This window comes from Triticum aestivum, chromosome 5B (assembly GCF_018294505.1).
Source record: "Triticum aestivum cultivar Chinese Spring chromosome 5B, IWGSC CS RefSeq v2.1, whole genome shotgun sequence".
Lineage (NCBI taxonomy): Eukaryota > Viridiplantae > Streptophyta > Magnoliopsida > Poales > Poaceae > Triticum > Triticum aestivum.
The window spans coordinates 712,265,527-712,336,818 of record NC_057807.1 but is presented as its reverse complement, the minus strand read 5'-3'; the positions used below and the strand labels follow the sequence as shown (position 1 = coordinate 712,336,818).

Genomic DNA, 71,292 nt, shown 5'->3' with positions numbered 1-71,292 from the left:
CCTTTGTATTCTTTATTTCACATAAGGCCGGTCCGAACAAAATGGGATCTCAGAAAATTAAAAATACATATGTTTTTATATCAAAATTTTATACTTACTTAAATTTATGTTTATTGTACTAAAATATTAATGACTATAATTTATAACTTATTTCATTTTTATATTTTCTCACATAACAAAATCATTTTCATATTTTCTCACATAACAAAATCATTAATTGTATTGTACTTTGTTACCAACCGTAATGTCTATCATTAAATAAATTATTTCGGCTAAGTCAAAGAGTGTGTTGTAATAAAAGTTATCGTTCAATTATTTATTGAAATAACATACATACATACAGACATACTATATGTATATATTCATGTGTATGTGGCATGTGTTCATGTATGTTTTAATATTATTAAATATAATGTAGGTATCTCTATAGTGTACCTGATATCTTAATAATGTTTCTAGTGTATTACTAGGTAAGCATATTATTTACAGAACTTCCTAGATTATAGACTAAGCTGATTGCAAATGTGTTTCTTTGCGCTTTGTACTGAAATAGCATCGATTAATTAATGAAAAACATAAAAAAAAACATAAAATACCGGCAACTCAATTTTGCATGCATATAATTTGCTTCTTTTATATGCTTGTCTAGACGTTGTGGTTCATTTGGTGTATACAAAGAGCTAATATTAGTATTGAAAATAAGAGGTTTTGCACAAAATTAAACACAAAAATATAGTTAACATAGATTTTAGTCTAACTCGCAGGATGTCTATCGGTGATAGGTTAATATGCTAACATAACTCACTATAGTCTAGCAGATTCACCATCACCTATTAGACTGGTTTGTTCGTATAGAGTTGCTCCTTCAAAATAAGGATTTTATTTACTAACATATACAATATTCGAGGACAATGGAATCAAGACGAAGAAAAGCCGATCCAACCAAGGTTGGCTATAAATACTCGAGGACCAAGACCCTAAGGAGGCAGTTGCGAGTTTGAGAGCCAAGGTGATGGAATTGAAGCCCTAGTTTAGCATAGAATAGATTCGATATAAGACACGACCACCTCAAAACTCAACGACTTCATACAAATGATTAGACCCACATATTGTACTTGAATTGTTCCCCGTTACGATTCCATACAAAAATGATTAGGCTTGTTGCTTGCATCGCAAAGGTCAAAGCTTGGCTAAAATCGCTCCCTCTGAGCATCCAATAACTTGAGCATCTCCCACTGTCATACAAATCAACATATGTTATTGTACCATTGTTTGGTTATTTTTTGGAACACCTTACTAGCAAACAAGTAGAGACAGACACAAGTTGGTAGTACTTTTAGTGAAAGCACAAATGTAAAATATAAAGGTCGGGCCGGTGTATTGCGGAAGCTTCAGGTGCTTCACAATACAATGATCTATCTAATGCAAAACTGAAATTAAGGTCACATTAATCTGTTTCTCTCAACATGCAAACATGCCACCTCAGCATGCAACATGCATGAGAAAAGCCACACCTCAACATTGAACCACGCATAATGAAAACAGCTCAGCATTAAAAAATGCAGGATATTTTTTAATCTATTATGTGATTTATATTTAATAAATATTTTAAATCTATACACATGTGTTGAAAAAAGAATAAGAAAAGGAAATGAATTTTTTGGTAGATTAAAAAACTGTTTATTGCCATTAGAAAATTCTCAACGTATATTTTAAAAATGTCAAACATGTATTGCAAAAAATATTCAAATATGTAGTTTTTTAAATGTACATCATGCATTTAAAAAATGGTCAGTGTGTATAAAAAAATGTTCCACGTGTACAATAAAAATGTACATTGTGTAAAAGTATACAAGTATTGGAGAAAAAGAAACAAAAAAAGGGAAACCATGAAAAACCGATGAGGAAACACAGAAAAACCAAGGAAAACTGTGAAAAGCTGGTGAAGAAATGAATAAAAAGAAAGAAAAACTGCAAAAAACAGTTCAAAACAGTTGAAATGGAAAAACCTTATGTACAGTATTGGCCAGCCCACGACCCAGGTAGCCAGAGGAAACGCCAGGGTACATCTCGCAACAAGCGAGACATAGCCCTGGCATGGCATGTCGCTGCCACACCTCAGCTATTTGGTTCTAAAAAAATGTTCGAACTAGTCCGCTCCCGTGATGTGGCCCATTGGCTAATAGTTTTGTTATATATTTTTATATTCCGGAACATATTTAAATTTCAAAAATTATATAACACGTAAATACAAATGTTCATATCGGTCAATTGAAATATATAATATTTTCTCATATTTGAAAATTATTTTTGTAGAAGAATATTATGTTAATGTAAGGAAAAACATGTATTTGAAAACAAGTTCATAGACTTGAATACAAATATTCTTGCACGTCCGGATATATGTTCATATAGTATGAAAACTATTCACTTTCCCTAGTAGAGAAATAAAAAAAATAGAGTGAAAATAGAAAAGATGAAAACGAAAATAAATAAATAATAAAGATAAAACAGAAAAGGTAATCAATAAATGGGAAAGTGGTATGAATAGTTTGTCATTTGAAAAAGGTAAAGGGCACCTTATGTCTTATATTCATTAATGTAAACAGAAGCCGGTACAATAAAAGATAAGTGGACTGACCAATACAAAAGAAAGACAATTCCATTAATGCCCCTAGCTTGAACCCACTGTTCACATTTACCCTAATTTTAAAACCTACTTAGTATTGCCCATTTTTCATTGGGTGGTGTTATAGAAATACCCCCAGCGACGTTTCCTTCAGGTCTTCTCGCTTCGTAAGATTCACAACACCTCCGTTGTTGTCGGTGCTTTCCGTTCTTTTGTAGCATCCCAAGCATCTCCATGAATGACAGTTTCTTTTTTTAATGTTTATGTTTTAGGGATAATGAATATTTTTAGGGATGCTAAAAAAAATCTAGGTGCTGGCAAATATAGAAGAATGTTGCGAAGCTTACAAAGTACATATGACCTAACATAAATGATGCACAAGTATATCATATATACCTTAATAGTCGATCCCCGCTAGTTCAATTATCTTGACATGCAACTATGTTATCTCATCATGTCACCATGCGTGCCCCGCGCTAAATTTAATTCTTTCAACATGCAACTAAAGCCAACTGGCTAGGCCGCTATGCATGAGCAAAGACCAACCTTAACATGCATTATGCATGTTATACTTATATTAAATAATTTATCTACAACTACATAATAATCAAGTATATTAGATTATATATGTGCTTGAGTTTCAATTCTCATATTGCTAATTAGAATAGTCAAGTTTCATACCGTCAATTCTCATAGAAGTTCTCATATTAATATATTCCCTTTATAGGTGTAATTGGTATATCTGTGATATTAATATATATTCTCTTTGTCGAAAATAACACCAGACAATGAAATAGGGGCAAAAGTGAGTATGTCTAAAATTTGAGGTAAATAAAGGTAGTGGGTTTGAGGTTGGTGTAAAAGTTATGTTGCAAAATATTTTTCTTCAAAGATGCAGAAATGTGGGCAAACATATTTAAATTTCAAAAATTATATAACACGTAAATACAAATGTTCATATCGGTCAATTGAAATATATAATATTTTCTCATATTTCAAAATTATTTTTGTAGAAGAATATTATGTTAATGTAAGGAAAAACTTGTATTTGAAAATTATGTTGCAAAATATATAGGGCTCCTTCCTCTAATGGTATGTTGTCCAGATTAAAAGTGCACTGAATCAATAAAAAAAAAGGAACACCTATAAACTCACGCCATACTAGGCTTTAAAGACCATAATTTTTTTACGAGATATGATCCAAATATATCCTAACTTGCTATCATCATTCCACTAAACTAAATACAACATATTTGTGCAAAAGGTTGAAAAGACATCCGTGTGTTGTTTGAGCTAAATGGATAGAAAACAAATGGATGTAAAAGCAGAGCAAGCACCTGACACATACAAAGAAGAGGATAAGGTTGCAACTTAAGATCCAAGGAGGCGTTACGTGAGCTGATTCTTCTCACTAGACTATAAACCGTGGGCGGTGAGCAGGCCACGTACGGTCACGAAGGAAGCCGCTGGAAGCATCCGGCAACGGCTAGAGAGCTACGACGTCGACTGGAAGAAGCAAGCAGCGGCAGCTGGGTTGGGTGTAAAGCCCATGCCCCTGCCGCTCACCACGCGTCGCGCCACCGTAAGCGGCCGCATCACACGTGTCCCGTCTTTCCCTACCTCCTCTGCGCCTATATATCCCACTACGCTCCACCCCGGCACCTCATCCACAGATCATCCATCATCCTCGTCTAGCAATCACCCATCGTTCTCGATTCGATCTCTTCCACTTCAGAGTCGGTGAGCGACAGGCACTGACCTTGTCCGGGAAGAAGCAAGAAGCAAAGAAGAAGAAAGAAGCAAGGCAGTAGCAATGGCGGGCGTGGGTCGTAACATGGTGGCGCCGCTGCTGGTGCTGAACCTCATCATGTACCTCATCGTCATCGGCTTCGCCAGCTGGAACCTCAACCACTTCATCAACGGCCTCACCAACCGCCCCGGCGTCGGCGGCAACGGCGCCACCTTCTACTTCCTCGTCTTCGCCATCCTAGCCGGGGTCGTTGGCGCCGCTTCCAAGCTCGCCGGCGTGCACCACGTCCGCACCTGGCGCGGGGACAGCCTCGCCACCTCTGCGTCCTCCTCGCTGGTGGCGTGGGCGGTCACCGCCTTGGCGTTCGGGCTGGCGTGCAAGGAGATCCACATCGGCGGGTACCGCGGGTGGCGCCTCCGGGTGCTGGAGGCGTTCGTCATTATCCTGGCCTTCACGCAGCTGCTGTACGTGATAGCGCTGCACTCTGGCCTCTTCGGCAACCAGTTCGGTGGTAACCATGCTGGCGGGTATCCGGCGGAGCACGCGTACGGCGCCGGCGACCCGCACAACAAGGGAATGGGCACCGGCGGCGTCGCCAGGGTCTGAATCGGGTATGCTCCATCGCCTCAATCGGCGGTGACAGTGACGGGCGGATAATAAGGTGTATGTATGTATGTGTGTGTGTGACCGTACGTTGTACGCATACCTGGTGGGTTTGTGTTCACGGTAGGCATGTACTAGTGTTCTTTTTTGTAGGGACGACGTACGGTGCATGCGTACATGTGTGGTACTGCAGTATGGTTCTTCTTAGCGTGTGTGTGTGTGTGTGTGTGTGTGTGTTTATGTGCTTCTTCTCCGACCAGACAATGCATGTCTGGATGTGGATGAACGGCTGCACTTGTTTAATTTAGTACGTACTACTCTACTTCCAATTGTGATGTGCCCATGCATGCAACTCAAGTGCAACCGTCTTCTTTCTCCGATCGGCAGCGCGCTCGCAGAAGCTTCTTTTAGCTGCTTGCTCAGTACATACAAACTAATCTGGAAACGTATACGCATGGATGTGTATTGTGCGGTGCGGCGTGCTCAGCGAATGGGCACCCGTATAAAATCAAGTTCTTCAATCACTATATAAAAAGAAAAATTCTTCAATCTGTGGCCGCACGTACGTCTACGTGTCCCACATGCAGAGCGATGATGTACGGTACAGTCTTGTGCTTCTGCGAGGACAGGACACGGCCGGGCCGGGCAACAGGGTCTCGAAGCTGCATGCTGTACGTAAGCCCAAACATTCGTAAAAAGAAAATGTGACATACCCAAACAAGGGTCTGTCAAGATGTGCCCTACAGGCCCCAAAAAAATGTGAAAACGTTTATACAATGTAAAAAATGTTTTGTGTTGTATAACTTCTATTTTGAAAGAGAACAAAAAAAGGTTTTATACCACAGAAAATATGTATGTGGCATTTTAAAGAAATGTTCTCGAGTTTAAAAAAATATTTGTGACATATAAAAAATATTGATTACAATGTAAAAAATGTTTGCATAGTTTTAGAAAACTGTTTATTATCTTAAAAATGTTCAATGTCTATTTAAAAATATTTTGACCATATATTCAGAAAGTGTTTAAAACATGCATTAAACAAAAATGTATATAATAAAAATTCAGTGTATAAATGTTTCGCATTTACATTGTGTACTAAGAATGAATATTGTGTGTTGAAAACTATATGTATGTTTGAAAACCCGTGAGAATCGACAAAGAAAAACGGAGAAAGAAAAAACTAGTAAAAATAGAGAAAGAACAAACAGATCAAAAACAAAGAAAGACAGAAAATGATACCAGCGACCTCGATAGAAGCCAGTCAATGAGAAAAAATACGATGGAAATGGGCTAGATAATGAGAAAGCATACTGAGAAAGCATACGTCTCTTAGTATAACATTTGCGGTCCTAAGAGACGCATCTTACTTCGGGGCTAACTAATTTGTATATTTCTTCACTTTATTTTATTTTCTTGTATAAGCGTTTGAAATGATTTTTTTGGTCTATGTTCTGGTGTTGTTTTTTCATCTTTATCCTGTTTTTTCTTTTTACTTATTTTTACATTACTACTACATTTTTCAAATCTTATTTTCTGAATAAACAATAATTCCATTTTCATTTAAAATATTACCATTTGGTTGCACAATCGCCCTCGACTACAATTGTATGTCCTCAACACGACTGCTACTTAGCAGTTTGTTCTTTAGGGTGGGGGTATTTGCATGCCTAGCACTAAGCACACAACTGTAAGTGTCCCACACCGCTGCAACTATTTGGTGTTTCATTGGGGAAGGGGTGAGGGACTCCTGGATTAAGGGTTCTTGGACAGCCGGACTATATGACATGGACCGCACTGATGGGCTATGAAGATACAGGACCGAAGACTTCATCCCGTGTCCGGATGGGACTCTACTTGGCGTGGAAGGCAATCTTGGCGTTTGGATATGAAGATTCTTTTCTCTGTAGCCGACTTTGTATAATCCTAATCCCCTCCGGTGTCTATATAAACCGGAGTGTTTACTCCGTAGGATACAATCATAATCATACAGGCTAGACTTCTAGGGTTTAGCCATTACAATCTCGTGGTAGATCAACTCTTGTAGTACTCATATTCATCAAGATCAATCAAGCAGGAAGTAGGGTATTACCTCCATAGAGAGGGCCCAAACCAGGGTAAACATCGTGTCCCCCGTCTCCTGTTACCATCGATCTTAGACGCACAGTTCGGGACCCCCTACCTAAGATCCGCCGGTTTTGACACCAACAAAGGGGCAGTTGCATGTATACCATTAGGCACATGACTGTAAGTATCGTGCCCTGACTTTAAATTTGTGGTATTTTATCAGGAGGGGCAGTTGCAAGCCGACCAGTAGGCATGCCACTGCAAGTCTCTTCCCAACCCCCCCCCCCCCTCCCGCCCACTACAATTGCGTGTCTTTAACGCGATTGGTACTGTGTGGTGTTTTCCTCACAAAGGGGCAGTTGCTGTCTGACACTAGGACCCAATTGCAATTTTGTGATATTTTGTTGAGGAAAGGTGACCGTAGTATGTGTGCCACTGCGCACACAATTGGAAATGTCGGCCCACTACAAATGCATGTCTATAATATTCAGTGTGGCTGCAACTAAGTGTGTTGGAAACGTACTATGTGATAAATATGTGTACCCTTATTCGCACACGAACACGTCACGTGTACCCTCAGCGTCGGGAGTGATGCACCACAACTCACATTGAAGGAGTCTCACCAGAAGCGCAATTCGCAAGTCGGCCGGCGAGAAATTTCGAGGACCCGAAACCCCACACTCTCGGGAGGGACCCCATCGGGGAATGCAGAGGCTATGGGGTGCCTTAGGTCGGTCAACCCGCCCCTAGAGCCTCAGGATTCGCAGCTCTCCAACACAAAGAACGACGAAGAACGAGGGGGACATAAAACATAGATGAAAAAATGGTATATGGTTTGCAATTGTGTGTTATTGTTTCAATCGGCCATCACCCCTCATATATGTAAGAGGCGGTTGGACTTCTCATGCAAGGAAAAGTTAAAACTCACGTTTAAAACCCTAGTTTCGGTCCAACTCAAAATCCGAACTTTCCCAAAGTGTTCGGTTCATAACCTGGCTGCATCTTATGGGTCAATTTTGAGGCAGTAAATGACCTTCGATGGAAATTAGCCCAAAAGCATATTTATTCGTTTCGACGAGGCTAACAACTTTCATGTTGAGTATTTTTCGATTCAAAGCCATCTAGAGCGCCGAATCTCTCGCGCAAAACAGCAAATCTGTGGTGCTACCCATCAGACACCGCCATATCTTGCCTCATAGTAGGCCCACTCCGATATCTCTTAACTTTTGCATACGACCCCGGATTAACACGATGTTTATACCAAAATCGACCATTTTGACGAGACGAAAACAATTCATGTACAAAGTTTTCTCATATAAGGCACTCTTGGAGGTGTAATTAGCCGAACAGTACTCTGAGTCGCAAAAATCTTATTACTTTGAGCACAGTTTCGGCCCTTTACATGAGATCGGACGTTGATGACTCAAACATCAAAGTTTCTCATTTCGACCATACGGAACTATCATATGTTGAGAACTTTTCTATTTGAGGTCATTTTAATTACATTTTTGACCGTACCATAATCTGGTGTGAACACTTGCCCCCATTTTTTTGGCAAAGCTTGCATGCCAAAAAAATAACTTGCACAAAGCTTGATCTAAGGACGATGTCAAAACTCCATCGGCCATTTATATGTGTTTAGGCGATAATTATATGTCGGTCATGTATTTGCTTAGGATGATAGTTATATATCGGTCATGTCTTTGCTTAGGCGATAATCATATATTGGTTGTTGCCTATTTAGGCTTCTTGCCACACACTTGGGCGATACTTCTTTAAATACTTGCCGTTGAGAGCTCGAGGTAGCAACATTCCTTGAATGGATTCAATCAAATACGAGTTTCTGGGAACCACTCTTATGATCTTGAAAAGACCTTCCCAATTTGGAGACCACTTCCCGAATTTTCTATAATTTGACATAAAGACATCAATACTCAAGCATACTAACAAATAATCATGCCTTTCAAAACAAAAAATGCTAAAGAACGTTATCCCTAAAAAATCATATAGTCTTGTCATGCTCCATCTTCTTAACACAAAGTATTTATCATGCACAACCCCGATGTCAAGTCGAGTAATTGGTTCATACTTTTTAACGCGCTTCAGCTTTTTCAACCCTCACGAAATACATGAGCGCAAGCCATGGATATAGCACTATTTGTGAAATAGAATGTGGTGGTAGAGATCAATAAGGGGAAGTCAAAAAGGAAGATAGTCTGACATCAACGCGGCTAATCGACGGGCTATGAAGATGCCCATTAATTGATGTCAATGCGAGCAGTAGGGATCGCCATGTAACGGATGCGCTAAGGGCTATAAGTGTATGAAATCTCAACGTGACGACTAAGCGGGTGTGCATTCAATTTGCTTGCTCATGAACACCTCGGGCATTTGAGGAAGCCCATCACTAGAATATAATGAGAAAGGCATAACACTAACACCGGCTCCTAATTCACATAAGGTAGTTTTCACATAACTTTTTTTAATGGAGCATGGTATAGTGGGTATTCCTGGATCTCCTAACTTCTTAGGGAGTCCACCCTTAAAAGATCAATTTGCAAACATGGCGGAAATTCCAGTTTCAGGTATCTTTCTTTTATTTGTGACAATATCTTTCATGTATTTAGCATATGGAGGCATTTTCAATATATCAGCCAAACGAGTACGCAAAAAGACTAGCCTAAGCATTTCAACAAAGCTTTCAAAATCTCCCTCATCCTTATTTTTTTGAAGGTTTAATAGGAAAACACATAGGTTTTTAAACCCATGGCTCTCTTTCCTTACCATGTTTTCTAGCAATGAAATCATTTATATTATATCCTTTATTCTTAGGAGGCGGGTTATCAAGATCAACAACATGTTCTATTTCTATCATTATTATCTGGTTGGGCATTAATATGGACATCGTCATTATCACTAGGTGTATGTTCATTGCCAGATTGTTTCTCAGCATCAGAAATAGAAACATCATTGTTATTCTCAGAAGGTTTTTCTACCATAGGTTCACTAGAAGCATGCAAAGTTCTATCATCTTTCTTTTTCTTTTTCTTCTTAGATGAACTAGGCACATCAATATTAATTCTCTGAAAATCTTGCCCAATTCTCTTAGGATGACCTTCAGGATATAGAGGATCCTGGGTCATTTTACCTCCTCTATTCATTACCATAACAACATGATCATTCATTTTGTTGAGCAAATTATTCTGTGACTTAGCAATTTGTTCTAGTTGAGAATGTACCATGGATGAATGCTTACTTAAGCCCTTAACATTACTAGCAATTCTCAATATCAAATCACTCAAACGATCAATCATGAGAGCATTATGTTTTAGTTGTTTGCTAACATACATATTAAAATGTTCTTGCTTAACATTGTAGTTATCAAATTCATCCAGGCATTGACGAGCAGATTTATTATAATAAACCAGCGCCTCGGATCCAGCCAGGTGCCCCACACTGGTCGGTCGCCAATCCAACCTCCATGGCCACAGTCAAGACCACCGTAAGGATGAGAGCACACAACAGATCTAGTTTATTCATTAAGAAAGACGGCCTACATAACACACACAAGAACCAGACCACTCTCTCCATCCTAGACAACCAAAGGAGAGAGAGAGAGAGAGAGAGAGAGAGAGAGAGGCCGACAGCGAATGGGGTGGAGGAGACCTCAGGAGAGGGAGAGTAACAAGAGCCAGTCACCACAAGGGCAAGTCTCTTAGCACTATCTCTCTTCCTTCAACTTGATACTCTTCCTCCAATTTTTCATTCTTTTGTATAGTGACATATTCTAGCCCGTTGTGTGATGTCTGATGATGACGAAGTGAATGCGGTGATTTTGTTAAATAATATTTTGGGCTTTGGGGGGCAAAGGGCTAGGGAAAGCCCATCAAAGGTCCAGGACGCCGACCAAATCTGGCCACATGCCCTGGCCGACCCAACACTACTCGTTTGTAAAAAGGCCTAGCACGCACAACCTGTGTCGACCCATTTGTAGAGGGTCGTGTCGTGCCAGCCCAAAGACCTGGCCATGGGGATTGGCCCGACACGACCTTGCTGCATGCCGACCTGCATTGCTTTTTGGCCTGGTGGGCCTTTAGGCCTTTAGGCCTTTTGTCTTTTAGATTCGAAAAAATCTAAAAAATTAAGAAGAAAAAACAGGGAAAAAAGATTTTTTTAATACAAAATATAAAAATGGAAAAGAAAATCTTAGTTACAAGCCAGATGGGCCGCATACCGCGTCAGGCCGTGTCGTGCTGGCCCACAATTAGAAAAGACGTGTTGTGTCCGGCCTTAAGGACCGGCTTTCGAGATTGGCCTTTGTCCCATGGTGGGCCAAAGGCCGACCCAGCCCTTTTAACCGCGTGTCGGGCCAAATTTCCCTGACCACGGGCCGGCCCGCATGACACGGCCCATATGGCCAGCTTTAATGAATGCCGGCCCACGGGCCCGGCGGGCCGGCCCAAGAGAACCCACCCACCCATGAGAGAGAGAGAGGGGGAAGGGAAAGTGGCATGTGCTGGTTTGTGTGTGAGGGAAGAGCATCCCGCATTCTTCTCGGTGTGTGGCAATGGCAATGGCGCGGGGGTGCGGGGGCGGCTCCTCCATTCTTGCATTGCATCCCATGACCACCACCACTTCCCCCTCCTCCCCACACCCGCTGCTAAAAAAAGTAAGGGAGCTCCACAACCAGAGCGAGCCCAAGGAAATCTCGCCACCACCACCACCACCGCGTTGCTGTCGACGGACGGCAATGCTCGCTCGCCGTGGATTCGACCCTGCTCCCTAGGATTTCATTCATTCTCCCCCCACATTCCCCGTCGCGGTCGCGTGCTGCGGTGCGGTGGTGGTGCGGCCGCCGTTCGACCGGCACCGCTCGCATTCGGCCTGCCGCCGCGGGACGGAGTTGATGCGGCCGGCCTCCCTCTGATCTCTTCTCATCGTCGCCCAGCCGCGCCCCACCGACAATGGTACCGCATCCCATCCTTCTTCCCCTCCATTCAATCCGCCGGGTCAAAATCGGTTCTTGGCCCCAAATGCGACCCCTTTGGCGTGGCCTCAACAACTGTTTGATGAAATGCCCCGACGCGATCAACGCTCCTTAGCCGAATTTTGGTTCTTTATTCAACAACGCCCACATCTGGAACATCTTGAAACATCTTGTGATGCGGATTAATTTCAGCCATAACTGATAAAAGGGAATGTAGATTAATGTCAATCTTGTCGTCGTTGCTGCAGGCGTCCAAAACCAAAAGCCGCTTTGTCGTCGGCTCTCATGTCTGGATCGAAGATGCAGACGAGGCATGGATGGATGGCCAGGTGGAGGAGGTCAACGGGGAGGACCTTGTCATAAACTGCACCAACGGGAAGAAGGCCACCGTTAATGTCTCGACCGCCTTTCCCAAGGACACGGAATCCCCGCGTGGTGGTGTCGAGGATATGACCAGGCTCGCCTATCTGCACGAGCCAGGAGTGCTCCAGAACCTCAAGTCCAGATACGCCCTCAATGAGATATACGTAAGTTGAGTCCCACAACAAATTGACATCCAGGTTAATTTTCCATGAGCCAGTGGAATTCCATCATGAAAAATGCTCTGAGCAACTACGTACCTTCTTCATGTGCACAAAAGTACCTTTTTCATTTGAGATACTATTCATCTTCTTGCAGCTTCTCTAATGGATTAAATTCTTCTTCCAGACTTACACTGGGAATATTTTGATAGCTGTGAATCCATTCCAAAGACTCCCCCACCTCTATAACAACCACATGATGGGAATTTACAAAGGAGCAGAATTCGGTGAGCTGAGTCCCCATCCATTTGCTATCACCGACCGTGCGTATAGGTGCGTTCGTCCCCCACTGCCGCTGCAGTTTCTCAGATTCAACATTTTACCTGACAATAATAACCAATTCGCACCCTATCTTTATTCTTCCCAGACTTATGATCAACGATCGTATCAGCCAAGCAATATTAGTGAGTGGAGAGAGTGGAGCTGGTAAGACAGAAAGCACTAAAAGTCTTATGCAGTATCTTGCTTTTATGGGTGGTAAAGCTAAAGCTGAAGGAAGGTCAGTGCAAGAACAAATCCTAGAGGTGCGTTTCTCAGTGCCCTTCTTTTGCTGGTAGCACAAGCGCACCTGGCAAGTTCTAAAAAAGTGGTTAAGAAGCACTAGTATGTAGTAATTCACATTATGTTCTGACATGCTCTACTTACCTGACACAGTCCAACCCTGTTCTTGAGGCATTCGGCAATGCAAAAACAGTTAGGAATAATAATTCAAGGTAATGAACTAGCATTGATTTACTTACACAACTTCAATGTATTATCTTCATAGGATTTTTGCTTTACATCTTATTCCCTTTCTTGATTCTGCAGTCGGTTTGGCAAATTTGTTGAGATTCAGTTTGACCAGTACGGGAAGATTTCAGGAGCCGCCATAAGGACTTATCTTCTGGAAAGGTCACGTGTCTGTCAAATATCTGACCCAGAAAGGAACTATCACTGCTTTTACATGCTGTGTGCTGCACCAGAAGTAAGATCCTGTTCACTATGGTCTTCTTCTGAATTTTCTTGGAACCACATTATTTATTTGTGAATTACTACATTTTGTTTAACTTATATTTTGTTCGCAACTGCTGTACAACAATTGACTACAATACCCACTAATCTGAAGCATATCCTATTCCGCACTGTAAAAACTCAAGATATTCGTAAAAACCTCAGGGCGCTCACGCATAAAGAGGCTAACCGCTACCGGCTGAAACTTTGCTTCTGCATTCTGTAAAATAGGTTTAAACATAATCATCTCAAGAAAGATATAGTTTCTCATGCATTTCTCGCAAGTAAATTGTTCTTTTAGAGATATTAGATTTTCAAATAAGATGAGTAGCAATTGTAAGATGGAACTAAGACATTAAGATGTTGATTTGCAACTGTAAATCATCTACTTAGCATTTTTATTGATTTGTTACATCATCTGGTCCGCCTTTTGTTATTTAACGTTGGGCAACCCTTTGTAAATTCGAGTGTTCTATATAAATCATATGTAGTGCACTGATCTATAGCTTTGATATTTGAATATGATTATCAGGAACGAGCGAAATATAAATTGGGAGAGGCTAAAACATTTCGCTATCTCAACCAGTCTAATTGCATTGAACTTAATGGGTTTGATGACTCCAAAGAATATGTCGAAACCAGAAGAGCTATGGGTATTGTAGGTATGAGTAATGAGGAACAGGTACGACCAATTTCACCAGCAACCAGTTTTGTACATCAGCAGCAGAGGAACAGTCTTTTGACATACAATTTGACATGTCTTTTAGGATGCAATATTCAAAGTTGTAGCTGCTATTCTTCATTTGGGGAATGTAGAATTTGGAGAAGGAAAGGAAGAAGATTCCTCTGCACCCAAAGATGAGAAATCTCAGTTCCATCTTAAGACAGCAGCTGAGCTTTTCATGTATATATTTATTTAGTATTTTCTTTTGAATATTTTCAGAAAGTTCCTTCTTGCATACTTTTTATGAACAAACATTCACCGGCAAACATTCTGCAGGTGCGATGCAAAGGGTCTTGAGGAATCTTTGTGCAAGCGTGTTATGGCAACACGTGGAGAGAGTATTACAAAAAATTTAGATGCAAAGGGTGCAGCTCTTAGCAGAGATGCATTGTCTAGGATTGTTTACTCGCGCTTGTTTGATTGGTAAGTCTGGAAACCATCATTTTGGAAGGTTTCTTTGTGCTTCTGTATATCTGGCGTAGACAAGATTAGTTATGAATACTGTGTTCCCCACTGTTACAGGCTTGTAAATAAAATCAATAGTTCCATTGGCCAAGATCCAGACTCAAAGATTTTGATTGGTGTGCTGGACATATATGGTTTTGAAAGTTTCAAGACAAACAGGTGCTTAACTGGTATGCTTTTGCATTTAATCTAATATCCGTGTCCGTATACTTGTAGAAGTCACATATGGAAGTCTTACTAGATGGACTTCAACATTCATGTGCAACACACTGGCACTTACGTTTGGGAGGATAGGAACAGGATACCCTCCTTTATCCTCCTGTATGCCTGAAGTCTGGATCAGAAGAAAATTAATCAAACTAGAACTACTCCTATATGATATAAGTATCAAATGATTGGCGATCCTAGGTATGTCCAACCCAAACCAACAGGAATGGATGATAGATATCCTTAGCACAAATATGCTTCTCTAAACTACACAAGTAGCCGCGTGGGGGAGTAACACAGCAGTAACCAACCTTCCTGGGCCAAACATGGACTGGGGGTATTATACCCTTTTGTTTTTATGGGATATTACGCTCTTTTCTTAGTACTAAACAGGAATTTTGTAAAAAATGCGAAGGCAAATACTGTAGTTTGTAACTTAAAAGCATAATATCGATATTTTGTTGCTAAAATTATTTTCTTCAAGAAAGCGCGAAAGGATTGTTGTGTCGCAGACTCACCTTGTTTTGGCTGTGTCGTATGTGTGTGTGGCGGCTCTCCTGAGAACGGGGGGACTGGATGCCTCCTTCTAGGTCAGTACCTCCACATGGGCTTGGGCCCTAAGTGACAAGGCTTGATGGGCTTGGGCCCATACCGGTTCAACACTCCCCCTCAAGATGGGTGGTAGATATCTATCATCCCCATCTTGTCACATGCCAAGTTACAGTCCTTCGTTCCCAGTCCCTTTGTCAAGCAATCTGCAAACTGCTGCCCAGAGCTGACGTGAGTAAGACTGATGATACCAGCATCAAGTTTCTCCTTAATGAAGAAGCGATCAATTTCCACATGTTTTGTCCTATCATGCTGAACTGGGTTATTAGCAATAGCTATAGCTGACTGATTGTCACACCACACCTTCAAGGGTCCCTTCCTCAGAAGTTTCAACTCGCTCAGTAGGTACTTCACCCAGAGCATCTCACATAACCCTTGAGATAAAGCTCTATACTCGGCTTCTGCTGTTGATCTAGACACAACAAGTTGTTTCTTGCTTCTCCACGACACCAAGTTTCCTCCCACAAACACACAGTAGCCAGAAGTTGATCTTCTATCATCTTGACAACTGGCCCAATCAGAGTCACTATAGCCATCCACTTCAAGATGTCCACTCTTCGCAAACCACAACCCTTTACCTGGAGTCCCCTTCAAGTATCTCAGAATTCTGTGCACAATATCAAGATGCCCACTCCTTGGTTCATGCATGTATCTGCTCACCACACCCACGGCATACGTAATGTCAGGCCTGGTATGACACAAGTACAATAACCTCCCAACCAGTTTCTGATAATCTTCCTTATTCACCAACTCGCCTGACTGAGCTGTCACTTGATGATTTTGTTCAATCGGCGTAGGGGTTGCACGGCATCCCATCATGCCCATGTCACTCAAGAGATCCAAGGTGTATTTCCTTTGGCACAAAGATATTCCCTTCTTTGTCCGGGCCACTTCAATCCCAAGGAAGTATTTTAGGTTGCCCAAATCCTTCACCTCAAACTCATTGCTCAGACACCCCTTCAATCTCTTTATTTCCTCCTCATCATCTCCGGTGATGATAATGTCGTCCACATAAACTGCAAGAATGGTGATCTTTCGATTAGAGAGTGAGTGTCTGTAGAACACCGTGTGATCACCATTACATTGACCATACCCCATAGCACGGACAGCACGCCTGAACCTATCAAACCAAGCCCTCGGCGATTGCTTCAGTCCATACAAGGATTTCTTCAGCCTGCATACCTTCCCCGTTGTCAGTGAAGTACCAAAACCTGGTGGTATCTCCATGTACACTTCTTCCTGCAACTCACCATGCAAGAAGGCATTCTTGACATCTAATTGATGCAATTTCCACCCAAAGTTTGCAGCACAGGAAACCAATATTCTTACTGTGTTCATCTTTGCCACTGGAGCAAACGTCTCGTCATAGTCAATTCCATAAGTTTGACTATATCCTCTGGCGACCAATCTGGCCTTATACCGTTCCACCTTCCCCTCAGGATTCTGCTTCACTGTATAGATCCACTTACAACTCACTGCTTTCTTTCCTGCCGGCAATGTGGTTAGCACCCACGTCTTATTTTTCCTCAGTGCTTCCAACTCTTCTATCATTGCTTCATGCCACTTCGGATCTTGCTTTGCAGCCTTCCAATCCTTTGGGATTGACACAGTTTGAAGAGAGGCAACAAACACTCTATAGGAAGGAGACAAAGCCTCATAAGACACAAAATTTCCAATGTCATGATCATCCAAAAACTCCAGTGGTAAAGCCTTCTCAGCCGCTTCACGTGTCCCCTTTCGCAACGCAATAGGTAGCTCCACTGTGTCAGATGAGCTTGCACCACTGCCTTGCTGCTCCCCCTGCACTGACTGCTCCCCCTGCACTTGTTGCTCCCCCTCCTGCACAAGTGGCTGCCGCCGAGAATATACCAGACGAGTGTCAGATGAGTCATGCACCTGTGGCACTTGTGGCTCTCGCCGAGAGTACACTAGGGGGATCTTCTGCCACCGATCTCGAACAGGGAGCTGGAGATTACCAATCTGAATGGAACCCACGGTTGGTTGGACCCGTACCTGCACATCACCATCAGTGAGAGTACCAACCGAAATTGTACCCACAATTGGCTGGACTTGAACCTGCACATCATCATCATCAATGTTAGTGCCCACAGAATCCGCGTGAGTGTGAGATACAGCCTTCTCCCCCTCTTGACCATCTTGCACAGAGTGGAAATGGTCAAGCTCTTGAAACAACACACTTAGATCTGTTGGCTCACCATAGAATGGCTCAGACTCCCTGAAGGTTACGTCCATACTGACAAACCTGCGTTTCTCTGAGGGACACCAACATTTATATCCCTGCTGACTAGAAGAATAGCCCAGAAAAATACACTTCACTGCCCGCGGATCAAGTTTTCCAACAGAAGGACGGTGATCTCGAACAAAACAAGTACTGCCAAACAACTTTGGGGGAACAACAAACTTAGTTTCTCCATATACTAGCTCACACGGAGATTTCATGCTTAGTATTCTTGATGGTGTCCTGTTGATCAAGTATGTGGCTGTCATAACTGCTTCACTCCACAAGAATTTGGGCACATTCATCGTAAACATCAATGACCGGGCAACCTCAAGAATATGCCGATTTTTCCTTTCTGCCACTCCATTCTGAGGAGGGGTGTCTGGGCATGAAGTTTGATGAAGAATACCGTGATCAGACAAGTAAGCCCCAAATGTGTTGTTCACATACTCTGTCCCATTGTCAGTCCTGATCACCTGCACCTGCACCTGAAACTGATTCTTCACCAAGGCATGGAAATTCTGAAAACAGCTAAACACCTCATCTTTGTGACGCATCAAATAAATCCAAGTCATACGAGAATAGCAATCGATGAATGTAACAAAGTATTTCATTCCATTCATTGATACAACTGGGCTCTTCCATACATCCGAATGAATAAGCATAAAAGGAGATATGCTCCTAAGCCCCTTACTCACATATGAGGCTCGTGTGTGTTTGGCATATTCGCAAGCATCACATGTCAACTTGCCCTTGCCTATCCCACACATAACATCCGGAAAGATTCTACTCATCTTATCAAAAGATACATGGCCCATCCTACAGTGATGGATCATCGCCTCCTTCTCCTTGTCCTCCTGTTAGACCTTTCAGCCTGAGCATTGATAGTTGTGGATGACACTAGGAGAGTTGGGACAATTTTCGTTGGTTTATTTCTCACACAATGCCATAGCCAACCTGAGGGGTTGGGGATACATATTTATAGGCTGCTAGCCAGCCAAGGCATATGCTAAGATGCTGCTAAGATGCCAGTCTAAGATGCTAGTCTAAGATGCTAGTCTAAGATGCTAACTGACAGTCCTTGATGGTCAAGAACAGAACTCTATCCTAACAGCCAGTCCTTGATGGTCCAGGACTTTATCCTCTTAACTGCCACAAGGACCATGTGCTGCAGCCCCACAAGGACCCTAGTACACAGACTTATCCATCATTCTCCCCCTAAGTCTTGTACGTCGTCTTGTGGGAGAGTTGAATCATCCCAATCCTGGAGCAAAGTTCGAGGAACTTGACCCTCCCAAGGGGCTTGGTGAGCAGGTCTGCGAGCTGATCCTTGGTGTTGATGTAGCTCGCCTCGATGCTCCCTTCTTCCACACAGCTGCGGATGAAGTGATACCTCAGTCGGATGTGCTTGCTCCGTTCGTGGAACACGGGGTTCTTTGCCAGGGCCAGGGCGGACTTGCTGTCCACCAGGAGTTGCACCGTTCTGGTGTCTTGAACGAGAAGATCACCAAGCAGTCGAGCAAGCCAGAGCGCCTGAGTACAGGCGGTGGAGGCCGCTATGTACTCAGCCTCACAGCTGGACAGGGCCACCACCTGCTGCTTGACTGATTGCCAGCTCACGAGACACTTGCCGAGGAAGAGGAGGATCCCGCTCGTGCTCTTGCTGGTGTCGATGTCGCCGGCGTGGTCGCTGTCGCTGTACCCGACGAAGTGTGCCGCCCCAGGGCACCTAGGGTAATGGAGGCCGTGGTCGAGGGTCCCTGCTATGTAGCGGACGATCCTCTTCACTGCCTGCTGGTGTTCCGACGTTGGTCGCTCCATGAACCGACTGACATAGCCGACGGAGAATGCCAAGTCCGGCCGTGTGTGAGTGAGGTAGCGAAGGCTCCCCACAAGGCGTCGGTACTGCGTAGCATCCACTTCCTCCGTCGTGCTGTCGCGACTTAGTTTCAGCCTCTCCTCCATCGGAGTGAGAGCTGGATGGCAGTCGGTGAGCCCAGCTAGCTCAACGATGCGCTTGGCGTAGGCGGACTGTCGAAGCGCGATCCCGGAGTGGTCCTGGTGCACCTCAATCCCTAGATAGGAGAGGAGCCCCAGGTCACTCATCTGGAACATGGCCTTCATGTCTTCCTTGAACGCCGCCACCTCTGCATCTTTGGTGCCGGTGATCACCAGGTCGTCAACGTAGACGCCCACCAGCAGGGCATTTCCTCCACTCCCCCGTCGGTAGACGGCAGCCTCATGCGGGCTCTGCTCGAAACCCATCTTCTTCAGCGTGGAGTCCAGCTTGGCGTTCCACGCCCTGGGTGCCTGCCGCAGGCCATAGAGAGCCTTGCGCAGGCGGAGCACCTTGCCCTCCTGGCCGGGAATCGTAAACCCCGGTGGCTGATGCACGTAGACTTCCTCCTTCAAGTCGCCATTGAGGAATGCCGACTTAACGTCCATGTGGTGGACACGCCAGCCCTCCTGGGCAGCCAGCGCAAGGAGAAGTCGCACGGACTCCATCCGTGCCACGGGAGCGAAAGCGTCGTCGAAGTCGACTCCTTCCTGCTGCAAGAAGCCTCGGGCCACCAAACGAGCCTTGTGCTTGATGATGGCGCCGGCTCCATCCCTCTTCAGCTTGAACACCCACTTAAGGGTGATTGCGCGGTGACCTCGAGGGAGATCAGCAAGCTCCCAGGTGCGGTTTTGCTTGACCGCATCCATCTCCAACTTCATCGCGGCGCGCCATGCCGCGTCTCTCTCGGCCTCTGCAAAGGACCGTGGTTCGCCGTCTTCACACACGAGCTGTAGCTGCGCCTCCAGGTCACGTGGCACCAGTCCTGGCACCGGCTGGTCGCCGAGCACATTATCCATCGTACGGTACCGCAGCGGTTCGCCTCCATACCATGCGTCGACCCGCTCCTCGTCGTGAGTGAGCGGGGAAGCGAACTTCATCGGGTTGTGCTCTGCGTGAGCTGGTGCTGATGAAGACGAGCCCGGAGTGGCGACCGCCGGGGCTGGAGTATGCGGCGTCGCCGGTTGTGGTGTCGTCGGTGTAGCAGGCGCCGGAGTCGATGTAGTTTTGGGGGCCGGGGTAGACGTGCCCGGTGAAGAGGAGTTGCTTGCTCCCCCAGCTTCCTTGAAGTGAGCGTACTCGACAATGAAGTCGTCATACGTCGGCGTCGAGCCGTCGTCCACCGCCTTGTCCCATTGCCACCCTCGCCCTTCGTTGAACACGACGTCTCGCGCTGTGCGCACACGTTGTGTCTTTGGGTCGAGGATGCGGTAGGCCTTTGAGCCCTCCGCGTAGCCGATGAAGACTCCCGGAGTGCTCCTGTCGTCGAGCTTGCCGATGTGGCCGAGCTCCTTGGCGAACGCAAGGCAGCCAAAGACCCGCAAATGAGAGACCGCCGGCTTCCGCCCATGCCAGGCCTCGTACGGAGTTCTGCCGTCGAGTGCCTTAGTAGGAGAGCGGTTGAGGATGTAGACGGCCGTTAGCACCGCCTCTCCCCAGAAGACAGCCGGCATCCCTCTCTGCTTGAGGAGAGCCCGAGCCATCCCCACAACCGTCTGGTTGCGCCGCTCGACGACGCCGTTTTGCTGCGGGCTGTACGGCGCGGAGTAGTGGCGCTGGATGCCCTCATCGGCGCAGTACGACGCGAATTCAGCCGCCGTGAACTCGCCGCCGTTGTCAGTGCGCAACACGCGCAATTTGCGGCCGCTCTCCGCCTCCACACCAACCTGCGCGCGCCTGATGGCGTCCGCTGCTTCTCCCTTACTGCCGAGGATCATCACCCACATGTAGCGGGAGAGATCGTCGACGAGCAGCAGGAAGTAGCGTCGACCTCCTGGTGTGGCTGGCGTCACCGGGCCGCACAGGTCTCCGTGCACGAGCTCCAGCTTCTCCTTAGCCCGAAAACTCGCCTGTTGGGGAAAGGGGAGTCGTCTCTGCTTTGTCAGTACGCAGATGTCGCAGAACTGCTCCACATGGTCGAGGCATGGCAGGCCTCGCACCATCTCCTTGGCACTTAGACGCTTTAGGGCCTCAAAGTGAAGGTGCCCAAAGCGCTCATGCCACTGCCACGCCTCGTCGTCTCGACGGACAGCGAGACAGACCGGTTGTGCCACCTGCACATCAAGGACGTAGAGTCGATTTTCACCTCTGGGCACCTTGGCGAGAAGGCGACGCTGGCGATCCCAGATGCGTAGGACCCCATGCTCAATCAGCACGCGTGAGCCGTTCTCATCCAGCTGTCCCAAGCTGATGATGGAATTCCTTAGCGCGGGGATGTAGTAGACACCGGTGAGCAGCCGGTGCTCTCCCATCTTGGTGGTGAAGATGACGGAGCCGACGCCCTTTATCTCCACAGCGGAGGCATCCCCGAACTTGACGGAGCCTCGCGCATCGGAGTCGAGCTCGGCGAAGAATTCCCTTCGACCGGTCATGTGGTGGGTGGCGCCGGTGTCGAGGCACCACCCCGTAGCCTTGTCCTTCCCGGAGCCATCGCTGAGAAGAGCATGTGCTTTTGGCTCATCGAGGTGGATGAAAGCCTTTGCGACTGGAGTCGCCGAGGGTAGCTCAATGCTTGCATGCGCCATGAACAGAGCCGTCTCCTCCTCCTTCGCCTGTGCGACGTGAGCCTGGCCTTGTCGTGGTTGCCGACACTCATTGGCCCAATGGCCAAACCGGCCACAGTTGTGGCAACTGTTGTCTTGTGCCGGCCTGGGCTTGCCAGCGGCGCCGTCCTTGGCGCCTCCGCGGGCGTCACCTTCGGCACGTCCTTGTGCCCTGCCCGGGGGGCCTCTTCGCGCCTTACGCTGCTTGCCACGCTTGCGGCCGCCCGTCGAGGAGGAAGGCTCCCCCTTCTTCTTGTCACCAAGGCTGGGATCCCACTGCTCCCGAGTTAGGAGCAGCTTCCCGCCGGTGGTGACGGGCCCCGAGGGGGGCTGTGGCTCGTCGGTGTCGACGACCTTGAGTCGACCTATCGCCTCCTCGATCGTCATCGTGGAGAGGTCCAGCAACGACTCGATCGAGCGAGCCATCTGCTTGTACTTCTCGGGAATGCATCGAAAAAGCTTCTCGACAGCTCTCTCCTCGGTGTAGGTGGCATCGCCAAACTTCACCATCTTCTGCAGCAGAGTGTTGAGACGGAGAGCAAAGTCATCAACGTCCTCACCTGGCTTGAAGCCCAGGTTCTCCCACTCCTTACGAAGTGCCTGCAGGGTGGACTTGCGAGCACGGTCGCTGCCGATGCGTGCTGCGGCGATGGCGTCCCAAGCCTCCTTGGCAGTCCGCTTGTTGGAAAGCGAGAACTGCATCTCGGGCGGGACTGCGGCGATGAGGGCGTCCAGCGCCCGTCGATCCTCTAGGTGGTCGACGTTGCTGTCCTGGACTGCCTCCCACATGCGCCGCACCTGGAGCCTGACCTTCATGATCCCGGCCCACTCGACGTAGTTGGTTTTAGTGAGGGTAGGCCACCCAACACTGGAGCCAACATCCCTGACCACAGTCCGGACCTCGTAGAGTCCGCGGTCCTGGTCGTTGCAGCCGCCGTCGCGGTGCGCGCCTCCACCTGGAGCGCGGGCGTGCTCGGCTGCCCACTGCGCCGTCCGCTCCTGCGCCACTTTGGCGCGATCTGCGTCGGCGCCGTCGTCCGCAGGCGCGGAGCTGCTGGAGCTGCCGGGGCTGCCGCGGAGTGCCTTGGCATCCGCCGTAGCCTCACGGGCTGCTTCTGCTGCTGCTGCTGCTTCTACCTCCGCCCTGGCTGCTTCTACCTCCGCTCTGGCTGCTGCCAGCTCCGCTGCAGCCAGCCTCGACACTCTTGCCGCCGCAGCAGCCGCTGCTACAGCCGCTCGCTCACGCTCCTCTGCCACGGCGCGCTCGGCCTCTTGCCGGCGCCGCATGCTCGAGGTAGCCGTGTGCTGAGAGCGACCTGCAGACATGGCTCGCTGCAGGGGGGCTGTTGCGTGAAGAGGAGGCTGATGAAGACGAGCTGCTGCTCGACAGTCCGGAGGGAGGAAGGTAACCAGAGGCAGACGGAGCAGCTGCTGCTACCGACTTGGGCTGCTCACAGGAAATGCTCAGGGTGCAGGTTAACGAGGCTCTGATACCACTTGTTAGACCTTTCAGCCTGAGCATTGATAGTTGTGGATGACACTAGGAGAGTTGGGACAATTTTCGTTGGTTTATTTCTCACACAATGCCATAGCCAACCTGAGGGGTTGGGGATACATATTTATAGGCTGCTAGCCAGCCAAGGCATATGCTAAGATGCTGCTAAGATGCCAGTCTAAGATGCTAGTCTAAGATGCTAGTCTAAGATGCTAACTGACAGTCCTTGATGGTCAAGAACAGAACTCTATCCTAACAGCCAGTCCTTGATGGTCCAGGACTTTATCCTCTTAACTGCCACAAGGACCATGTGCTGCAGCCCCACAAGGACCCTAGTACACAGACTTATCCATCACCTCCATGGTCGCAGCACACACCAAGTCCGGCTGCACCTCCTGGTCCATGTACCAGAGCCCCCTACGCCTGGTGCCAGTCCCAACCGTCTGACTCGTCTGTCGCTCCTGAATCACGCACCCGAATTTGTCAAGGATCACACGACAGTCAATTTGATCAATTAGAGCACTGAAAGAGACCAAATTGACAGGAAAAGCCGGCACATGTAAAACTGAGGATAGGGAGATGGTCGGAGTGCACTTGACTGTGCCAACCCCCATGACAGGCTGGTTTGTGCCATCAGCAGTTTGCATAGTGCGCGGGTGAGATGGAGGGTGCTTATTGTAAGACTCAAACATGCAGGATTTACTAGCAACATGCTTAGATGCTCCAGAGTCAAGAACCCACTCTGGAGCACTCTCATTAGAAGCAAGAGATGCCTTTTCCGGATTACCTTCATCAGTGGAGGCCCAGAGAGCAAAGTCTCCATAGTTAGCATCGTCTGCATCTTTGCCTTTTGACGTCCCAGTGTCTCCTGCCACTGCCATGTGAGCCCTCTGATCTCCTGAGTGTCCTGAGTAACCACCTCTGCCCATAGAAGCCTGACCCCTTGAGGTCCCTGAGTATCCACCTCTGCCTCTACTCCTGCCTCTGCCAGTTCCCCCTCTGTTGTATCCCCTGCCTCTGCCACGAGTTGGACAGGCCCACTTCCAGTGACCTATCTCCCCACAGATATGACATTTGTTGGGATCGCTCCATTCCATGCGCTCAGTGACAACAAATGTCGAAGCCGGCACAGCCTTCATGTCTGCATGCTCAAGAGATAGCCGCACCTCCTCTTGAGACATTGCAGCAATAGCCTCCTCAATAGAGGGCAGAAGAGGTTGGTGCAACAGGGAAGCCCTCCTGCCATGAAAGCAACCTCTAAGACCCTCCAACAGTTTCAGCACACGCCTGCGTGCAATCCACTTGCGCCCTGACTCGATGCAAGCCGCATCATAGAGTTCCAGAGGGTCGCAGTTATCCTGCTCTGCCCACAGAGCCTGCAGCTCTGCCACATATGCCATCACTGACATGTCGTCACCTTGATGCAGCCGACTGATCTTCCCCTCAATCTGAGCAATTAGCATGACATTGCCCTTGCCTGAGTACAAAGTGGACAGAGTCGTCCATATCGCAGCGGATGTGGATAGCCCCTCCACAGAGCGTCCAATGGGGGGCACTACCGAGTTCAACAACCAGCCAATGAGCATAGAGTTTATGACCTTCCATCTCTTTCCCTCCACAGTAGTCTTGTCTCCTGGTTCAGCAACAACACCCAACAAGTGCCCATCAAGCTCCTTCTGTTCCACAGCTAGCAACGCCCTCCGGGACCAGCTCAGATAATTGGTAGTCCCCTCTAACTTCATGTCCATGGGTGACAGTTCGATCTTCTGAGCCACTTCCTGTCGAGGAACGATGGCCCCAGATTTCGACTCCTCGAGGAACTTAGCTAGCTTCTCGAAAGCCTCAGCAAGGCCTGTTGGCTCACTCATCTTCGGAGACAGGCTCTACACACCCAACAACAACAGCAGCAAGCACAGCCGCACACAGTCCTCTGCAGAATCAGCAGCAACAGTCCGCTGCACACATACAGCAAGGCCCTCTGTTCTTTCTCCCCCTCTGCTCACACTCCGCACGCGCAGCAGCAACAATAAGCAGCACCTTCCTCTCTTCAATCCCAGCAGCCAGGACACAACGGCAACGAGCAGAGCCGTGCGGACTCGCTCTCTCCCTCCGCGCGAACGACAGCAGCACGCCTCTCCTGCTCTCCACGTTCGCTGTTCCTCCGGCTCTTCTCCTCGTCCTGCGCCACAGCCGCACGCCTCCACGCGCACAGCCGCCGTTGATTTCCCGCTGGCCCGCGCAGCCGCCGTGCGCTCGCCGCCGTGACGCGCAGCCGCACGCGCGCGCTCGCACACAGCCACGTCGGCCCAGATGCGCCGCCGCCTCCCCACCGGACTCCGCCGCCGGCCGGCGACTAGGCCACCGTCGCCGTCGTCCCCAGCACCTCGCCTGCGTCTGATACCATGTTGTGTCGCAGACTCACCTTGTTTTGGCTGTGTCGTATGTGTGTGTGGCGGCTCTCCTGAGAACGGGGGGACTGGATGCCTCCTTCTAGGTCAGTACCTCCACATGGGCTTGGGCCCTAAGTGACAAGGCTTGATGGGCTTGGGCCCATACCGGTTCAACAATGCATCTCGATGCGCTGATAGGAAAGTAGTTTATGCACAAGCCTCAGGAAGGCACTGTAGCACCGCCCGGTGGAGCTGGGTTTCAGTTGCTAATTCTTTTGTTCACCGAAGTACTCGATTATGAATACTTTTAACTGGCAGCAGAAGATAATGCAACTTCTGCATACATAACCATCTGCTTATGTCAGGTTTGAAAGAAGGTAATTAGCACATGCTGACATTTTAATTGTGTGCAGCTTTGAGCAATTTTGTATCAATCTAACTAATGAGAAGCTCCAGCAACATTTTAACCAGGTTATAAAATGAAATCTCCTTTGCTCGACAAGTTTTGTGTTTAGGTCGTCCAACCAGCTTAACGTTGAGTCCTTTTCTAACTAATAACACATGTCCCATGAACAGCATGTTTTTAAGATGGAACAAGAAGAATATACAAAAGAAGAAATTGACTGGAGCTACATCCAATTTGTAGACAACCAGGAAATTCTTGATCTCATTGAAAAGGTATTGAAATTCAGATTCTAGTCACAGTGCTGTCTTTATGATCAGTTTGGTGCATGTAACAAAATACAGCACAATGGTAATGCTTGAACAAGATCTTGCATCTAGGGTCAAGGTCTAGAACATTTGGAGATGATGACTTAGATACTTAGATGTACTGGTACTAGTCATTATAAGTCTGTATACCAGATTGTATACTGAGACGGCGATAGTTTCCATCCATATTGACATTCCAGATCAGCATAGCAGTATTTCTTTCCTCTCTTGCCTCCATTGAATACATGAGAACAGCAGTATTTCTGTGCATGATACATATCTGCTATCTGGTTGATTGTGTTTCGTGCATTTTTTTTCCAGTTTTATGCAATTGTCTAGCCATGATATATTGTAATAACCAATTAATTATGTGCTCTGCTCATGCTATGCAATCTTATTTCTTGTTTCTAATTTATTTGATGCAGAAACCGGGTGGGATAATTGCTCTGTTGGATGAGACATGGTATTTACAAATAACTGTTAATAACCTTTTTCCGTTAGAATCCCAAAAAGTTATTAACAGTTGTTTTCTATTATGATTCAGCATGCTACGGAATTCAACCCATGAAACATTTGCTGAGAAGCTATATCAGAAGTTCAAGGACAGCCCACATTTCAGTAAACCCAAATTTTCAAGATCTGACTTCACCGTTCATCATTATGCTGGACATGTAGGTTACCTTATTGACATACATGTCAATAGTAAATATTATGTTTTGTGGCTATATGTTTTTGAGTGGTAATCGGTTGTCTGCACATGCTGGAAAATATATGTGATTGACATGTAATTTATGATGCATATGGTGTACTTACTGCACAAGATATTACCATTCTAAGATCATGTTTAATTGACCCAGAATCAAGCTAATTATTATAGCTACCTTCTATAAATTTTATTTTATTTGACTCTTCTGCATTACTGCATATGCACCCTCATGCATTTTGGCCTAGAGTCAGCTGGCATTCCTTGATCCTCCTGACAAACATGTATCCATCTATCTTGTCAGGAGATGGTTTATTGCTCCTGCTAATCAGTCGGTTCTATTTGAACTGGCTGCTACTCCCTCCGTCCGGAAATACTTGTCATCAAAATGAATAAAAGGTGATGTATCTAGATGTATATTAGTTCTAGATACATCCCTTTTAATCCATTTTGATGACAAGTATTTTCGGACGGAGGGAGTATTTACAAAGTTAAGATGCACACACTAAATTTATATCTCTGTCTGCTGCAGGTCACTTATCAAACAGATCTTTTCTTAGATAAAAACATAGATTATGCTGTAAATGAACATCAGATCTTATTAAATGCTTCAACATGTCCATTTGTTTCAAGTCTTTTTCCACCTGTTGAAGAATCAGCGAAGTCAACAAAGTTTACTTCGATAGGCTCAAGTTTCAAGGTACAACATTTGCTCTATTCCATGGTCCTTACATATATTTCTGTGTATTTACACCTCTATTTTGGCATGATGTTACAGCAACAACTACAATCTCTGTTAGAAACGTTGAGTGCAACAGAACCACACTACATCCGCTGCATAAAACCCAATAATGTTCTCAAGCCAGAGATATTTGAGAACAGTAATGTTCTCCAGCAGCTTCGGTGTGGGGTGAGGCTTGTGAAATTTCTCTTTATGTATTCATTAAACATGACCAGTTTCTGTGATGTTTCTTTTGCTCGACTGTTGCTGGTCCCAATGCATGAAACTGAATGCTCATGTTTTTTTATTCATAAATACTTAGCCCAAAGCCTTAAATCATAATGGGTTATGCAGTAAAAATTCATTTCTATTGTTCAAAATGTAACCCTATATACCTAAGAAGTTCATCCCCACTATCTTATTTATCTTAACATGCAGCCTATCCACCTCATCACATATGTTCCACACACATGCTACCTCCCATTTAAATGCACATGCAATACATCCACATCATCAAGTGCATGCGGTCAATCAACTTTCCACTTTCCACCACATGCACTCCCTCTGCATCATCAAAGAAGATAAAAACATTCCACATCATTTTTTTTTCAACAATAAATAATTTAACTTGAATGCCGCAGGACAATATAACATGCATGCACTCTCCATTTACCTCTAGATTTAATGTGGTGCCGTAACATGCACACTTACAGATTAATGTGCATCTGCTAAAAAAACAAAATTACAATTATCTGCATTTGGTTGTTGCTCCTATATCTCCCTTACAGTTAACTTTATGAAAATTAGGTTCCTAACTGTTCAAGAATTAGCTGTTCGAGTTGTGTAATGCCATCTGTCTTTCTGAACAGGGTGTGTTAGAGGCAATAAGGATAAGCTGTCTAGGATACCCCACTAGGCGAACCTTTTATGAATTTGTCAATCGATTTGGTATTCTGCATCCCAAAGCTCTGAGTAAAGGGTAAACTTACTATTTATTTGATTATTTCATTGTTTCTGTTCCATATGTTGTTAGTACTTATGCGTTCCTTTGGCAGCAATACTGAAATTACTTCTACGAAGATGATTCTCGAGAAAGCTAACCTTGTAGGCTATCAGGTAACTATTAGAAGAAATATCAATGCTAATTTTCTTAGTTTGGCCTTCTTAAAGGAAATAACATCACAAGTTCACAACAGGAACCCCCAAGAACCCATGATTGATCTACACAGTTGACAATCTTTAAGGAATAGGCAGTGTTAAACTGAGTTACGATACGGAACTAAATTTTAATCTACACTGTTATAATCTGGATCCCCCACTCTCTTGCGTTTTCTCGAAAAAATAATCTGGATCCCCAAAAGAAAGTAATGTTAGTATTTTCCTTGGATTTGTGTGGGAATTTTTAGTATCTATGACCTGGGTATCCGGGGTGGAGCCAAATAGGGCCCTCGGGGTTGTACATACCCAGCCAAAGAATAATTCTGACGAGTCGCTTGTGCATCATCCTAACCCACGTAAGGTGCACCTGACGGTGCCAGAATACAGAAATCAAAGAATAAACACCTGTCGATCTCAGTCTAGCTCCACCCCTGCACATGCCCCAAACAAAATGGTTTGCTAAAAGATATTCCAGTAATATATAGAAATCCCAGACTGAAAGGTGAATCAAAGTTTGACTGTCAAACACTGATATGTTGTTTCATTATTCTTGTATCAGCCTCACCTTCTGATTTTGAATTTACAGATAGGGAAAACAAAAGTGTTTCTTCGTGCTGGTCAAATGGCTGAGTTAGATGCTCTAAGAACTGAGGTTTTGGGACTCTCTGCTAAAAAACTACAAACCAAAGTTCGTTCGTTTATGTCTCGCAAGAAGTATGTCGAGATGCGAACATGTGCTACACAACTCCAGGCAGTATGCAGGGGTACATTTATCTGTTTTCACTTTAATCTTTCTCCACAAACCCTGCTTTAGCAGTGATAGTGACTTCTTCTATACTTTAATTATCAAAGGAACAACTGCTAGAAGGTTATATGAAAATCTTCGAAGACAGGCAGCTGCTTTGAAAATTCAGACCTATCGCCGTATGCGCCATGAAAGAATAAAATATAGAGATCTGTGTTCTGCATCAACTACTATCCAATGTGGTCTACGTGGTATGGCTGCTCGCGGCAAACTGCGTTTTTGCCGACAAACAAAAGCTGCAGTGATTATTCAGGTATTTCTGAGGCTTCAATGGTTAATTCAATCAGACTAGATACACCAAATACAAATAGAATATGCAAGTGATGACCATATATCAGATACTCCCTCCGTCCGAAAAAGCTTGTCCCTCAAATGGATGTATCCAGCACCAAGTTAGTGCTAGATACATCCATTTGACTTCATGATGGACAAGCTTGGGAGAAGTTTTTTCGGACACGGAGGGAGTACTTGTGATAGATATTTATTGGCTCTGTCATATTTGTGCTTATCTTAACACTAAAGCTTGATATGTTTTCTACTGACATAAAGAAACATACTATGTTTTCAGCATAGTGAAATGAGGTGCTAATAAGAATAATAGCAAAAATCATCAGAAATATTTGTGTTTCTCATGATAACAAGAGGCTAATATCAGGAATATTATGCCATCATATCAGACCTACTCTAATATGACTTCATGCCTTGTAGAGTCGATGCCGCTGTCATTTAGCGCGCTCACGATATGTGAGGATGACAAAGGCCATACTCGTAACTCAGTGTGCTTGGAGAGGAAAAATAGCTAGAAGAGAACTTCGACAGCTCAAAATGGTAAGAGCCCTTCTTGTAAACTTATCCTGAATTTCTCCTTTCTTCCCTTGGTTCAAGCTACAGTATTGTTGGTTTCTTCAAGGGGGAAATCCCTTATATATACTTAAGCAGTCATTAGCATTGACAGGACATTAGGCCTGGTGCAAAAACACCATTTTACCCCTGTTGTGATTGGAAATGAGCCAAATTGCCACTGTCCTTTTCTTCCCTATTCTCTCCCCATAGAAAATCATCATGTCTACTGCCTTGTATGCGATACATCCCACCACCAGTCTTGGTTCGCCCTCTCGCTGGCTTATCATGCTCGTTGGTGGCTGTAGAGCCATCATCTGCAGGGTCTGTGTCCACATCACTGGTGTGAATGCTGTGCACTTTCTGCGGCTGCTAGCGATTTGTTATGACCATATCCAAGGACTAACCCGTAGTCCTACCCAAAGTCATGGCAGTGCAATTGCAAACTTGTGTTATCAGAACTATTCCTTATCTTCCTTAAAGAACTGTTTTTATTAGGATACCAGCCAGTTTGCTCGAAAAAAGATATAGGATACACCACTCAACTACCATGGTCTTACGCTTCTATTTCTCTGCATCACCAAGCAAAGCATATCACTGGGTTCATTATAACTCTAATTGATTCAGTTATCGATAACTATTTGATTTCTTTGTGCCTGGCCACTTTCAGGCTGCAAAGGAAACTGGTGCCCTACAGGCTGCCAAGAGTAAACTAGAGAAAGAAGTCGAGGAGCTTACTTGGCGGTTACAAGTGGAGAAGCGCATCAGGGTAAACTAGCACAGAACCATGGCCACAATGTCTCTAAAAATGTTGTTTATGCATGGCGCACTTGTATGTTATTCTATTATTTTCTCTATTGTCAAATAGTTCTAAGGCACTTTTATCTTGCGGTGTATGTTATTTTGTCTATTGCCAATAAGGTGCTATTTATTGTAATAATAAAAATGGTCTCTCAAATAGGCACTTCTTAGGTTGCTAAACTAATCTGGACTGTCATGTAAATTAACATCTTGTAGTGAATGAATAAAGAAGAGGGAAAATGATTGAACAATAAGAACAAAAACCTGCAGATATCATGTCAACAGCTGGCACATTTGCTAGTATAAGAGGAGCATTGTGCATCTCATAGCATTACAAAGGAAACTTTTGATGATTTTGGACTTACATATGCATATTTTATACTTGCAGTCTGATTTGGAAGAAGCCAAGGAAGCGAAAATTCAAGAAAATAAGAAGCTCCAATCACAATTGCAGGAATTGCAACAACAATTCAAGGAAACAAAAGAATTGTTAAAGAAGGAACAGGAAACTTCCAAGGTAGCATCAGAGAAAGCAGAGAAAGTTACTCTAGTGCCAGAGATCCGTGTTGATGAAACTCAAGTTAATGAGCTCACTGCCGAAAAAGAGAAGCTCACTGCTGAAAATGAGAAGCTCAAGGTATTAACGCAGAAATACGAACAAATACAAAAGAAAATGTGATAACAAAATCTAGCGATGAATCTTGTGTAGCTTATATAGGTACCATTGAATCAGTGAACTCCTCATCCTTTTTCTGGATATTCATGTGAAACCATAAATGAGGATGAATACCATTTAATTTTTTTAATAATCTATGTTATTGAACATCTTAGATTTTGATTAGTCTGGTAGCTTCGATGTTCAAATAGAAGTATTCATTGGTTAAATCATTTGCTATTAAATGGCTAATCATAGGAGGGTGTGCATAGCATGAATACACTTGCTATCCAATTATTATTTTTTGTACCCCTAGTGGAGTAATGGAGTGATAAACTTTTGACTTGCAGACACTGGTGAGCTCTCTTGAGACAAAAATAGAGGAAACGGAAGAGAGGTTTCAAGAACAAGACCAAGTCAGAGAAGAGTCTATGAAGAAAGCTACAGAGGCAGAGTCACAGCTAAATCAACTAAAGAATGCATTTCTAAGGTTCTTCTTTCATGTTGTATTTGATATAAACTCGTGATGCTGGTAAATGCTTCTATCCTTTATTAACCAAGCCATCTTATGTTAAACGATTGCAATTATTTCCATGACCAGCCTTCGAGAGAAGTTGGCTAGTGCAGAAGCAGAGATCATTAATCTCCGACAACATGCTGCGAGACCAAGACCTGATCCTTTGCTTAACATGCATAAAAAATCTGTAATCTCTCTCTCTCTCTCTCTCTTGTGTGCACACTCACATGAAAGTATTCTTATGCTTCTGAGTGTTTGCAACTGTGCAGAATTTGAGTGTACCTGCAGACGAACAACAGGTTTGGAATATCTTACACTGCTTGTTAATAACTCTTTAGATTTATTTTTCATGATTGAATCTAATATAATCATCCCTGCAGTCACCACCCACACCTATGGAATTCGGACGGAGATCTTTAATTGAGAGACACCAAGTACTTACTTGGGCTGATGTTCGATAATTAAAGCAGTTAATGAAGTCATTAGAAAACAAATTAAACTATGGCTCCACCTTTTCATTGCAGGAGAGTGTTGAAGCACTTATAAACTGTGTTAACGAAAACATTGGATTTAGCGATGGAAAACCAGTTGCTGCAATAACGATATACAAATGTCTTCTTCATTGGAGAACTTTCGAGGCAGAAAAGACAAATGTTTTTGATCGGATTATTCAGATTTTTGCTTCAGGAATGCAGGTATTTCTTGCTAGTGTTCCAACACTTAACCAATTATTGTGTTTGGTTTGATTCTATGATTTACTTGATTATCTTCATCATAGCGTGATCCTGTCTGGCTTATTCGATTTATGTTGCCCTTCTAAAAATCTGCAAAATTTGTATCACAGAAACAAGACAGCAACCCCGATCTTGCATACTGGCTATCAAATGCATCATCATTGTTGATTATACTGCAAAAGAGTCTGAAACCTGCTGGCACTGTAACAACACCACTGAAAAGAACAACGACTCAGACGTCTTTCCTTGGGAGGATGGTATGTTATATATATATATCCTTTTATTTTCTTGAACACGCATAAGGAGAACCAGAAAAGCCAAAAGAGGGAACGAGAAACAAAAAAAAAGAAAGAGGACGAATAATCATCCTTTTTTTTAACAAAATGATTAACAAGGGTTCTCTGAATTCTAGCAATTGTATTTTGTCAAAATTGTATGATAGGCTAGATGAGGTTATCTTGACTCATTTCTTAATCTCTTGGTGTTATATGATCCACAGGTATTTCGTGCGTCAAGCATTACTGTTGATATGGATCTCGTGCGCCAAGTTGAGGGCAAGTATCCTGCATTCCTTTTCAAGCAACAGCTTACAGCCTTTGTGGAAGGCTTATATGGAATGATCCGTGACAATGTGAAGAGAGAAGTGTCTTCAGTACTCTCGCATGTTATTCAGGTTACCCCATCTATCACGGGTTCTCAGGTTAATTATCATTTCATACTTTAGAAGATTCTTGCTGGACAAATATAATTTTAGAAATAAGCATGAGACATCTCAGCAACCTCCCATGGGAATCCAGGAATACTAAGTTAACTTTGACTCACGCTTGCATGTTTTTGGCTAGTTCCTCTCAGTTGGTAACTTGGCATAACACTTGAACCCTTTTGCAAACTCAACGAGAAGAAATTAGACTATTATTTATATCACGAGTACCTTTGTACCATGATGAATTTCTATTGCCTGGTGATTAGGCTATATAATTCATATGTTAAGATTTCATGCTAACTCTGCACCTGCATGGCAATAAGTTGTTGCTGCTGGTCTAATGCTCATTCCTGTATACACATTGATACTCAAAGGCGCCAAGAACTGCGAAGGCTGGTTTGCTAACAGATCAACATAGCTATTGGAAAGTGATAGTCGGCCATTTCAATGATCTCCTGAAAATCTTGCAAGAAAATTGTGTAAGTTTAAACCTTGAAACCCGCATTGCATTTGGCTGCATGGTGTTCTGACTTGTGGCCTTAATGCTGAAATTTCAGGTCCCAACCATTTTTTGTCGGAAGATCTTTACACAGCTTTATGCATACATCAACGCTCAACTCTTCAATAGGTAACTTGGTGTCTAGACTAGACTTTCCTTGCCTGCCGTCAATTTCTGCAGTTCCTAATTCTCCCTCTTCTGATGTTACTATATGTCCCAGTCTTCTTGTACGGCGAGAGTGCTGTTCTTTCAGCAATGGAGAATATGTGAAGCAAGGGCTTGAAGAACTGGAGACATGGTGCACACAAGCCAAGCCAGAGGTAAATATATATGTTTGATTTTGCTATTCTTTCTAAAGATGCAGACTTTATATTGTGATTGTTAAATGCTCGCAACCAACATTGCAGTCTAATAACTTTATTCTTTCTCAATAGTAACTACCCCCTCCGTTTTCTAAATATAAGACCTTTTAGTGAATCTCTAAAAGGTCTTATATTTAGAAACGGAGGGAGTACAATGTAACACCAGTACTAATATCTTCACTTTATTTACCTTGTGCCTAACCGTGAAATACCAACAGTACGCAGGATCTGCATGGGATGAACTTAAGCACATAACCCAGGCTGTTGGCTTCCTGGTATCTAACTACAAACTTGAGCATGTATTTTGTATTTCGGCATGGATTCTTAACAACATTTGTTAGTTCTTTTAAGTATAAAAAGTTGTGGAGCATTTCAATCGATTTTGAATCGCACACTGGGAACAGTTTAGTTGTGTTTGTGTTTGCTGTTCAAAGACTGCCGCTGTGCTGTTTACTGACTTTTTATGAAAATTGTGTCCCTATTAGGTAGGTCTGACCATCTATGTGCTGTGATGCAGGTCATTTTCAAAAAGTTCAGGGTATCATATGATGAAATAATGAGTGATCTCTGCCCAGTAAGACCCCCCCACCCCCACCCCCAAACCCGACGCAGCATCCAGAAGAAGAGTAGCTAAACACCTATTTCTATTCGCCGTTATGCAGGTATTGAGTGTCCACCAACTTTACAGGATATGCACGCAGTACTGGGATGACAAATATAATACTGAAAGTGTATCCGAAGAGGTAAGCACCAAATCTAACTTCACAGGGCTAATCGAGCACCTTCCCCTGCATTCTGTCTGTGCCAAGCTGAGGTTTCAGGGCTGATACATTTCCTAATGATTGTATTGTAGGTCCTTAATGAGATGAAAACGTTGGTGAACGAGGGAGCTGGCTCGGGCGCCTATTTACTAGATGAAGAGACAAGGTACGTGTACGCCGTATATCCACAAATGGCGCAGTCTCAGAAACTAAAAGTCGTACGTGCTGGATCACAGTGTCGAACTTGATTTCGAACGCTCTGTGTGCCCTGCTTGCAGCATGCCGTTGTCTCTCGAGGAGATAGGCAACTCCATGGACACCAAGGAGTTCCAGAACGTGGTCCCGCCGCAAGAGCTCCTGGACAATGCGTCGTTCCAGTTCTTGAAGATCTGAATGGGTTCCGCGCGAGGGCAGAAGACGGTAGCCTCCGGAGGATAGAATGTTGTAAATTTGTCAGTTGATATAGGTTTTTCTCTTCCTTTCTGCTCCCCCGGTCGGGCCTTGTAGATTATTCCATTTTCATAGTCATAGGTTGGTTGGTGTAAGATTTCATAGCTTTTTGTTGGTTTTGTTTATGGCTGCCGGCTGGGTTGGGAAGAGAGCACAGGGCAGGCAGGAGGTCATTCACATCTATTCTTGATTCTTTCTTTCTAGTCACGGTAGATATATCATATATGTACGTATGTAGCAGTATCCAAAAATATCCATTCTGTGTAGCCAATGTATAGTTATATATACATTAGTATCAATGAGAATGACAATTGTGGGGCTTGATGTAATTAAGAAGGCTCCCTGTCTCATCATCACATTAGTATCCATATAAACTACTACCACATCACATTTCAATTTCAATCATGTGAAATGTATATGATGCATGCTACTTGTTTGTGGCTGAAAAGGATTCGGATAATAGCCGTAGAGTTAAATGAAATTGGTAACAAAGATGACATTTACAGCTAGTCCGAAAAGAAAAAATGTATTATAGTAGCATCTAATATATTCTTTGCGGCTGCTATGGAACGAGTCTCGTGAAAGGTAGCTATGGTCCACATTATACTCCATGAGTTGATTGTTTGTGTAGGTTTGGTGTTTGACAAGCAAGAGGTCTGATTGTGTTTATTCTTCACATCACCAACCTAACCTAACCTAACCTAACCTTGTGGCCAACCAACCCTGTTGTGTTGTGTTGTGTTTTGTTGAGGCCCCCTTTCTTTCTTATCATCCATATGCATATAAATCATCATATCGCATTTGACTCTACTCCATGAGGAGTTGATTGTTTGTGTGGATTTGGTTGTTATTTGAAAAGCAAGATGTTGAGGGTTCGTTGTTCCATACTACTCCCTCCATCCCAAAATTTTTGTCTTAGATTTGTCTAGATAAAGATGAATCTAATACTCCCTCCGTCCCAAAATTCTTGTCTTAGATTTGCCTAGATACGGATGTATCTAATACTAAAACGTGACTTGATGCATCCGTATTTACACAAATCTAAGACAAGAATTTTGGGACGGAGGGAGTACTACATATATTATATTCATCCGTATCTAGACAAACCTAAGACAAGAATTTTGGGACGGAGGGAGTACATCATTAGAAACTTAGAAACTTTAGGTGTTATATATCACCAAAGACATGCCATTAAAATCGTTATATATATATGTTGTATTTTCTAACGCCATAACTTGTGTGATAACACAATATGTATTACTTAGGTCGGTCGAAAAGGGGACGTATCCTCCTTGTGGTCAATTCTGCTCAGGCAGCCAACATGGATGTTTCCTCTGTTGTATTTTTTGGTGCTACAAGTCACAAAATGATGTAGTAAGAAATATAAAAGAAAGGCCTTTATTTCGTAAGAAAATAATATAGCATTAATAAATAGCAGCGCCGAGGAAGGAGGATGAGTGTGGCTGGTGACTGATAGCAACAAGGGCCACGTGGCAGTGAGTGGCTCATCCAAATCCAAATCAAATAATTGGTTGCTTGTCTGTGGGTGAATAGAAATAATAAAGAGCAGGACGGAATCTCCTCTTGCAGCACAAGAAAATAAAAGGAACGAAAATGATAGATGTTGAAGTGGTCAGCAGGTCTGAAAAGCATGGATGGAATCTCTCTATGAATCATTATCTTTCTGTGGATTGATGCACTAGTATCTTTTTGTACTACTACAAACCAGCAATAGTACTAGCTAGTTGTGCCCAACAAGCTAAAGCTAGAGTCAGTATTATTTTTACTAAATCCCCCCTGAGAAACTTAATCTGCACGCTGCTGACTCCTGGAAAACTTATTTTAGCATCTGGCCCGGATTCGTGCCTTACAACAAACCAGACGCGTTTGACCGGCCACGCCGCTAGCGTGGCACCTCCATGTCCCGCCTGACGGAAAAATGCGATGATTGTATCCTTTGAGTTGCCATCAGTTGTCTAATTCGGGAGTTCCTACACAACCCCGGCAATATTTCATGTTGTTCCAAAATGATGTCCCTCTTCAGCCACTGGATAAGGCTACCCTTCGCCAGCTCGAGTGTGTTCATCTCTTCATATAGGGGAGTACTGAAATCTTGAAACCTTTGAACTGGAGATGGTAGTCGTCCACGGTGACCTTACCATGGTTGGGGCTAGGGACAACATTGTGGACCTTCGATTGCTCCCCTAGGATAGAAGGGTGGAATTGGCCCTAAGCAGCTTCCACAGGCTCGTCACAGCCGGCGATCCTTACTCTAAGCTTGTAGGGCTTGATAACCTATAACCAAATGGTAAATTTTGTCTTAGGACGGATGGGTTATGGAAGTATCATGTATGTAGTACTATGAATATTTACCGTCGGCTTACCATAACCTCATCGTAGGGATAGAATTTAGGCAGTAAAGCTTGAGCTTGTGGGAAGGCCATGGAAGCGCAGCTACTTCGATGTGCTTACAGACCTTCAATCATTGGCGCAGTCGGTGCTGGTGCTGGTGATGCCGGTCCTCCCCCCAACAACTCTGTTCGTAGGCTTTGTAATAATGACGACCCTTTAAAATCCGCTAATTTTTCATCTTCGCCAGCCTTTTTCTTGGCTTTCTTCTTTTCGCGCTTCTCTTGCAAAGAATGGTTGCGGGCATATTTCCATGGAGCAAAAATCCCAACTCCCCTCATGCGGCCGGGGTGCTTAGGGTTTCCCAATACTTATGGGGGCCCTTCTCCCATGAAGAGGCCATCGTGTGCTTCTTTATCTTTCTTAATCTACAAGGAGAAATATCATTTGATCATATTGTACGAGTAAAAAATTAAACTCATTATGATCAAGGTTTTGTTGACGACTAACCAGCTTCTCCAACTACATCACTCACCGCTTTTCAGCACCATTAGTACCATAAGCACCATCAGTAGCATCAACACCATCAACAACCAGACCATTTTCAATGTTCAAAAAATCCAGGTTAGTAACACCCAATGATATGAGTGATGTTTCTCTTCCTTTTACCCAATTTCCGGTCCTCGGGTCGTGGATGTAGCCAAATTTTGGGGGAAGATTGGTGCTCACAAGATGCTCATCCTCCTGATTCCAAACCTCGGCCTTTGCACCACAACAACTGCTAGGTTAGCACTGGTTAAATTTCTGAACTCATGTGTGTTGATGTCCCTCTGGTATACAGTGCAGAAAATTACCTTTTTCAAACAGACTGAACAATCATCGGTTGGGCCTTCGTCCTCGGAGTTGTCCGCGTGGCTCACCAAGTTTTCCAACTCAGCCTCCTCCTCCGCCTCTTCGGAATCAGCGTAAGTTGCATCTATAAGCTCATCGGATGCGACAGTGGTCTCCTATGCATGTATATTTCTATCAGTGGAAGCTCCGGGTCCATTACGTCCATCGCTGCCTGCTCTTCATCCTCCTCCTCCAACTCCACCTCTTCCTCCTCTCTGTGCATGCCTGCTAACCGCCTCTCCAAGTGAGGCCTTTCTAGCAAACTTGCATCTCTGTCGACCTCGCTGCCTTCTTTACCGCTCATTTGTACTGAAGCTGCTTCGTTGTTCAGATCAAACTCACCAAGCCCATGTCTGTCAGCTTCTGCAGTGTCCTATAGAACTGATCTACAACCTCTTGAACTTGATTCATATAAACCTTACATTACAGATATTCCAGTATTGGAATTCCATATCCTGAATCCTTAATTCTTGCCCGCTTCAATAGATGATGACTAATTAAAAAATATCAACCTTAGGATAAAGAGTTCATGCTTATGTTTACTTCCATTTTTTTTCTTGCACGTAGGAAATGCGATATTTTCTTTTTACTACAAATTTATAAGTTGTTTTGTTTCACTCATATATATAGCTATCTAGTTTAACTTACCAACCCAAATACTAAATAAGAAAATGAATATAAATAGTTAATGGATTGTGTAGGAAAAAATTCCTGTTTTAATGAATCACAAGTAGAGATATTGCTACCACACAAAAAGCCAATGGTATTTCATAACTAATGGATTGAGCAACAGCTCGTAGACCGCTTGAAAAAGAATATTTATTATTTGAGCTATATCCTGTCACAAGAAGACCAATAGGAGCTATACTTGAAATGGCAATCCATAGAAAAACACCAATACTAAGATTGGCTGAAACAAAATGATATCCCAAAGGAATAACTAACAAACTTAATAAAACTGATATGATTGCTATAGATGGTCCAATGCTAAATAAAGAAATATCTCCTCGGGATGGCAGAATATCGTCCACTCTTCGACTGGTAGGGTTTCGGATTGGGCTTGGTGTTTGGGGTTTGGAATTGGGTCTGGTTGGGAGGGGGGGGGGGGTATCCGGCGGAGCGGCGTGTGAACACAGTGGTTGGACATAACCAGTCGCCGGTAGCACAACTTAGTGGAAAGGATTGCGGGCTCTGTGAAAGGGGTGGGGACAAGGCTCCAAGGGGTTGTTCACGGCGGCAGTCGGCCATGACACGACTGGTGGAACACGCCGACGAGGTGGGTATATAGTCACTACCACTATGGATTTGGAAAGTAACGGGAGGGAAGGGACAAGGTGTTTGGGGGGGGGGGGGGGATGAGGAGTAAGTGGTGAAAAATACACAATTTCCCGTGCCTACTCCAAATGAGACAACCTAATATTTTTATGTCACAAAACACGGGTATTACGCATGTGTAATCAAGACACCCACATGTAAAGTGTGAGAAGAACACACCCACGCGATAAACGAATCAAAAAAATAATAATATATAACGATCACATTGAATGGCTAGGCGGTTGACACAAGGCCTTACCACGCCAAACCAGAGGGCGTGTGGACTTACAAGCTAAAACGTCTAATGGCCTGGTTCTATATAGTGCCATCATATATGCAACTTATAAACGCCAAACTGATGACGCCTATTATTTATAGGGCGTTTGAGAGGCTTAAATCATCTCGTCCAACAGAAAACGAGACATGCTGAAGACTCTCGGGATGGCCGACCATCTAAAAGCAGGGGTTGTAGGTAGTATCGCATCCTTCCATCAGGCGGGAGAGGGAGGTGACCGACGACCGTGGATCAGGCCGGTCAGACACGTCTTGGGTGACGGCGGCCTCACGTGTAATTTAGCCACATGACGACGTAAATGCGAGGGGCCAGATGACGAAATAAGTTTTTGGAAAGGTCGGTGGATGAATTAAGTTTCATGAGGGGCCATTTAGCAAAAGCAAGACGCTAGAGCCATCCGTCTGCATCGGCTGATTCTGATTTCCATGTCCAGAAAAAGATACTCCAGTGCACAACAAGTAGTCCCCGTCACGAGACTCATCTATCCATCCTCTACTAGTACCAGTACTAGTTTATTTCAATTCAACAAGATAAAAGTTAAAACTTATAAAATTGAAAAAGAAGTGCGTTATGATTGCTCTGTCTCCGTGGTGTGGTGTGGACGAAACGCAAACTAACCATTTTGTTTATTTTCTTGCAGACGATCGAGTGTACGTACTCTTAAACTACTAGTACAATGTATTGTATATAATTCTTCCTTCATCCAAAAAACGATGCATCTAGACGTAGTTTAATACTGGATACATCATTTTTTTTCATCTGACAAGGTTTTCCGGACGGAGGGAGTGATGTATCTAGACGTATTTTAGTTTTAGATAAGCTATTTATATTTATTTTTTTACAAGTAGTACTCTATCCGTCTTAAAATTCTTATTTTAGATTTGTCTAGATACGGGTGTATCTATGACACTAAAACATAACTAGATACATCCATATTTAGATAAATGTAAGACACCAATTTTGAGACGGAGGGAGTATTTGTGAAAAAACAAGAAGGAGTAGTATATATTTTTATTTTTATTTTGAAACAAGATGGAGTAGCATTTATTGATGTGGGCAAGATAAGATTGGCCCTCCCCTGTGCCACCACTCCTCTTTTCTGGAATATTATAGCCCTGTGCTTGCTCCCATATCACACAACCTGTCCCCTCTCTCCCTCTTTCTCTCTCTCTCTCTCTCTCTTTCTCTGCAAACAAACAGGAGGCAAGGGAAGCAGAGCAAGGAGGAGGAAGAAGAAGTGAGCAAGCATCCATCCATCGATCCATCGACCGGGATGTCTTCCCCAAGCAAGCGCAGGGAGATGGATCTGATGAAGCTGTCTCTAGTCTCACCTACTTCATTCTTTGTATCTGATGCTTTTGTGAGGATTGTTTGATTCATGTTTAATAGCTAGCTTGCTTCTATTGAGTGGTCAGGATGATGAGCGATTACAAGGTGGACATGATCAACGACGGGATGCACGAGTTCTTCGTCCACTTCCACGGGCCCAAAGACAGTTCGTCTCTCTCCCCTCCTCCCTCTCTCCATCTGTCTCCTCCTGCTTAATTTCTTTGATTGATCCATCGATTGATTGATTGATTAGGTGCGTGATGATATCTGTTTCTTTCTTTCTTTCTTTGCTTGATTGATTGATTTCCCCTCATCTTTGTTCCCAAATGAAATCTGCCTGTTTGTTAACCTACAACTACAATGGAGGATGAACTCAGCTGTCCCCCTTATTTCGGAACAAACAAACAAACAAACAAAAAGAAGTAGCTTCTCTTTTCTGGGATCTTCACCCATAGACCATAGGCATACACACCTCTGCTTTCACCCAAACGGTTTGGAAAGGATTCAGAACCGAAACGTGTAGAGAGATGGATGGCCTTCCACATCTAGCTGATTATCTCATCTTTTCCTTTTTATAAGAAACAAAAAGGAAAAAAAATCCACTTTTATTTGAAGAAAAAAAAATCAGCTTATCCATGCCATTCTCATGGATGGGAAATGGCTTTCTTGCTTCACCTGCTTGTTTCTGTCAACATAATAAACTGGATTGTATTGTACCCCATTCATCCATATCCATATGACCTCTGACTAGATGAGCATGTGAGGACTTATTATTATATGATATGATATACGGGTACGGTAGGTGCTTCATCCACATCCCCACAATGGCCTCTGCTCTGCCCAAGCCCAACCAACAAGTTGCCCGGGAAAAATAGACAGATTTGACCAATACCCCCCCAAAAATAAAGGATGCCCTTTGCCTGTCACTCATGCTTTCACTCATTTATTCTTGCAAGTTTAGTACTCCCTCCGTTCAGGTGTATTGGGCGCCTAAGTTGCTGCACCATGATCTAGGTGTGATTGGATTGGCCGTATTATTAGATATAGTTAGCATTAAAAATCTTGTAAGGTGAGCTAATTGATTGCAATTCCTTCGCCTTACCAATCAACATGCAGCACGAAACACATGCAACCAGAGTTATTGCCCATAAAGGCTAGTCATAGTGGGGAGTAACTTAGAGTAGTAACATGCACATGTTACTAGTCTATGTTACTACTTTCATAGTGGGTAGTAACATAAGTGTGATAACATATAGATCTTCATTTATTGTTTTGTAGACTCATTTTGCATTGGAAAGCGTTATGTGATGGTAACCATATTATGTTACTCTATTTGCCTCTCACCTCATTAATTACTTGACACATCATCTTCTTTGCGAGCAGCCTAAGATTGAAAACTTGTGGATGAGGGTCAAGCGAACGAGGCACGGGAGTGATACGAGGCTGATTTAATTCCTTCGCGTCTTACTCATTTGGAAATTCTAAAATCGCTAAGATGCCCAATACACCTGGAAGGAGGGAGTACTACACATTGTACTACTACTAGTGCTTGTCTGTTCAGCTGTCAAGTTTTCTCTTCCCCACTGTCTCAGTACCAGTGGAAGCGAATGATGCTGCATTGCCATACACTCTACTGCTCCCTCCGTCCCAAAATAAGGGTCGCAAAATCAGCCAGCAACACTAAGTAGTAGCAAATAAACTCTGCACATACAGATTACACAGTAATTTCAAACAAATTTGATCCTTCAATCTGCTCTCTAGCACTTAAATTCATTTGGTATCTAATTAATTACAAGGGTTCCTCTGTTTTCCTTGCTGCAGGTATTTACCAGGGTGGTGTGTGGAAGGTGAGGGTTGAGCTCACAGAAGCTTACCCCTACAAATCCCCTTCCATTGGCTTCACCAACAAGATCTATCACCCAAATGTTGATGAGATGTAAGCCTTTCTTTCTCCTTCATTTCACAAACCAACCATTCTCTGCTCTGCACAAACTCTCAGGTTTCATCGTTTGTTTGTCGGTCGATTTGTTCAGGTCCGGTTCGGTCTGCTTGGATGTGATCAACCAGACCTGGAGCCCAATGTTCGGTAAAATCAACTGATATATGAAAAAACTAGTTTACTAGTATCGACTTTGATGATTTTTTACTAACTGAAGCACCACATTTCTGCTCTTGTCCTGCTGTTGTGGCAGACCTTGTGAATATCTTTGAGGTGTTCCTGCCCCAGCTTCTCCTCTACCCGAACCCCTCGGACCCCTTGAACGGCGAGGCGGCTTCGCTCATGATGCGCGACAAGAATGCCTATGAAAATAAAGTCAAAGGTCTGATTTGTACCAGAACTTCTGTATTCCATATCTCTGTCATAGAGTGCATTATACAGTAGTATTTCCTTAACATAAGCTAAAAAATCTCTGTTCAGAATATTGTGAGAGATATGCCAAGCCTGAAGACATATCCCCGGAGGAGGAGGAGGAGGAGGAGGAGGAGAGCGACGAGGAGCTGAGCGACGCCGAGGGCTACGACTCCGGCGACGAGGCCATCATGGGTCACGCAGACCCTTGACTGGTGGATGGATGGATGGTTAGCTCAGTCAGTAACTCAGTAATGCAGGATGATCATTTCATGTATCTCTGTCAGTCTGTCTGTACATAGCTGCGGCGCTCACCGAATGCCGCCATGGCAGATGCTGAAGAAAGTCATCAGCCATCTCAACTCAGTTTCAGTTCCCCTAGCTCTCGTGTCGCGTCGTTGTTGTTGTTGTCGTCATCGTCGTCATCCCTGTGAATAACTTGCCATTTGTTTGTGTTGGTTCCATTTGCAGTTCATGTTTCCATTCTAGGGGATGTCTCTTCTGTTCTGTTAATTCATTTTCAGTTCATGTTACTACTGTATGTCCAGCTGAATTTAAATCTCCTCTGCATGTCCAGCTGAATTCAAATTTCCACCCTTCAAAAAAGTACAACAGAGATTGCATCTTGCATTGCTAGGATGAATTTTTGAATCATGAGTTCAGATCCAAACACGAATCTGAATCATGAACACAAGAAATGTTTTTTTCAAAGATCTGAACATCAGCATTGACTTAGATACATTCAGATTGGATGAGATACATTCAGATCCTGAATTGTTTGAGATGAGATCCATTCAGATCCTGACGCGCTGGAGCGCAGACACGCCGCCCAGGCCCTTGGTGCCGTAGTGCCGGAGCATCTCCGGCACAGTCGTGCTCCGGTACCGCGCGCGGCCGTCGCCATCACCGCCGGCGACGATGGGCGCGAGCACCCTCGTCGACGCGTCGGCACGGAAGAAGCATGCCACGGAGACCCGGGGCCCGGCACTGCTGGCCACCACGCGGTGCTCCACGCTCCTGAACCGGTCGTTGGACAGGATCTGCAGGTAGTCGCCGACGTTCACCACCAGCGCCCCCGCCTCCGCCGGCACGTCCACCCACGCCGGTCGCCGTTTCTCATCCTCGACGAGCACCTGGAGGCCGCCGACGGCGTCCTGGAGGAGCACGGTGAGGAAGCTGGGGTCGGAGTGCCTCGCGGTGCCCAGCGTCCGGCGCGGCTCTGGGCACGCCGGGTAGTAGTGGCAGCCCACGCTCAGCCCCTCCAGGCACCCGGCCTCCTCCTCCAGGTAGCTTCGGCTCAACCCCAGCGCCTCCGACAGCAGCCCGAAGAGGATGCGCCCCAGCCGCTGGACCAGCCGCGTGTACTCCGGCGCGATGGTCCGGCACGCCGGCGGGATCTGCTCCGGCGGCGGCGGCTCCGGGGCCATCTCCATGTAGAGCGTGTCGCGCCAGCTCGCCGCCGGCGACCGGAAGAGGTCGAAGTTGCACTGGTACCTAGCGCGCCGCTTCGGGTCCCGGCTGTAGTACGGCGCCTTGGCCTCCGCCGGCTCCTCGTTGAAGCGCCGCACCGCCGCGAGGACCTTGGACATGGCCGACTCCGGCACGCCGTGGTTCGTCACCTGGAAGAAGCCGACGGTCGCCGCGGCCGCCTTCATCGCGCCGACCACCGAGGCTCGCTCCGACGGCGTCCCGAGGCCGGCGAGGTCGATGACCGGGATGGCGAACTGGTGGTGACCACGGTGATGATGGGGCGCGTCGGCTAGGGACTCGGGCGGGTGGTGGAAGATGGCGGGGATGGTGGTGACGCCCGCGTCGACGAGGCCCTTGACGCCGGCCTTGGTGCCGTCGAAGGCCTTGAGCGCGCGGAGGCGCTCATGGTCGGAGGCCATGGATTGTTGGAGCAAGCTCTCGTGCAGTGTATGCATATATATGGATCCATTTACAAATTCACAGTGTGTGTGTGGGAGCGAGTGAAGTAGTCGTGGCGCTCTACTGACCAGCAACGTGTTACAAATCAGTAATATCTGCATCAGTAAAATCATGAAATATAATATGGAATTTTTTTAAAAAATTCTAAATAGTGAATGACGCATGAGCATTCGTGGGCTTCATTCTGTTTTTCAATCAACCCGGCCTGGAGCCCAATGTTTGGTAATCTCTATCTTCTCTACAATCTAAAAAGAACCTAAGATTCCTTTTCCTGCCGATGGACCGTGTTCTGCCCACCTTTGTTCATCTACCCCATCTTTTTTCCCCGGTTGGCAAGTGACGATTCGAGTCAATCACCATAATTACATGACCCAATGGGCGTTACACCTTTTCTTTAAAAAATTGCAATCATCATAATTGTAAGATTACCAAAAAAATCGCCTCAAAAAAATCGCAATCACCATAATTACAAGATTTGGCTCCCATAGCAACGCACGGACACATACCTAGTCGATACCGAAACTCGCGGTACTAGTCCTTTATTCTACACGATCAAATTGCTGCTGCAGACATGTGTTCTGGACTCCTTGAACGGCGAGGTGGCTTTGCTGACTCCTTGAAAGATCTGATTCGCACCAGCACCTCTGTAGGTATAGATGCAAACCAGCAGCCGAGGAAGGAAGGAAAGGTCCTCTAATTTCGGACCAAATTAATTGTGTGTTCCTCCCAAATATAACAAACGATCCGATTTGCGTGGAAACAAATCCTCTGATTTTGGGATGCTTCTTCTATATCAATAAAACCGTGGGTGCTAGTGCCCATGGAGTTTCATTTTTTTTTTAAATCCTCTGATTTTCAGCTCCCAACGTCTCGATTTTTTCTAGTCTAGTTTAAAATTAAAATGCCGTCTATATCTACGTCCAAGCCCAACGGTCCCTAACTCATTTTCCTTCTCCTCCTCCTCCCGTTTTTGCGTTGCTTGCAACTCAACACCTCGATCGGATCCAGGCATCCAGCCAGCTAGCCAGCTCCCATGGAAGGATCTCCAACCATGAAGGATCCAGCCATGGACAACATGGTGATTCTACTCCCGTGGAAGGACCTCCAACCAGCAGCTACCTCGGATCCATGCACCTCGGATCGCATCGACGTAAGTACCACCCACGCCTTCATTTGATTTCACTGCTTAATCTCATCTGCTTCATCTGGTCCTTCATTAGTCTCGACCCTTTGATCCTGCATGCACAAAAAGGAGAGAAAAAATGATTTTGTTTTTTGCTTTCCCCAGATGCTTGTTGAATATCTTCTCATGTTGAGTGTTACTTGCATAACTAATGATGATTTCTCTGCCTGTGGACGTACTACCCCTCGCAGTCTGTTGATGATATCCCCATACTCTCTTCGCTTGACAACGGCAGCGCCACTACAGCTGATGGTGGCTTTCAGCCCATGGTGAGTTATTAACCATCACATCTCATATCTCTGCATTTTAGCCACTAGACTATTCACTTCTTCTACAAATTAATACTCAGCCCATGGTGATCGCAGGATGAGCAGCTGCCTATTGTTGTTAATCAAAACTCCGCCGCAGTTAATGATTCCCATGATGTAGAGAACAAGGTCGATTATGTTCCTCTCAGAGTAAGTGCCCAACCTCTTTACTTTCCTACATCAAACAGAGCATATACAGTTGGTTCCATGCTGTGCATATATTACCACCTATGAAAAGATAATGTATCTTCACATTGTTGCAATAGCTCCTCGTTATTCTCCTCATATTGGTCATGATTTCATAAAGTAGTATAAGCATGCAACTTCTTGATCTAACCTACTTAATTATGGAAGATCGTTAGGCCAGAGGGCACGGAGATTCAAGGAAAAAATCGCCCTGATGTTCGTTATAAACCAACGGCTCGGAAAACTACAACTTTCAAAGTAAGATAATTTGTTATCTTCATTTTGCTTTACAGATTTCAACTGTTCCAAAAATCTCACAACTCAGACGAGTTGTTACCTCTACTCACATTAATATACAAATATTAAGTTAGCTACTACTCTGTGTTCATTGGTTGTGTTGCAGAAAAAGAAAGGATTCCCGGCATGTTTCAAGGTTGCCAAGAGTGACAAGGATGATACTTTTCCGACGGTAAGGTCCTGCAAAAATGATTCCATATTGCTTCATCAATCATTTTTGCGACTAAAAAGTTTAAACAATCACATGTCCATAAGCATGCTCTGTTTCACTGAAAAACGGAAACTATGATAACATATTAAGTGTAAGGCTAGCTGTAAGAAGATCGGTGTATATGTCACACTCGGTATTGTTTATTGCTTAGTCAAGCTTCTTATGATTGGAGGAACAGACTAACTATAAATAAAATAGTTTTTCCAACAAGGACTAATTATGAAAAATGTGCTTCGGTTGTGTTACAGAGGAAGAGAGGCAGGCCAGCGGGTTCCAAACCTGCTAAGAGAAAGATGGAGCAGAAAATGGCACGGAAACCGGCATTGGTTGACGACATTCATAACTCGGATTTGACAAGTAATACAGAGACAAAGGTGAAATTTCCAGCGGAATATCCCAGCTTCATCAAAGAGAAGTTTCTTACGTTGGTGGAATAGGCTAACTATAAATAAGATAGTTTTTCCTACGAAGACTAATTATGAAAAATGTGCTTCGGTTGTGTTACAGACGAAGAGAGGCGGGCCAGCGGGTTCCAAACCTGCTAAGAGAAAGATGGAGCAGAAAATAGCACGGAAACCGGCTATTGTTGATGACATTCAGCACTCGGATTTGACAAGTAATACAGAGACAAAGGTTCAAATTGCCAGGAGAACATCACAGCTTCACCAAGCGTATGTTAAAATCTCATGTAGTTCAAGGCTTTTATCTGGTAAGTCTATGTTCTTTAGGTGTCTGAATGAATGGATGTATGTATATTTGCTTACAAGCAACTTATTCTCCTCTTGTAGGGTAAACTAAAAGCAAAGTGTAAAATACTGCCTTTTGTTCTCCTCTTGTAGGGTCTCCCGGGTAGCTTTTGCACAGCGCATCTTCCGAAGGAGAATAGTACAATCACATTAGAAGATGAGCATGGGGAGAGCTATGTTACAAATTACCTACACGACAGGAAGGCGCTGAGCGGTGGGTGGGGAGAATTTGCGCGTAAGCATAGTATTAGGGTCGGCGACGATGTGGTCTTTCAACTTGACGGAACCAAAAAATTCAAGGCAAGTCCTTCCCGGATGTTTCATCGATTTCTCCATCATTCCTTTGTGGTATTTTTATCTTCCAAATGCACGGTAGGATCACTACCTTACTTTAGCGGTCTAATTTCTGGGATGGATATATTGTTTTTAGGTGCATATACTAAGAAATGGACCGCCCGGTTTGGACACATCCAAGAAGAATAACATGTGGAGTGAGTCAAAAGTCCCATCTTGTTCGTATTCTTGCGCTTGTTCGTCATTTATTAATTGTACACTGAAATAGCATATCAAATCTGAATCTTCTGTATCATGTGTTGCAGACGAGGCAGAAGGTTCAGAACATGGTGTCAATTCTAAAGATCATCTAGAGGTTACCGCTGGAGACAGCAGCTCAACATCCAGCATGATGGCAACAACCTTATTTGCGAGGGAAGAAGCGGTAGGCATCGACGAACACGATGTGAGATCTCCAGATCCAGGTCTCGGCGATGTGGAGAACTTCCAAGTCATCCTCCATGGCTCGATCATCGACCTCCCGGACGGCATGCGCCCAGAAGGCGGTCCTCCACAGGAACCTGCTCGAGACAAACCATATTCTGGTTGAAGGGTGATCATGGAGACCAGTCACATCGCCGAGTGCGTCATGGCCCCCTTGCATGCTGCTGCTGCTACTTCTTCTCGCGAGGTTCTCCTGGTGTGGAAGAAGACGCTGGGGTCATTGGAGGGTTTAGGAATGGACGTGGCGTTCTTGCGCAGACGCGTTGAAGACCTTCTCGGCATCCATGCTGCTCGGGCATCGACGGTTCGAGTTTACAGCCGCTGCCGGTGGGGACTGTAAAGGATGTTCTGGAGGCAATGGATGTGGCGATGGAGGAGTTTGAATGAGAGTGTGGAAAGAATGCCCAAGCATGGCAACTGAATTTTTGTGCACGTCATTACTAACTTTCCCATGTATGATGCCGTATCAACTTCATCTTGTGCTCCCTCATTGAGTGGTACGTAGTACTCCCTCCGTCCTTAAATACTTGTCGGAGAGATGGATAAAATTGAATGTATCTATAACTAGAATACGTCTAGATACATCCATTTTTCCGACAAGTATTTCCGGACAGAGGGAGTATCTTTTGTATGCATCCATGCATGCAGTGTTCTTGTACGTATTTGTGTGTCTCCGGTTTCATCTGAATGATCAGTTTCAGTTCCACTCAGTGTCTTGCTTGTCGCTGTGAATAACTATTTTAAATTGGAGATCTGGTACTACTCTATCCCGTTTTTTACGTCTGTTCACCAACTATTTTAAATTTTCATATTATCTATATTTTTATTTTTCAACTGGTGAACGACAGAACTTTCATCGAACGGCCAAACACATCGATCGCGAGAAGAGAAAACCCTCACCCCCCATTATCGTGATTAGAGCATCTACAAGGGAAACCCAGTACCCGCTCCACCTATAGGGCTGCCTCGTCAGTGCTCGGATCGAAAGACTCCACCTATAGGGTGTGCATGTGTCCGTTTATAAGGGTGAGTATATACACATGTATATTAGCGATTGCGTCTGTACTATATTAAAAAAACTAGTCTTTTAAATAACCCACTCAAACGTTAGTGCCGCTAACCGCTGCTGGCGCCCACGCACCACGTCTAGCGGGCCGGCCCAGCAACCTGGGATTCGAACTCAGGTGCGACAGCTGAAGACTTGACGTAACAACCAATGAACCGAGAATACTTTGCTGACTACAATCCGAAAACAGTGCTATTTAACAACCGTTTTAGTACAAAACATTAACATATAATCTGTACATATAAATCATTTGAAAAAATAAAAAGTGGAATTGGGAAAAACATAGAGTTGCTATAAAAAAGTTTGCATGTATGACAAAATAGTTCAAAATTTTGGAAAAGTTCATGGAATGTGATTTTTTTAAAGTTTCATGAATTTGAAAAAAAGGTCATCGATTTTGTACAAAAGTTCACAAATTTGGACAACAAAGGTCATCAAATTTGAAAAAAGATGTTCATCAACTTGAAAAAAACTTCATCCTATTTGAAAAATGTTCACGGATTCAAAAGATTTGAAAAAATGTTCACGAAAACGAAAAAAGTTCATAAACTCGAGAAAGTTCACAAATTTAAAAGAATCATAAAATTTTGAAAAAAGTTCAGCAATTTGAGAAAGTTCACAATTTTGAGAAAAATGTAATCCATTTTGAAAAATAGTTCACAAATCTTGAGGAAAAAGTTCATCAAATTATGAAAAAGGTTCGTTGATTTGGGAAAAAGTTCACGGATTTGAAAAAAAAGTTTATCAATTTGAAATAAGTTCATCGAAATTGAAAAAAACTTTCATCAAACCTGAAAAAAGTTCATCAAAATTCAAAAAAAGATCACCAAATTTGAAAAATAGTTCAATGAATTTGAATAAAAGTTCACCAAAATTCAGAACAAATTCATGGATTTTTAAAAAGTTCATCAATTTTAAGAAAACATTCATGTATTTGCTTACCATTCCATCGGACCAAGATGAAGAAAAAACAGAACGAAAAAAATAGAATAAGGAAGAAGAACGAATAGAAGAAAAAAGTAAAAGGTAATCAGATCCTGCCCGGCAGCTGGGTGGTTACGCTAGCGTTTCTTGATAGGGCGGTAGCTGGCTCGAATCCTAACTGCGCTCTTTTTTTCGGATTAAGACACAAAAGAAAGCCCAATAAATGGGCCGGCCCAGCGCGCCTCGGGGGTGTGCGCCCATTGTTAGGGAACGTAGCATGCAATTTAAAAAAAATTCCTACGCTCACGCAATATCTATCTAGGAGATGCATAGCAACGAGAGGGGAAGAGTGTGTCTACGTACCCTCGTAGACCGAAAGCGGAAGCGTTTGACAATGCGGTTGATGTAGTCGAACTTCTTTTCGTTTTGACCGATCAAGCACCGAACGTACGGAACCTCCGAGTTCTTCACACGTTTAGCTCGATGATGTCCCTTGAACTCTTGATCCGGCTAAGTGTCGAGGGAGAGTTCGGTCAGCACGACGGCGTGGTGACGGTGATGGTGAAGTGATCCGCGCAGGGCTTCGCCTAAGCACTACATGAATATGATCGGAGGCGTAAACTTTGGAGGGGGGCACCGCACACGGCTAACAATGTTTGTTGTGTGTTCTAGGCGCCTCCTCCCCACATATATATAGGTGGGAGGGGGAGGGGGACAGCCATGGGGCGGGGCCTTGTCCAATTTGCCCCCCCCCTTACTATCTTTTCCGGAGAGGGAAGGAAAGGGAAGAGAGGAGGGAAGGAAGGGGGAGGCCGAATTGCCTCCCCTTCCTTCTCTCTTCCCCTTTTCCTTTCCCCTTCTTATTCGGCCAGCAAGGGGGGCGCAGCAGCCCATGTTGGCTGTTTCGTTTCCCCCCTTGGCCCAATAGGCCCATATAGTTTGCTGGGGGTAGCCTGGAACCCCTTCCGATGACCCGATACGTACCCGGTACCTCCGGAACACTTTCGGTGTCCAAATACTATCGATCGTCCTATATATGAATCTTTACCTTTCAACCATTTCGAGACTCCTCGTCATGTCCATGATCTCATCCGTGACTCCGAACAACATTCGATCACCAAATCACATAACTCATATAATACAAAATCATCATCGAATGTTAAGCGTGCGGACCCTACGAGTTCGAGAACTATGTAGACATGACTGAGACACCTCTCTGGTCAATAACTAACAGTAGAACCTGGATGCTCATATTGATTTCCACATATTCTATGAAGATCTTTATCGGTCGAACCGTTATGACAACATATGTTATTTCCTTTGTCATCGGTATGTTACTTGCCCGAGATTCGATCGTTGGTATCTTCATACATAGTTCAATCTCGTTACCAGCAAGTCTCTTTACTCGGTTCGTAATATATCATCCCGTAACTAACTCATTAATCACATTGCTTGCAAGGCTTGTCATGATGTGTATTACCGAGAGGGCCCAGAGATACCTCTCCGATACTCGGAGTGACAAATCCTAATCTCGATCTATGCCAACCCAACACACACCTTCGGAGATACCTGTAGATCATCTTTATGATCACCCAGTTACGTTGTGACGTTTGATAGCACACAAGGTATTCCTCGATATCCAGGAGTTGCATAATCTCATCGTCAAAGAAATATGTATATGTCATGAAGAAAGCAATAGCAATAAAACTTAAGATCAACATGCTAAGCTAACGGGTGGGTCTTGTCCATCACATCATTCTCCTAATGATGTGATCCCGCTCATCAAATGACAACACATATCTATGGTTAGGAAACTTAACCATCTTTGATTAACGAGCTAGTCTAGTAGAGGCTTACTAGGGACACTGTGTTTTGTTTATGTATCCACACATGTATCAAGTTTCCAGTTAATAAAATTCTAGCATGAATAATAAACATTTATCATAATATAAGGAAATATAAAATAACAACTTTATTATTGCCTCTAGGGCATATTTCCTTCATCCATATACAATTCTAGGGACGCACGACTGGACGCACCCGCCACGTCGGATCCAGCCCAATGTGGCCCACCCGACCCCACATAAATTGACCCCTATCCGCACTCCGAAGAAAACCCTAGCCTTATTCCACTACACTCCAGTCCACTCTCACGGTACCAATCTCCTCTCCGGCGTGCTCTGGTGTTCTCCTCGATGGCAGCTACTAGATTCGACTCCGAGATGCCTGGACCTAACGGCTCCAGCAGTGAGCAGATCTGTCTCGATCCATTCTACGTCTTCGACCGCTACCGCCGCACGGATGACGGGAAGGGCAAAGGAAAGGGCAAGGACGCCTGTGGGATTTCCAGACTCCTCGAAAACAGAGTTGCAGACTCCCTGAGAACGCCTTACTCCTCTGCGAGTTCACATGTTACTATTCTTGTTGCTCTCATTTACTTCTTTTTGTGTTATTTAATTTACATTGGCACTTTACTCAAAACAACTATTTACTTTCACCCTCACTTTGCTTTGAGTCTACAATACTTACAGGCATAATTTCATAATTCACTACAAGTGACAAAACCCAATTTCTATGTTCCATGTGAGATTGATACTCTTTACTTCAAAAAAGCGACAACTAAACCATGCGGAATTTTTGGCCATTGTCCATGATGGACTACTTTGCGCCCTCCTTCCCGACTCAGTGGCGGCCCCCTTGATACCGACCATTGCCGCTGAAGTGCTCGGCGCTCGCCTGCCCAACGCCCACTAGGCCTACCATGTGCTCTACCATGTGGTGCTGCCCGCTCCTGCCACGCTGTTAACTCCTTCTGGGACCAGCAGAACATGTTCAACCCTGCAATGAGCAACCTCTCCATCCAGCCACACGCCAACACCAATTGGTACCTCGACTCTAGCGCCTCGTCACACATCACCGAGAACTCATGTAACCTCTCCCTAACAATGGCGGCGAGTTCATCAACCATCACATCCCCTCCTTCGTCTCTGCTAATGGTGTCTCTCTCTCCATTTGTCGTGCCCCCTACACATCCATGTAGAACTGGAAGGCTGAACGAGCCACAAGGGGCACAAATGACATCCTCCGCACACTCCATGGTATTGTGTGGTTATGTTAGTTATAAGGGCTTCATTAACCTAAACTTGTGTAATGACTTTCTTTTCCTCCGTTCCAAAATATAAGGTGTATTGGTTTTTTTTAAAGTCAAACGTCTGCATGTTTGACCAAGTTTCTAGAAAAATATATCAATATCTATAATACCAAATTTATATCATTTGATCCATCATGAAAAGTCTTTTCATATTTTATCCCTTAGGTATTGAAGACGTTGATATTTTCTTTATAATTTTGGTCAAACATACAATCGTTCTACTTGCCCGAAAACTAACACCTTACATTTGCACCGCGTCGAACCTCTTCTTTTCCTGTGTTCTATCTCTTGTGCGTCGAAACAAAATCTATGTCAACTTGAGAAAAAAAGAATTCTATCTGTACATACATAGATACACCTTTGAATTCATCCCGGCCGTTTAATCCCTGAGATACATTTTCTACTTGCTGCGTGTGTGCTTGAGCACGGGTGGCCTGTTTGTGGTGAAAGATGGTCTTCCACTCCACGTCAAAGTCTAGCTAGTTGAGTCGTATCATGTGGAGGAGCCGCAACAGACTCAAACGTGTTGACCATGAGACATTTTCTGTGGAGTCCAAATGCGCACTGGTAGTACATGGGAGGTAGTCATCGTTTCTCTTAGACGACGAGAGGCGAAGGTAGTGCAGCTTGGAGTTGGAGAAGTTGCCAAGCTGAGGAAGCACCCTACCGGAAAACAGTATCGTGGAGAGGTTACTATGATAGTATCTCAGGTTGTTGTCGAAGGAGCCGAGAAACGCAGGGACGACATGAGCTCGTGGGGTCGCCGGCGGTGCGTCGTGGAAATCATCAGATAGCTTCCACCGGGTCTTCAAGTCCAGTAGAGGTCTGCTCACCTCCGGCCGGCCATGGAAGGTGGTGTGGGCGGCTATGGCAAGCATGAGAAGAAGCAGATTAATGGCCGTGGGACTCATGCTGTGGTTGGCTTCGTACAACTATGAGTATGAGAAGAACCCTTGATTTATACTAGTAGTAGTAACATTAGAGAGTGCCTGAATTAGTGAAGCTGGTCGACGTTCGGAGTCGTCGTTGGTCTCGTCAACGCCGACGGTCGATCCGTCTCAGTGCTGCACCACAGGCGTGTCTGAGACGTCCGGCGTCGATCGGAGTGCACCACGGCAGGCCGTGTCTGACAAGTCCGACGGCGATCCGCCATTAACTTCATGCAGCCAAGCCCGCGTACGCTGCATGCTGCGATGGCCGCGTGACCATTTTTTTCCACACGTATCAAGTCAAGTGTTACGACTTGACGTTTGATGATGGTCAAGCGTTCTTCTCCGCTCCCCGCTCCAGCCGGCACTGGCGATCCATGGTGACAGGCACAGCGGGGCGCGCAAATGCACGGGCAACATCTTCACTATACTTGAATTTATAAATAAAACAACATCTTATTGGAGTATTTATTAATCAAAATACTACTCCAAATTCTAAGGTTGTGTCAAGTAACTCATGAATAGTTGCCTGGACAAGTTTTCGCCGCAAACTTTTTAATTCTTATTTTTTTATTAAATAATGATATATTTATCACTATGCACATTTATCACTATGCAACTAAAATCAATTGATCAGAACCCCGCAAAAATAATAGATTGGAGACAACAAAGAGGGTTGCGATTTTGAGCAACTTCACTTTGGAACACTTTGGTGTCATAAGACAAACAAAGCAAATGTATGAGACCGAAAGGCAAAATATGCAACATAGTGCAATCAGAAGAAGTTGATTCGGCACACACCAAGGTCCTGTTTGTTTGGGCTTTAGGGACCAGATTCATCTTTGCCGATGAATCTGGAATCTGAGACAAACAACTATTTCAAATCTGTTTTGCCAATGAAATTGAACATGGAATATGAAACAAACAGCTATTTCAAATCGGTTTTGCTAGTGAAGCTGAGTCTGGATTCAGACCATTTTTAGTGCAATTTGCAAAAGCACCTCAAATTATACTTCGATGGCGAATCAACTTTACCACTGAAGCAAATCTACATGTGATTCGAATGCAATCAAAACTGAAATAAACAGGGTCTTATATCACTGCGAATCAACATTTACTCTGAAGTGAATTCAGACATTATTCATAAAAGAAAATTTTAACAAAAGGGCCTAAAGTACCAACACTACCATAGCTTCGAGTTCTAGGTCCTAAGAGAAATATATGGAGAAGTAACAGTAACAGAACATAGGCATGATTTCTCCCATGTTGTTTTTTAGAATCAGGCACTACATAGTAATGAATATTGGGCTTCACGGAGGTCCAAGAATGACACCATCCATGAACAATGACACCATCCATGAACAATGACCAAGAACCAACATATATCGTATTCTACATTATGGCTATTAAAGTACCAAACCATTTATATTAGACATATAGGTGAGCTTGCATAGTATAAATTCATTGTAAACCCGGTGCATCTTTCATAAGTTCCACTGACAAAGGCTAATGCCAGGGCCAAATGAATGTTGGTCGGGAAAGAACACCATGTCTGATAGTCGATTGGGAAAGGCCCATAGCGACACCAATGGATTGCTGGTCGGGCAAGAATACTCGTCCGATGGTTGTTCGGGAAAGGCCCATGGCAGCCCCAACGGATTGTTGGTGGGGAAAGGCCCATAACAGGCCAAACAAAATGTTGATTGGGAAAGATACTCCATAATCGACAAGTAGTCGGTCGGGAAAGGGTTTTCACATGTGGACTTTCCCCAACAGACAGGGTAGGTCGGCAAATAGTCTTTACGGATAAACTGTCTGTCGACAAAACTTGTATTCCCGACCAACCTACCTATTGAGGATGTAGTCATGTGATGTAGTTATATATTAAACACAAGCCAAGGAAGTTAAAACCAAATCGAAACGAATTACCACAATAACCTGCGAGTTAAAAAAATAGTTAAGCCCATGAGTTAAGAACGGCATGGGGAAGCGCATGTTAGCCTCTAGTATATTTGAAGTTGGAGCAGATTGTATTGCCTCGTCCAAAAGAGTTAATCTTAACATAAGACCGTTGCCGATCCCCTGTTCAAGTAGTTCTTACAATTAAATAAATTTCCCGGCTAACAAATATGAGACGCTTCAATATTGCTCGGTCCAGTTCGTGTTTCGGCCTTTAGCCCATTATCTGGAGTGAAAAAGAAAAAAAACTGTGAAGGGTAGATGGGGGGTTGACATGTTTGGAGGGCGCCGTTATGTATCGCTTCATGCAAGACCAAACAAGATCTAGCCTAAAGGGGCGCCCTCCCAACCACTACTATTGGGCTGGCCCAACTTTCTAGTTAGTAAAATTTTCTTTTATGTCTTCATTCATTTGTTTTTTTGCCTTGTTACATATGTTTATATTTTCCAAAAACTACAAGTATATATATTTTCGACATGAATTTATTTAAAAATAATTTAAAAATCATGAAAATTTTGTAACCCTAATTATAAAAAATGTGTATAGCTTTAAAAAATTGTTTGTGACATTTAAAAACTTTGAATACATTTCAGAAAATAAATGAGGCGTTTTTATTAAAAGTGTATACAATGTATAAAAACAGATTTTTTAACTGCAAAAAACTGGTTTGTACCATTAAAAAACTTTTTACACCTTTAAAAAATATGTCCTTGGCATTTAAAAAAATTGGTGATAAAGTGTGAAAACTGTTCACTTACTTTAAAAAAATTGTATCATCTAAAAAAATTGAATATTAGTTTGGAAAATTTTATAACTACTATTTGAAAGAAAAAAATCAAAGCATGTGTTTGAAAATATGTTAATCATTTATTTGAGACATGTAAAAAAATTGATGATAAGAAAAATATATGGTGGCAAATGAACATGGTGGCAAATGAACGGTTTTGTCCCAGGTTCAGCTAATCCATTTCCTGATCTCAAAAAAAAAGTTGATGCAGTTCCAGTGTCTGCTTCTTCCCTCTAGTTTTTGCATCTAGGGTTTTCTCTGGTTTTCTTTTTCCTTTTTATACTTTTATGTTATTATTTTTGTCTTTTTTAATATTTTACATTCGCTTTTCTTTCCTAATTTTGTTAAGATATTTGACAAACTTTATAAAAATCTGATGTATATTTTTCAAAACACATGTCGATTTTTTCAAAATACAATATGAATAATTTAAAATGTGGGATGAATGTTTCAAAAATGAGTAATGAATATTTTTAAATACATGATGAACATTTCTATATACATGATAAACAATGAACATTTTCTAGATACACGGAGAATATTTTGTAATATCGGATGTATGCTTTTTAAATACACCATGTAGCTTTTATAAAATAAAAACATTTTCTATATATATATATATATATATATATTATGAATTTACCACAACAGGTGGAAGAGGCGCATGGAAAACACATCCTACCATTCGGTGGTAGTTACACTCATGTCTCATATGCTACCATGTGAGTAGCCATGTGTGTTCGGTTAATTTGGTTAATATGGTTCGATTAGTATGGTTTATTGGCAAATATGGTTCTCCTACATTGGTTAATAGGGCATATGCAACGAAATTATGGCTCGGCTCTGTTAAAACCACTATTTTGGTATGATTACGGGAAAGATCACATTAACTAACTTGAACGAATTTTAGAATGACTCAACGAGCTAAAGCATGACACAGTCGCACATGAACAATTGACAAATGAAAATAAAGTAATTGGCATGCATAGTTCAGTACCAGCTAGGAGTAGCAACAAGCATAGCATAACTGTACAACAATACAAGTCCAGAAGCAATAATGATTTGTTCAGAACTCTAGCTCATCCAGGCTTTGCACAACACGAGGTCACTTGACGTGGACAGAAGCACTAGCCAAATAGTAGTTCATCACGCAACACTCAAGCATCAGCATTTCAGAGGCAAAAGCACGCACATGAATCGAGTAAGCATCAGCCAAATACCAGCGTCTGGGATGAAAGGTCAGGAGAAGGCGACATGTGCACCTCCGTGTCGGGAAAAGGAATAGCTGAATACCCACTACTACTTTCTACTACTCCATCTCAGAATATAAGATCGTTTTACAAGTTGTTTTAGTTTGCAAAATGGTCTTATATTATGGGATGGAGGAAGTAGGTCTCTGTGTAGCCATGCGAGGCGTCTTACTATGTCGACGAGTGCTTTGATGAGTAGCAGAGAGAAAAGTTAAAAAACTTCTACACGCAGATGTACATACATTGTTGCATTGGCGGTTCTATTTTGCAGGTATTAAATGGTCAGATATCGTATTTAAGACTGAACAATGGAGGAATGGCTGATTGGATGAAATTATTACCTGACAAAGAAGACATACATAGTTCGATGGCATATCTGAAATCGGACCGACCGCACATGTCAAAACTATTATTCGGTCTATTTTGCATTGCTCAAACGACAAATTATATAGTATTTATTAGAGCCTCAAGTAATCGAGAGCAGTTTGGGATGATGAGGCCGACTTGAGCGTTGTCCTGGACGAGCCGAACAGCTCCTCCGCCTTGATAGTCCGGTACCGTGGTGGACCGCTCCCGTCGACGACCACCGGCTCACACAACGTTGCCATATTCGCCCTGAAGAAGCACACCACCGACAATCTGGGTCCCACACTGTTGGACACCACACGATGCACAACGCTCTTGAACTTGTCATTGGACACCAGCTGCAGGAAGTCGCCCACGTTCACAGCCAACGCTCCCGCCACCGCCGGCACCTTCACCCACACCTTCTGTTGCTTGTTATCATCAACGAGCAATTGCAGGCCGCCATAAACGCCATCCTGGAGCACCACGGTGAGGAAACTGGCGTCGGAGTGCCTGACGGCGCCCAGTGTGAGGTGCGGCTCCGGACACGCCGGGTAGTAGTGGCAGCCGAGGAGCAATGCATCTAGGCAACCCGTCTCGTCCTCCATGTATCCACGCTGCAACCCCAGAGCCTCAGACACTATCCCGAACAGGAAGCGCCCCAGCTGCCGCATGAGCCTTGTGTACTCCGGCACGACGCCCCTGCACACCGGTGGCAGGATCTCTTCTGCTAGCCGGTCCGCGTCATTGATGTACATGGTGTCACGCCACTTGGCTGCCGGTGACCGAAACAGGTCCGCATTGCCACTGTACTTGACTTGTCTCTCCTCGTCCCGCGTGTAGTAGATCTCCTTGGCCTCCGCAGGCTCCTCGTGAAAGCCCCGCACCACAGATAGCATGTTCGACATGGCTACCTCCGGCACACCATGGTTCACCACCAAGAAGAAGCCCAATTTCTCTATAGCCGCCTTCACCGTGCTGACCACCTCCGATCGTCGGCCCGAGAGGTCGATTACCGGGATGGCAACGTCGGTGGAGAAAGGCGCCAATGGGGCAAAGGACTCGGGAGGATGGTGGAAGATGGACGGGATGGCGGTGATGCCAGCATCAACGAGGCCTTTGACGCCCGCCTTTGTTTCATCGAATGCCTTGAGGGCACAGAGGCGCTCATGGTCGAAGTCGAAGGCCATGGGCGTATTATTGGTAGCTCGAGGTTAATTCCTCTATATGTCTACGGGTAGTGCAGTATAGTGCATATATAGATGATTGTAGCCAATCTTATAGAGTATTAATTGAGTATCGTCGTCCTGCTACGCAGGATATGAGACTATTAATTGAGTATCCCGCTATACGTCCATGAGTAGTGCAGTACAGTGTATATATAGGTGCTTCTAACCAATCTTAGAGTATTAATCGAGTATCCACGTCCTTATACTACATGGGATACAGGAGTATTAATTTAGTATCACTCTATACTCTAGGGGTGGTGTAGTATAGTGTATATATAGATGCTTTTAACCAATTTAAAGTATGAATTGTGTATCCGCGTCCAGCGACGAAAAGGATACTGGAGTATTAATTGAGTAACTGGAGTATCCTATTTTGAATGAATTTAGGAAAACAAAAATAAAAAAATGATACTGTGGGGGATACAATTGAGTAATTATTATAAAATGAAAATAAATAAGGATACTGTGGGGGATACAATTGAGTAATTATTATAAAATGAAAATAAATAAGGATACTGTGGGGATACAATTGAGTAATTGTTGCTGCTGAATTCAGTAAAAGGAAAATGAATACCTTAGAGCAACTCCAATGCGCTGACCCATTTCGTCCGCGTGCGTCCGTTTGGGTCATCGCGGACAGAAAAACCGACCAAACGCGCTGACCCGGAGGCCCAACCCGTATTACTGTTTTTTTTTGCCTATTTTAGTATTTCGAAGAAAAGGAATATCAAACAGAGTCCAAACGGAATGAAACCTTTGGGAGCGTGATTTTTGGAACGAACGTGATCCAGAGGACTTGGAGTGCAACTCAAGAAGCAGCCGAGGCGGCCACGAGATAGGAGGGCGCGTCCACCCCCTCTGGGCGCGCCCCCTATCTTGTGGGCCCCTCGGGCGGCCACCGACGTACTTCTTCCTCCTATATAAGCCTACGTACCCCGAAAACATCCAGTGAGCCAACGAAACACAATTTCCACCACCGTAACCTTCTGTATCCGCGAGATCCCATCTTGGAGCCTTCGCCGGCGCTCCGCCGGAGGGGGAATCGACCACGGAGGGCTTCTACATCAACACCATAGCCCCTCCGATGAGTTGTGAGTAGTTTACCACAGACCTTCGGGGCCATAGTTATTAGCTAGATGGCTTCTTCTCTCTTTTTGGATCTCAATACAATGTTCTCCCCCTCTCTTGTGGAGATCTATTCGATGCAAACTCTTTTTGCGGTGTGTCTGTCGAGATCCGATGAATTGTGGGTTTATGATCCAGTTTATCTATGAGAAATATTTGAATCTCCTCTGAATTCTTTTATGTATGATTGAGTTATCTTTGCAAGTCTCTTCGAATTATCAGTTTGGTTTGGCCTACTAGATTGATATTTCTTGCCATGGGAGAAGTGCTTAGCTTTGGGTTAAATCTTGCGGTGTCCTTTCCCAGTGACAGCAGGGGCAGCAAGACACGTATTGTATTGTTGCCATCGAGGATAAAAAGATGGGTTTTATATCATATTGCATGAGTTTATCCCTCTACATCATGTCATCTTGCTTAATGCGTTACTCTGTTCTTTATGAACTTAATACTCTAGATGCAGGCAGGAGTCGGTCGATGTGTGGAGTAATAGTAGTAGATGCAGGCAGGAGTCGGCCTACTTGTCGTGGACGTGATGCCTATATACATGATCATGCCTAGATAATCTCATAATTGTTCGCTTTTCTATCAGTTTGCTCGACAGTAATTTGTCCACCCACCGTAATACTTATGCTATCTTGAGAGAAGCCTCTAGTGAGACCTATGGCCCCCCGGGTCTATCTTTTATCATATTTGCTTTCAATCTACTTTTATTCGCATCTTTACTTTTTGCATCTATATTATAAAATACCAAAAATATATTTATCTTATCATATTATCTCTATCAGATCCCACTTTCGCAAGTGGCCGTGAAGGGATTGACAACCCCTTTATTGTGTTGGTTGCGAGTTCTTTGTGTGTTTGTGTAGGTGCATGGGACTTTTGAGGAGCCTCCTACTGGATTGATACCTTGGTTCTCAAAAACTGAGGGAAATACTTACACTACTATTGCTGCATCACCCTTTCCTCTTCAAGGAAAACCAACGCAGGCTCAAGACGTAGCAGCCCACTAGTCGGTGGCACATTGGCCATCCTCTCACACCCCAAGACCGACAGCAAACCCTCGCCCACCTCCGTTGTGTCGCCGCCGCCACCCATTTCCAGTGCCTCTGTCAGCAGTCGATGCTGACACACCTCCCCCAATGCCGCCACCTCCCACGTCGTCCTCACCACCGTCTCGCCGCTGGGGCATCGAAGCTTCCCACGCCACCTCCCGACGCCGACGCGAGCAGGAAGCCGCCTCGCCACCCCGACCAGCTACTTCGGCCTGACGCCGGCATGCTCGTCGGACATTTCCAGGGCAGCCACCTAGTCTAAGGGAGGCGCGCTTCTCCTCGCTGGCCGGCTCCTTCATCAACGCCGCAAGATGTTCGACAGTTTGCCAAGGTACAAAATGGACTCTGCCGACGAGTTCTTTTTTCCAAAATTTCCTTTGCGACTCAGATGATTCCTCATCCAATGATAAGGAGGAGATCTTGGCTGCAGTGTTGGTTCATCACCACCTTAATAGGCAGTGGCGGTCGTTACGTGGATCGATCCTGTGGCACCTTCCTGCGTTGAATCACAACCAAGAGAGCGGTCATTTCCTTCTTCGGAAGGACTACTTTGATACAACCAACCCACTGTTCAAACATCAAAAATTCCGGTTGTGTTTTCGTATGAGTAGGCATCTTTTCAACCGTTTTAGAGAGGCGTAGTCGAATACGATGACTATTTTGAGTGCAAAGAGGATGCCCTTGGAAAGATTAGTTTCTCAACTTATCAGAAATGCACTGCACTCGTCCGGATGCTTGCATATGGAGTGTCTGGTGATATCATTGATGAGTACATCCGTATGAGTGAGTCTACATGCCTAGACTCCATGTACAAGTTCTTCAAGGCTGTGATTGCTCTGTTTGGCGCTGAGTACTTGACAGAGCCAACTGCTCAAGATATAACCCGCTTGTTGGTGATGAATGCCAGCAGGGGCTTCCCAGGGATGCTTGGCAACATAGACTGCATGCACTGGGAGTGGAAGAATTGCCCTTCTGCTTGGCAAGGGCAGTATAAGGGCCATGTCAGGGCTTCCATTGTCATACTTGAGGCCGTGGCCTCACAAGATCTCTGGATCTGGCACTCTTTCTTTGGCATGGCCGGATAACACAATGATATCAACTTTCTTCAATGCTCTCTGGTGTTTGCTATGCCCGCCGAAGGAAATAGCCCACCGGTGAATGTTACCATCAACGGCCACAACTTCGACAAAGGATACTACCTAGTGACGGTATCGATCCTCAGTGGACCACTATTGTGAAGACAATCCCCAACCCTGTCGGAGAGAAGATGAAAATATTTTCCCAAGAGCAAGAGAGTTCTAGGAAGGACATCAAGCGTGCCTTTACTATCTTGCAATCTCGACGGGGCATCATTCGGTATCCTGCTAGGAATTGGAGCACGAAGAAGCTATGGGAGATGATGACTGCTTGTGTGATTGATACGTCTGCAACGTATCTATAATTTTTTATTGTTGCATGGTATTATATTATGTATCTTGGATCTTTTATATGCATTTGGTACCCATTTTATATCATTTTTAGGACTAACCTATTTAACCTAGTGCCCAGTGCCCGTTGTTGTTTTTTTTCCTTATTTTTGACTCTTTCAGAAAAGAATATCAAACGGAGTCCAAACGGAATAAAACTTTATGGTGATTTTTCTTGGACCAGAAGACACCCAGAAGACTTGGAGAAGAGTCCAAAAGCCCTACGAGGAGGCCACAAGCCATAGGGGTGCGCCCCGGGGGGCACCCCCTGGTTTGTGGGCCCCTCGTAGACCTCCTAATCCTAATTCCAACTCTATATATTCTCAAGTATTCCCCCTATACCAGAAGCGTCCATAAAAATACTTTTCCGACGCCGCAAGCTTCTGTTCTCGTGAGATTCCATCTTGGGGCCTTTTCTGGCAATCTTCCGGAGGGGGATTCAATACATCAACTCTGCTGCCCTTTCGATGATGTGTGAGTAGTTTACTACAGACCTACGGGTCCAGAGCTAGTACCTAGATGACTTCTTCTCTCTCTTTGATCTTCAATACAAAGTTCTCCTCGATGTTCTTGGAGTTCTTTCTGATGTAATCTTGTTTTGTAGTGTGTTTGTTGATACACGATGAATTGTGGGTTTATGATTAGATTAACTATGAATATTATTTGAGTCTTCGAAACTCTTTTATGCATGATTTAAATAGCTTTTTCTCTCCGATATATTGATTTGGTTTGGCCAACTAGATTGATCTATCTTGCAATGGAGATGTGCTTTGTGATGGGTTCAATCTTGCGGTGTTCTCACGTAGTGACATCAGGGGTAGCGGGGCACGTATTGTATTGTTGCCATTAAGGGTAAAAAGATGGGGTCTATATCATATTTCTTGAGTCTATCCCTCTACATCATGTCATCTTGCTTAATGCGTTACTCTATTCTCTTGAACTTAATACTCTAGATGCAGGCAAGAGTCGGCCGATGTGTGGAGTAATAGTAGTAGATGCAGGCAGGATTCGGTCTACTTGTCACGGATGTGATGCCTATATTCATGATCATTGCCTTAGATATCATCATAACTATGCCCTTTTCTATCAATTGCCCAATAGTAATTTGTTCACCCATCGTATGTTATCTTTCAAGGGAGAAGCCTCTAGTGAACCCTATGGTCCCCGGGTCTATTTTCAATCATATATTTTTAGATCTGTAAAACCGAAAACCAAAAAATACCTTGCTGCAATATACTTACTTTTATTATATTTTTCGTTTTTTTATTTTATATCCATCTCTATTAGATCTCGCTCTTGCAAGTGATCGTGAAGGTTTATCGTGTTGGGTGCAAGTGTTGGTTAGTTTGTGTAGGTGCATCTATTGTGGACTTGCTTGTTCCTCCTACTTGATTGATCCCTTGGTTCTCAAACTGAGGGAAATACTTATCTCTACTTTGCTACATCACTCTTTGCTCTTCAAGGAAAAAACCAACGCAAGCTCAAGAAGTAGGAGGAATAATTTTTGGCAATGTTGCGAGGGAGGATACACATCAAGCCTATCAAGTACCTATTATAAACTCTCATCTCTTGCATTACATAATTTTCCATTTGCCTCTCGTTTTCCTCTCCCCCACTTCTAAAACATTTTCATAAAAACACAAAAATATTTGCCCTTTTATTTGCCTTCTTTCCTTTTGCCTTTTCCCTTATGTCTTACTTGGTTTGTTTGCTTGTTTGCTTGATATAATTGTGTGTTTATTGAAAATCAGTAAGCAAAATTTTTATGGATCCCCATCCACTTGCTAATCTTTTTAAGAGATCCAATTATGATGAACCTATTGCTAGTGAGTTGGGTGCACTAGATTATCTTTATGAAGTTTTGCTTGAAATTTGTCAATCTGAAAATTGTGATGAAGTGTTAGAAGAAGAAATTTATAAAGTGATGCACTATAGCTCCTTGAATGAAAGCATGGTTGCAATGATGTTATTATAAATTCTATTAATGTCAATTGTGCTAATAATATGCAAAACTCTAAGCTTGGGATGCTAATTTTGCTATGCCCACTACTTATTGTAATGATCATGAACGGGGTGATTCTTCTTATGATCTTGAAAATTTATTTAAGCCTCAGGATGAACATGTTTGCAATAATATTGAAAGTGGGTTTGGAAGAGCGTCAACTTTAGGTAAAAGTAATCCCACATATTTGGGGAGTGTTCAAGCTCGTGAAGTTTTTAACAAAAGTGGGTTTGGACAGGTCATGGCTTTAGTTGATGATAATCCCACTATTTTGGAACAGTATCAACTTTGCATGCATGTGGATCATGTAGAGAATATGTTATGTGATAGCTATACTGTTGAATTCGAATATGGTCCCACATGTAACTATTATGAGCGAGGGAACAGGGTTGTGTAAATTTTCTTGTTACTTTTACCTCTCTTTATGTTGAGATTGTTGTTGCTTCTTTCTTCTTCCTTGCATATGTTAGTTTTTGCTTGCCTTGATAAGTTGTTTGCTTATAAAATGCCTATGCATAGGAAGTATGTTAGACTTAAACGTGATTTTCACATGCTATATGATACTCTCTTTGTGATTCAATTCTTGTCTTTCATGTGAGCATCATTAAAATTATCAATGCCTAGCTAAAAGGCTTTAAAGAAAAGCGCTTGTTGGGAGACAACCAAATCTTTTTCCTTTCTGTTTTTATGAGTATACACATTATTACTTTTGTAGTAATTGTTTTGAGTGTTTTAGTTAGTGTTTGAGCCAAGTAACCCCTTTGGGATGATCTATGTTGATAGTTGATTTGATTTTGCTGAAAACAGAAACTTTTGCGTCTAGTAGCAGAATTTTGAAAATTCACAGAAGCGACGAAAACTTCTGAATTTTTTACGCAAGATTGATATACAAATTACCTAGGTTGTCCTAATATTTTAGAATGTTTCACATTACAGAAGTATGGATAGTTTCCAGATGGCTATAGGCTGTTCTGTTTTTAACATATTTTGTTTTTTATGTGTTGTTTGCTTATTTTGATGAATCTATGGGTAGTATCGATAGGTATGAACCATGGAGAAGTTGGAATACAGTAGATATATGTGGCACCCGACCCGCATGGAATTGGGGGCCTTCGCACGTCATCCCATGATAACACCTGACTCACGACAGGTACATGATACAGCAATCCAGGTACAAAATATTCATCAATTACATGACATGGAGCATTACATCATTGATGAATACAATGTGTGGCATAGCTCCAAGGCTATCTGAATGGCGGCGGAAGTCTTGGTTTGGCGGCTCAACGACTTTGGCTGGCCTCCCCAACTCATAGGACTGACAAGGTTACGACCTAGCACGACAAGTCTCCTCCTGCAATCTGGCCACGTGCAAGGCCAGTTGAGTTCTTTGAATGTACTTGCAAGACAAGAAAATACATAGCATCCAAACAAGCAGATGAAAAAGCAAGTACCAAGCACATGCAAGAATTTACCTCATAAAGATAACTAAGCATGGCATGATATTAACAAGGAACATGACTCAAACTAAGCATTGACATATCGCAACCTATTTTAGCATGGTAATAGCATAACATGACATATCATAGCACATCATCATATAGCATGGCATGGCATGGCATGGCATAGATGTATGTACAAGACATGGATACATGCATGAAACTATGCTGAAAGTAAACTGCTAATTACCTCCCATGGAGAATGAAAGAGCTATACCGTTCATCAATCACTTACTCTGCCATTACCCCTCTGGGTCAACTCATGATTCACCGAGATCTCATCTCGTGATCATGCTCGAAACAATTCCGTGACTTCTCGCGACTATCTAATAGTCTGAGTCACCACATTCTTTATAGCACATTAGCTATCAAATTATTTATGTTAGGTTTATCCTCCATTTCGACCAAGACCTGATAGTGTGACCTAGTACGAACTTGTGACCATATCCGAGGACGCGGCTATCGATAGATTATACACACTCTGCAGAGGTTAGCACATTGTACCCACACCACAGAACCCATGGCCTCGTGCTCCGATTCGGGTGGGCCAACGGCGTTCTGACGAAACTGATCTATCGCCAAGACACTCTTCCAGCCACTCTGACCAACTCCCCTTTGGGCTAAGTCATGGGTGGCCCCGGTGCCACTCTGGACATCCAACGGCCACCGTCATGGAAAAACTAAACCGTCCCAAACGAGGACATGAGCTCAATACCAAACACGGGTACACAAGGTTATTTCCGCCTACCGGTCCAGGGTAGCTGAGGGAGTCCTGGATTAGGGGGTATCCGAACAACCGGACTATATACATCATCCGGACTATTGGAGCGTGAAGATACAAGACTCAAGACTCCGTCCCGTGTCCGGATGGGACTCTCCTTTGCGTGGAAGACAAGCTTGGCGATCCAGATATTGTATTTCCTTCCTTGTAACCGACTCCGTGTAAACCCTAGCCCTCTCCGGTGTCTATATAAACCGGAAAGGTGGGTCCTTAGAAGGCCGATCACAACTACAATCATAATCATCATAGGCTAGCTTCTAGGGTTTAGCCTCTACGATCTCGTGGTAGATCTACTCTTCTACTACTCATATCGTCAATATTAATCAAGTAGGAAGTAGGGTTTTACCTCCATCGAGAGGGCCCGAACCTGGGTAAACATCGTGTCCCTTGCTTCCTGTTACCATCAGCCTGAGACGCACAGGTCAGGACCCCCTACTCGAGATCCGCCGGTTTTGACAGCGACATTGGTGCTTTCATTGAGAGTTCCTCTGTGTCGTTGCTGCAAGGCTTGATGGCGCCTTCAATCGTCGACAACACGGTCCAGGGCGAGACTTTTCTCCCCAGACAGATCTACGTGTTCGGCGGTTTCGCACTGCGGGCCAATTCGCTTGGCCATCTGGAGCAGATCGACAGCTATGCCCCTGGCCACCAGGTCAGGTTTGGAAACCTGAACTACACGGCCGATATCCGCGGAGACTTGATCTTTGACGGAATCGGGCCTGTGTCAGGAGTGCCGGGCAGTCACGATGAGCACGGCCTAGACCTGCTATCGGACAGTGCTCGGGATACTACCCATGCAGTAGTCCCGG

The 71,292-nt window shown here is 44.2% G+C and overlaps 5 protein-coding genes across 7 annotated transcripts; 3 read left to right on the top strand and 2 right to left on the bottom strand.

The window, feature by feature from the left end:
- Positions 1 to 4,290: 4,290 nt before the first annotated feature.
- Positions 4,291 to 5,339, top strand: LOC123117892 (membrane protein PM19L). The gene has a single exon (XM_044538560.1). It carries the CDS (start codon positions 4,443 to 4,445, stop codon positions 4,983 to 4,985), a length of 543 nt encoding a protein of 180 aa, XP_044394495.1. The 5' UTR covers positions 4,291 to 4,442; the 3' UTR covers positions 4,986 to 5,339.
- A 6,268-nt stretch (positions 5,340 to 11,607) lies between these two features.
- On the top strand, positions 11,608 to 37,095 carry LOC123114484 (myosin-6). 3 transcript variants are annotated; one of them, XM_044535976.1, is made up of 38 exons: positions 11,608 to 12,013; positions 12,282 to 12,560; positions 12,742 to 12,887; positions 12,982 to 13,138; positions 13,269 to 13,327; positions 13,422 to 13,578; positions 14,137 to 14,286; positions 14,372 to 14,508; positions 14,605 to 14,751; positions 14,851 to 14,952; positions 26,746 to 26,803; positions 26,909 to 27,010; positions 27,469 to 27,506; positions 27,588 to 27,714; positions 28,279 to 28,446; positions 28,525 to 28,656; positions 29,337 to 29,446; positions 29,523 to 29,583; positions 30,212 to 30,389; positions 30,478 to 30,683; positions 31,139 to 31,258; positions 31,941 to 32,039; positions 32,460 to 32,708; positions 33,077 to 33,216; positions 33,328 to 33,430; positions 33,513 to 33,542; positions 33,624 to 33,677; positions 33,768 to 33,938; positions 34,088 to 34,234; positions 34,477 to 34,677; positions 35,055 to 35,159; positions 35,238 to 35,308; positions 35,400 to 35,499; positions 35,760 to 35,816; positions 36,059 to 36,115; positions 36,204 to 36,284; positions 36,395 to 36,468; positions 36,581 to 37,094. In XM_044535976.1, the coding sequence occupies exons 1-38, from the start codon at positions 12,011 to 12,013 to the stop codon at positions 36,693 to 36,695; spliced, it is 4,491 nt and encodes a 1,496-aa protein (XP_044391911.1). In that variant the 5' UTR covers positions 11,608 to 12,010; the 3' UTR covers positions 36,696 to 37,094. The 3 variants fall into 3 exon arrangements, with proteins under 3 accessions (XP_044391911.1, XP_044391912.1, XP_044391913.1); XM_044535977.1 differs by having other exon boundaries at positions 11,609 to 12,013; positions 34,477 to 34,650; XM_044535978.1 differs by having other exon boundaries at positions 11,620 to 11,715; positions 36,581 to 37,095.
- A 5,585-nt stretch (positions 37,096 to 42,680) lies between these two features.
- On the top strand, positions 42,681 to 45,768 carry LOC123114483 (ubiquitin-conjugating enzyme E2-23 kDa-like). Its single transcript, XM_044535975.1, has 6 exons — positions 42,681 to 42,918; positions 43,017 to 43,096; positions 44,752 to 44,866; positions 44,964 to 45,016; positions 45,123 to 45,251; positions 45,350 to 45,768. Exons 1-6 carry the CDS (start codon positions 42,875 to 42,877, stop codon positions 45,490 to 45,492), a joined length of 564 nt encoding a protein of 187 aa, XP_044391910.1. The 5' UTR covers positions 42,681 to 42,874; the 3' UTR covers positions 45,493 to 45,768.
- A 142-nt stretch (positions 45,769 to 45,910) lies between these two features.
- LOC123114482 (1-aminocyclopropane-1-carboxylate oxidase homolog 1-like) lies at positions 45,911 to 47,227 on the bottom strand. Its single transcript, XM_044535974.1, has one exon. It carries the CDS (start codon positions 47,203 to 47,205, stop codon positions 46,075 to 46,077), a length of 1,131 nt encoding a protein of 376 aa, XP_044391909.1. The 5' UTR covers positions 47,206 to 47,227; the 3' UTR covers positions 45,911 to 46,074.
- A 14,215-nt stretch (positions 47,228 to 61,442) lies between these two features.
- On the bottom strand, positions 61,443 to 62,536 carry LOC123117891 (1-aminocyclopropane-1-carboxylate oxidase homolog 1-like). Its single transcript, XM_044538559.1, has one exon. The coding sequence runs from the start codon at positions 62,517 to 62,519 to the stop codon at positions 61,443 to 61,445; it is 1,077 nt and encodes a 358-aa protein (XP_044394494.1). The 5' UTR covers positions 62,520 to 62,536.
- Between the last annotated feature and the right edge of the window lie 8,756 nt (positions 62,537 to 71,292).

Excerpts from the sequence above, each read along its gene's own strand:
- LOC123117892 (XM_044538560.1), top strand. The coding sequence starts at position 4,443 with ATGGCGGGCGTGGGTCGTAACATGGTGGCGCCGCTGCTGGTGCTGAAC.
- LOC123114484 (XM_044535978.1), top strand. The coding sequence starts at position 11,620 with ATGGCGCGGGGGTGCGGGGGCGGCTCCTCCATTCTTGCATTGCATCCC. Across the intron at positions 14,509-14,604 it reads ACAGCAGCTGAGCTTTTCAT|GTGCGATGCAAAGGGTCTTG; the intron begins GTATATATTTAT and ends AACATTCTGCAG. Across the intron at positions 33,939-34,087 it reads TTTTTGCTTCAGGAATGCAG|AAACAAGACAGCAACCCCGA; the intron begins GTATTTCTTGCT and ends TTTGTATCACAG.
- LOC123114483 (XM_044535975.1), top strand. The coding sequence starts at position 42,875 with ATGTCTTCCCCAAGCAAGCGCAGGGAGATGGATCTGATGAAGCT. Across the intron at positions 43,097-44,751 it reads CTTCCACGGGCCCAAAGACA|GTATTTACCAGGGTGGTGTG; the intron begins GTTCGTCTCTCT and ends TCCTTGCTGCAG. Across the intron at positions 45,017-45,122 it reads GACCTGGAGCCCAATGTTCG|ACCTTGTGAATATCTTTGAG; the intron begins GTAAAATCAACT and ends CTGTTGTGGCAG.
- LOC123114482 (XM_044535974.1), bottom strand. The coding sequence starts at position 47,205 with ATGCATACACTGCACGAGAGCTTGCTCCAACAATCCATGGCCTCCGAC.
- LOC123117891 (XM_044538559.1), bottom strand. The coding sequence starts at position 62,519 with ATGGCCTTCGACTTCGACCATGAGCGCCTCTGTGCCCTCAAGGCATTC.